The sequence below is a fragment of the Triturus cristatus genome, chromosome 6 (assembly GCF_964204655.1).
Source record: "Triturus cristatus chromosome 6, aTriCri1.1, whole genome shotgun sequence".
Classification (NCBI taxonomy): Eukaryota; Metazoa; Chordata; class Amphibia; order Caudata; family Salamandridae; genus Triturus; species Triturus cristatus.
This window is the reverse complement of record NC_140589.1, coordinates 1,771,310,585-1,771,382,673: the sequence shown is the minus strand read 5'-3', so window position 1 is coordinate 1,771,382,673 and position 72,089 is coordinate 1,771,310,585. Positions and strand designations below refer to the sequence as shown.

General features: G+C 46.1%; 1 protein-coding gene across 1 annotated transcript; it reads right to left on the bottom strand.

Annotated features, from left to right (window-relative positions):
* Positions 1–35,077: 35,077 nt before the first annotated feature.
* Positions 35,078–55,861, bottom strand: LOC146821965 (zinc finger BED domain-containing protein 5-like). The gene is made up of 3 exons (XM_085609946.1): positions 54,998–55,861; positions 54,562–54,856; positions 35,078–35,340 (listed from the first exon to the last, which is right to left on the bottom strand). The coding sequence occupies exons 1-3, from the start codon at positions 55,859–55,861 to the stop codon at positions 35,078–35,080; spliced, it is 1,422 nt and encodes a 473-aa protein (XP_085466072.1).
* Between the last annotated feature and the right edge of the window lie 16,228 nt (positions 55,862–72,089).

The window sequence follows — 72,089 nt, the reverse complement described above, 5'->3', positions numbered from 1 at the left end:
GTCTCCAGCTTTACCACCGCCTCGCTCCTAACCTTCTTGGCCACCACTATCTGGGCGAGGGCGTGTCCGCGTAGCACAGTTTTAAAGGCTTCCCAAAGGGACAACGCAGACGACACCGACCCCTCGTTTTCACTGAAGTATTGGTCCATGGCCTTAACCAGGCTGTCACGAGTCACAGGGTCCCGCAGGTACCAGGGGTTAATGGGAGCTATCCGACCTGCGGACCGCGACCCGGTGTCAAAGAGAAGCCACAGCGGAGAATGGTCGGAGATACCACGCGCCAGGTGTCTGACCTCTCAAATCCGACCAGTCTGCGCCGCGGGCATAAGAAAGTAGTCTAACCTGGAGAGACTCCCATGCGCCCCCGAATGAAAGGTGAACTGACACTGGGTCGGATGCAATAGTCTCCAACTATCCACCAAGCCGAAGGTCTCCAACATCCCACCCAGCCATGACTGGGCAGCGGGGAGGGTCCTAGGTGGGTGACGATCCAGTTCACCCGAAACCACAGAATTAAAGTCCCCGCCCATGAGCAGGAGGCCGTCCGGAAGGTCAAGCAGCATTCGACCCAAGTCAGTGAAGGTGGAGTTCTGGAGGCCCGGGGGGACGTAGACTGAAACCAGGGTAAGGGGCTGCCCCTCCCACCTCCCAGTCAAACACACATAGCGCCCCCTGTCATCAGAGACTATCCTCGTGATCTCCACCGGAAGGGAGGTTCGCAGGAGAATGCCCACCCCCCTGGAGCCAGTTGTGAAACCAGAATGGGCTACGAGGCGGTATCCCCCCCTGTTCATCGCATGGCAGACATTGCCGACCAAATGCGTCTCCTGGAGAAACACCACATCAGGAGTCAAACGACGCAAATATTGCAGTACAACACCCCGCTTAATACGGTCCCCCAACCCATTGACGTTCCATGACATAATCCTCAACCCGTCTCCCCCCATCCCATCCAATAGCTCAAGAGGCCCCCAGCCCGCAGCACCGCTCCCAAATATGGATAAAAATCAATACCTCGCCCTGTAAACAAAAAACACACAACTAAACAACCCCTCTTCCCCCCCAACCCCACCCCAAGTCCAACGCCCCCCACCCTGCACCCCTGCGGGCCAAAGACCCCCCCCAACTTGCAGTGTGCCTGTCGCCCCATTAACCCCATTCTACAAAAAGACCCCGGAGGAGGAAAGGGACCCGTACCCGCCCGCACCCCTCACGGGTCCTGGTAAAGCACAGTATGCAAAAGAAGTAAGACCCAACTGTACAGTGCCAAGCCGCAAAAAGTAAGGACCAAAGGTCAGTCTAAGGGGACCCGTCACCTGCGGTGCCCCCAGAGGGCCCGGGCCGGCCACCCCCGTCCGGCAGCGAGTCCAGCCAGTCACTTGCGGCCACAGGAGAGTCAAAAAAGGCTGTCCGCTCTCCATGCTCCACTCGAAGTTTCGCCGGGTAGATCATTGAGTACTTCAGGCCTAGCTCGCGGAGACGGCGCTTCACCCCTTGGAATCCCATCCGCTGTTTCTGGACCAGTTGCGTGAAGTCCGGATAAAAGTTGATGGTCGAGTTCTCGTAGCGGACCGGGCCACGGGTCCGTGAAGCCTGCAGAATAGCATCGCGGTCCCTGTAGTGGAACAGTTTAGCAACGATAGGCCTCGGGGGGGCCCCCGGCCGCGGCCGGCCGCCCGGAACTCGATGGGCCCGCTCCACAGCGAAGAATTTGCTTAGGCCAACCGGGGACAGCTGTTGCAGGATAAGTTCCTCGACCACGAGGTCCACCGGGCGGCTGTCGGAGGACTCCGGTACCCCAATGATGCGGATATTGTTGCGTCGGGCCCGTCCCTCGAAGTCCTCAAGCCGCCGGGCCATATGGTCGTTGACCACTCTAATGTCCCCAAGCGCGGCCCGCAGATCCGACACCTCCGCACCCAGGGTGGAGGTCCGTGCACCCAGCCTCTCTTTAATTTAAGAGACTCCGCCTCAGAAAGGTGAGTCTCTTGTAAAAGAGCTAAGTCAGGAGTATAAGAGGCTAGATGGGAAAGCACTCTCTGTCGTTTAATAGGGCTAACAAAACCTTTCACATTCCATGAAATAACTTTGAATTAAATAACAATAAAATGTGTAGAGAACAGAGAAAAAGCATAAAACCAAAAACGCCATAGAGGGGAACAACAAGTGAATGAGAGAAAGGAGCTAGACAAAAGAAAGTCAGGAGATACAGTAAGAGAAATCAAGGAAAAGGAAAAGAGAGGAAAAAAAGGGGGGAGAGAAAGTAGAAGAAGAGACAGTACATATCCAAAACGGATGACTGAGGAACACATACCTGAAGGGGTAAGGGAGATGACAAAATGACGACGGGGTATGGGAGGATTCGACAAGAACAGCCTCCTAAGCCGGAGAGCAACACACCGCATCAGGACGGAATATGAGGAAGACGAATCGTATGATATGAAGAGGGATACAAGAGGGTTTATCGAATAAAAATCTAAGGGAGGGAAAAAGAAACATGTTATACAAAGGTCATAGAGAAGTAAACAGTACAAAAGCAAACAATATATGTAGAACAGAAAACCCAAACAACAAACATTATATAATGACATCAAGCGGAAGAAGAATCAAACCAATGAGGAAAAAACTTCCAGCAAAAACCTGTAAGGAGAAAAAACCAAACAGATAAATAATCAACCAGTAGAGGGATTGGATGTATCCATGCCAGCGTTGGTCTGAATGTGAATAAAATTCTTAAGTTCAGCCGGATCTTGGAAAGTCCAGGTGTTATTTTGATGGGTAACCTTGAAAGTACAGGGGTGAAAGAGGCCATATCTGGCTCCCATAGAGCGCAGAGGAGCACGAAGAGATAAGAATTCTTTTCTTCTGGCAGCAGTAACATTAGAAACATCCTGAGAGAGAAAAACTCTCTGACCCATCCAGGACACCTGGCGCTTCGCTCGAGCTGTAGAGAGGACCAGAAGGAGATCAGTAAACTTGAGGAAGAGGATGATGACCCCTCGTGGTTTGGTTGAGGAGGAGGAGCGAGGGCCAAGTCTATGGGCTCGTTGGATACTGAGAGAGGTAGTAGCGGGAAGGTCCAGTAATTTCAGGAGGAAAGAGGAGAAAAATGTGACAGGATCATCTCCTTCCAGGGACTCCGGCAGGCCATAAACGCGTAGGTTGTTCCTCCTGTTCCTGTTTTCCAAGTCTTCAGTGTGTTGTTGAAGGGCGAGAAGAGACTTTTCCAGAGAGGAGATGCGTTGAGAATTTGACTGAATTTCTGGAACCTGCTGTTCCACAGAAGAAACACGGGCCTCCAAAGTTGACCATTTAGCCTCAAAATGCTGCATCTTGGTATTAGTCTCCTCCACGAACGGGCGCAAAGCGCGAATCTCCTCAAGTATCAGCTCCATAGATATAGGGGGTGGAGATGGCTCGGATGGAGGAGGAGAGGAGTCGTGTTTCAAGCGCTTAGGTAGGGAGGCAGGAGGAGAAGACTTGCTGGAGGTAGGTTGTGATGGAGAAGAGCGAGTGGAGGATGATGTCGCCATTTGTTCTGTGGAGGGAGAATGAGGAGACTGACCTGTTGATGAAGAAGAGGCGGAGGAAGGTGGAGTCTTCGAGGGAACAAAGACAAACTTTGGGTTGCGTAGCTTGCCCATAGAAGCCTGAACGTGCCAGGAGTAGGATGAGAAAAAAGCGCTCCAATATAAGGTCCTGTAGGTAGGTGTCAGTATGTATAGATGAAAAAGACAGCGACCAACCGAAGCACTAAGCGACAACAGCAAAAACCAGAGTCTCAAGGCATGGAGATGAGGCAAACAGGAAATGAAAGGCTACTTCCAGTGCTGACAGAAAGTCATCAGTGAGCGCAAACAGCAAATACGCCAAAATTTAATGACAAGGTTGCAGCAGAAATCCGGCAATAAGGAAGTTACGCACTAGAGCTGAAGTAAGACATCAGGGAAGAGCACAGCCAACGCAACATCCTGTGAGGAGAACATCGAAGTAGGGGTCTCCCAGGAAAACAGCAAGAGCATGAAGAGAATCATTCAATCATAGGGCGGTGACAGAGCGGCCATTTAATTGTCAAAAATAAAGTCCAGGAACAGAAGGAAACACAAGGAGAGCATGTTTGCAGTTACCTCAGCTTCGCGCACACATCGCGCCTATTTCAAAATGGCGGCCGCGCTGAGGCAAATACACCGAGAAGCTGGAACTAGGTGAGAAACTGTTGGAAAATGAACTCCGGCGCTTACATCTTCAGCTTGAAGCTATCCGCATGTAGGGGCCACAAAAAGGAAGCCGAAACAGTCGCAGATAGAGGCGGGGAGATGAAAAACACCGCCGCGGCGCAGGGAGCTCCGGACTCAGGCGGCCATCTTGATCGGCGTCCAAGCCACGCCCCCCTACAAGACGATTTTAAATTGATGGAGAAGGCGAGTCCATAGAAAGAGTGGAATGATCAAAGACTTCTGTGGGTGTGTGTTTTGTGTGTCTGTGTTGCTGTTTGATTGTGCCTCTGTGTGCATGTATGTGCATGTATGTGCATACGGGTATTTGTGAATAGGGCTGTGTGCATGTGCGTGTTTCTGTGAGTCTACAAATTTGCATGTGCATATGTGTATCTGTGTGAGAGAGACTATTTGGGTACGGGAGACAATCTTCAAAACGCATGCGATACATCGCATGCCATGACAATGCGGACATTGTGACGACCGCGTTGTTACATCGTATAGCCTTTACATCGCAAGTCGTTACAACAACTTGCGATAGGGGGCAGAAGGTGTTGAATCTACAATCCAACACCTTTCCTGCTGTTGCGCAAACTGGAGTAGGAATAGTAAATTATACTTATAAGTCGTTGTAATGGCATGTGATGTATCGCATGCGATGTTACATCACATATTCTTAGGGTACATCTTGAGTGAGTTTGTTTGAGTATGTGTGTGCACTAGGGGTGGGCGGAAAAGTCCACTCCTACAGCGGAGTTTGAGGAGTTCTGCCCACTCCACGCTCAGCTTGGAGTACGGAGTTTTGGAAAAACTTCGGCAACCGCTGCGCAGCAGAGTTTTCTCTTGTGCATGGCTTGCCAACGTTAAGTTGGCGAGCGAGATAATCAAACGCTGGACTGCCTCCGTAAAAGATTTTTCAATGCGGGCGGTCGCAGCACGTCACTACTGCTTGCGTTAAGAAAGCTGCGGATTGCGCTGAGAAAGCTGTTGCCTGAGTAGAAAATCTACTCGAGCGGCAGGAAGAAGCAGCACACTTTGGGGCACCGCATGGTGCCGTTCCCTCTGATTTAACAGCACAGGACAAGCCTGGGATGCTAAAACTACACCACTCACGAAACCCTGCCTAATCTTGTAGAGTTTGTAGGTAACTCCGTGGAATTCCGCGGAGGGAAACTTTAGGAATTCCGCCCAGACCTATTGTGCACACAGTGTGTTAAGTTATGCTAATTGTTTGCCCATCATTATATGACAACTTGAGGTCAACTCACATCTCGGAGGAGGGACAGGTGGAAATAAACCAAGCAGTGACAAAGTCAGTAGGTCTTGCCTATGTGACCTATTTTCTTTGTCAACACTCTTTAGCCACGCTGCACAGCTTCCCTGAGGCTGTGCAGCATAGCTAAAGTTTTTAACCCAAAAGAAAAGCCTTTGAGGAGCATGATACATCATTTTGTAGACACGTGCACCACCCATGCACTAATTTCTAATTTCTAATTTTTAATTTCTAGGTTTGGTGAAGCGCGACAGCTACCCCAGCAATGGGGCGTCCCGGCGCTGAGAGACAAGCTCACACCTACTAGACGGGGGGGTGGCTAAGAGCCTTGAAGAGCAGGAAAGAGGAGGGTCTTGATTGCTTTGCGAAAGGCTGGGAGACAGTCTAAGGAACGAATGCAGAGCGGGAGATCGTTCCAGAGTTTGGGACCGAGGACGCTAAAGGAGCGACCTCCAGCGCGGCAGAGCTTAGTTCTGGGTACTTCCAGAAGAAGTTGGTTAGAGGAGCGTAGTTCACGGCCAGGAACATAGGGTCGGGCCAGGTTTCGCAGCAGAGGGGGATTTCCCTGTTTGACGATTTTAAAAATCGTGGTGAGAGCTTTAAATTTAACTCTGTGTTCCACGGGCAGCCAGTGGAGTTTGTGGATCGTGGCTCTGGCTGAGCATCTGCGTGGGAGACCGACCAGCGTTCTAGCCGCCGCGTTCTGGATTCGTTGGAACCTAGCTGTTTCTGCTTTGTTTGCTCCCAGGAGAAGAGCGTTCGCGTGGTCCAGGCGTGACAGGATGGTTGCCTGGATAATTAGCTGCTGATGCGAATCCCTTTATTTTTTATTTTTAGTTACAGATCCGATTTGGATCGGTAACTAAAAAGAAAAGAAAACACGTCAAAGTGATTTTTTTGTGTTTAAAGAGGGCGCTGGCTGGAACAAAAAGAAAGGGGGGGAGGAAGCAACAGGCGGAAGAATCAACATGAAGGAGGGTGGGGGTATGGTGAAGTAACATGAGGTAGGGCGGGGGGGGTGATGAACAAACATAAGCAAAGGTGGGGGCAGCGAAGCAAGGGCAGAATGAAGGACAAAGCCACACGGGGGAAAAGCAACGGGGTAGCAGGAAAGTAACAAGGAGGGCGCAGGTTCTGGGAAGCACAGGAGCCAGCGCAACAGGGAGCAAGGACAATTCAGACTGTAGGATGAGAGAAGTACATGAGGGAAACAACAAAAGCCCACACACTCTCATGGGATGTTTAACACTAAAGAAAAAAGTAGTGCTTTGAAAAGCGAGCAATGGAAGCAGAGATGCCAGCCAATAAAAGCTATAGCAAAGAGGCAATGCTCCATGGAAAGGAAAACACAAGATTGACAGGCTGGGAAATGAATAAGAAGCAGGCACATAAAAGTGACAAGGCATCTTGAAAGTATAAAAGCATGTTTTCTTATACTTTTTGGATGGTTGGTCGCAAATATTAGCTTTGTCAAGCATTGGCAAAGCCAATAGCAGTAGCTAGAATAGAGTGGGAGGGGGGCACCGAGGCAGGGTGAGAAGACAGGGGAAGAATGGGGAGCAAAGGAGGAGGGGGAATAATTTTTTTTTTTAAAGCTTAGTAGACAGGGAAATCAGGGAAGCAACAGAGAAGCGGGAAACAATGGGTCTGGCCAACAGACAGCTGAAGCTGTCTGCAGCCGAGACTGAAAAATGAATTGCTTACTGTTGAAAATGCACATATGAGATACAGGACTGAATACAACAAAACGTGTCATGGTTGTACTTTTCTGATGTAAAATAGGCCTTCCTACATTACAGTGGAAGCACTTTCTCGGAGGCTGATTGACAAACTAAACATCCAGTTCAATGAGGTAAGAGACGGTTACTCCTCTGAACCTCATTCTACATACATTTTTTAGAAGAGCAGTGACAAAAGCTCTGGCAGACAACTGTGCTGTCAAGCCAGACCTAAAAATGACATTTACCCCCAACGATGATTAAAAAAAAAAATCATTTTGTACCAGTTTATCAGTGAGAAATTACTCAGCACTGGTGCAATTTATGTAACCTTTTCTCAGTAAACAGACTGGCAAAATCCAGTGCTTAATTTGAGCCAGAGGTTTCCGGTGCTCGGCACCAGCATTTAATTGTGAACTCTGGTACTTGTGACAGCCTGCCACAATGTAGTGCTATCCGGCTAATTTAGAGATGACCACAACAACAGTTAATTAATTCAATATACATTAAACATGACTATCATCTGCTTTCCAAGCCGTTGTTATAGCTTTGGGGGCCTGAAATAGTCTAAAATGTCACACTTGTAGGAATGTGATGGTTAGTAGTTGTGTTGTTACCATCATTGACAGGTCACAGGGTCAATGCGTGCTGCAAGCTGCAGTGGCCTTACTGGCACCTTTTTTTTTTTTTTTTACAAATTAAGCACTGCCCAAATCACTGGGGTTGGACAGTGCCGCAGAGGTCACGAGCAGCAACTCGAGGTAGAATTGACTCTGTGAAAGAATGCTAGATGTCGAATTGAAAGGCCTTGTCGAGCTAACTGAGAGACGGGTTTTGCACCATGTCTCATGGGTGGCTGTAAGGCCTCCAGTGGCGCAATCACTTTATTCTTAACCGAATAACTGTCTGTATTGGTCTGAAACGCGGAATCGCACCAATTGTCTCTGCTGTCTGACTGCTGGAAATTCCCCGCATGTCCCATTGGATACATCAGCTGTCAGCGGATTCCGACAGGTGGATTTGTTGCGCGAGGCGAGGCGGCTTCCTAAAGAGCTAAGCCAATTACCCGCGTCAGGGCTGCGCGCCCTGCGAGGCCCTGAGCAGAATCTTAAGCAAACGCCTCGTGACGGGCGCTCCATTCATCCCGCCATTTTCAGTGTCTCTACCAGGCAGTGCGTCGGCGCCGAGGGCACTGTCCCTGGGGCTGGGCAAGACTTGGAGGCCTGCTCTCCAGACCCGTTTTTTCAGCACTGATTCCTTCACATAATTCATACATAACCTTGATGAACTGCACTTAATGAAATGACCCATTTTTTTTCTGAAAGGTTTGACAGAAGAAAATATATGAAGACTGCTTGGCATTTGAACTAGTTTTTTTTGTTCTTGGTAACAGCGGAACTAAATGACTGATATGTGTTTAAGGAATTTAATAAATCAATTCGGAATTTGCAATAAATGCTATGCACCTTACAGCAAACTCTAGCCAGACCAATAAGAAGCAGTATGTTGAAATTAAAGGGAAAAAAATAGTGTTTTGGAAAAACCCACATTCTGAACTACACGCACGGACAACTCCCTAGAATGACTTCAATCCAAATTAAATGTGCGACTGTGAATGCACTAAATAACAATAAACGCACGCTCCGATCAACACAAACTCTGTCACGTATAGGCCATACACTATCCAGATGAAAATCAGCGCAAAACCAGCAGGTAGGTCTTACCACCGAAAGGCTTGCTTTGCTAACAACGCGCATCTAGTCTGACATCACTACGTGGGTAGACCCCGCACACCACACAACAAGCACAAGCCTACTCATGCACACACAAGGATACATCTCCAAGGAGTCAACAATCTCCAAGCCTGACTAGATGTGACTCACGCCAAAGACTGGCAGTAACACTGGAGTTAGCTTCCAAGTGCACAAATTGGCTTCACAGAATGTGAAATCTGAAGCAATAACATGAAGCGCTGGGCACACCCCCGGAGATTGCGGGGCCAATAGTGATATAAGGCAAGTGACTTACAAAAACAAGCTTTGGCAAAGTCACTAGGTCTCTCCCATGCAACAGCTAGTGGCTTTGTAGATGTTTTTTTATCCATTTTGTACAGCAGCGTGGCTGCGGTGCAGCGTGGCTAAATGTTAGAAAGAAAGTGATAAGACGCTTTAAGCCCCTGCCTTGTCATTCACTTTTTTCCCCTTATGGTGGGGTGTTGACAAAACACAGACAGTCAACGGGAGGTAAGGGACACACAGACAGTAATTGGAACGTGCAAGGACATGGTCATGATTGATTCTCATCCTTGATCACCAACAACCAGTACCAGTTGGTTACCATAGCGGATCACTACCTAAAAACAGTGAAGACCTGTAGGGAACCCGAGTGCTCCACACTGACGCCCACACCGTTCGGACTGTATCCTGTGCCATTGAACATAATGATGGAGGGGGCAGGAGAGACCGTCCCGCAAAAGGCGAAAGACACTCAACTCTTTATTTATAAAGTTTTATATAGCGCGTACATGCCCCACGAGGGTATCAGAGCGCTTTCCCTCCAGAAGACCCTTCCGGTCTCTTCAGTGCCCAAAACACCAAGATCTTTCGCATCTCCCCTAAAAATAGGAGCAAATTTGACCTATTACTATTAAATAAAGGATTCAATGGCTTCTCTCCTACCTTTCCTCAAACCTCAACTCAAGTCTTTAGGATTCATCATCAGCTCAATACAAGCTCTCCTTCTCCACATTAACCTTGTGGATGGATCACCAAATGTTTACCTCCATGCTATCAAGAAGATGAATCATCTTCTCACACCACCAACCTTAAACTAAGCATACAATCCAGTGGTGGTTTCTTAGTGAGGGCGGAGGGGCGTCGCCCCCTCCCCCCGCCTGCTTCAGCAGTGCTAACATTGAAAATTAAAATGGCAATTAAATGATTTTATTGCCATTTTATTTTTCACGTTTAGCGTGCAGCAGCCTCCAGCTGGGATACATGAGGGTGTGTCCTTCTCTGCTGCTGATTGGCAGCATAGAGGAATGGAGGAGCAAGATGGACCCTCCAAAGTATGCATGTCGGTTTGGCTGGCTCTCTTGACGGATCCGACTGGGGAGGGACCGAGGAGGACGGGCGACATGCAACAGGCAAGGTAAGTGACTTTATTTTTTATTATTTGCCACTCGCCTTGCCTGCATGCACGCACCCACCCACTCACCACTTAGTTGCCCGCCCGCCCCACTGGCGCAGATACATACCAGCCGCCCCTGATACAATCACTTGTCATTGCTTCGCTAGATTTTGGCAATGTCTTACTCACTCAGGGGCATTTAACGTACATTGTGGGCTTAACTCAAAGCAGCCATACAGTTAGTCGGCAGACCAATTTCCTCACTAACACAATATCACCACACTGATTTGAGTGCCTGATGGAACTCTACCAGTGCTTAATTTGTAAACATATAAGAGCAGGTGGCAAAAACGTTTCTTAACAGTCTACCACTTACACTGTTCACAATAATCATTAGTGCTGCTCAGGCTGGGTGTAACACAAGACCTGAGTTGCAAGCAAGCTGCCCTTTCTTGCATATTTAAAAAAATAGGTAAAATAGGAAAATGAGTAAAATAATAAAATAGTAAAATTGGCCCCTGCTAGGATGCAGTAGCCCATTCATACCCTTTGACACCAGTGTAAATGCACCTTCTGTACTGATAGCAAGACCCTCTTTCTGTGCATTAATGAATCTTGTACTGCTATTGCAAATCATCCACCTCTTCTATATTTAAGGAAAATTAGCATTTTTGCTGCCATACTTCAATCGTGGCGATTAGGTCAGATTCTCCATCAATTGGAGGCCCTACCCTTACAATCCTCGAGTTCCTAGGCGTTTCCACTTTTTCCACTTGAGTCTCCATACCCAGAATTGAACTCAGGCCACCAGTTGCACCTACTCTACAGCGTTAGGTCTTTTATCAGTGGAAGCCGCCATTTTCGCCTTCTAAGTAAGCCTCTGCAAGACATAGTCTAATTTTGCCTCACAAGTCACTATGCATAGGTTCATAATTTCTAATTTGTCACATACGTACCCATTGGAGGCCATTTAGAGCTTTCTCACTTCCATCAGACTGACAAAGTCATGTTTCACATCTGCGAATGACCCAGCTTGTGGTAGAGCGCACGATCTGAAAGTGTCCTCTGCTCGTGCTGCTCTATGTGTTTACCTGGAAGAGAGGCCGTGCCCCTTTGCTATGAATCTTCTGTAACTCCTCAAGGGGCAGAGAGGGTTTTATCGGTCCAGTGTGCATCCTCCCTTTATCCACAAATTTCAAACCAAACAAGCACACTGTTCCATAGCAAAAGCGGGACACCAGCTAATGGGTCTGGATCCTTCCTGGTCATCAAAAGTGTCCCTTTCTAGAGTGCACAAGCCCTCACCCACCAATGGAGGCATGCTTCATCATCTTTGCTCCTCGTTTGGCCAGCGCTGCAATGCCCAATGGGCCCCAAAAATGGGCACTTTGCCTGAGATCTTTTGGTAATGCCTCAGGCCAAGACCATCAATTATAGTGAGATATAATTCTTAAGGTCAATGTAGATTGGTATTTATACTGTAAAAATTAACTAGAGCTCTCCTTTATCCTAGTGTTATTCTTAGAGTCTGTCAAAATCTAAAACCACACAATAGATCACAGGAATGATTATGATTCCCTGATCACTAAAACAAAGGTCACATGTTTCACGCCTAGTCTGTCCATGAGCGGATCAATGTCATTTCTTCAGGACCTGCTAAGTACCTAATCCCCCCAAATAGGTGCCAGAAGGTCTGGGAGTGAGATTGTCCTCCCTACTGGGTGAACCCTTTGCAATGTAGAAACGGACAGTATGGATGTCTTTTTTATTGCACTACGTTGACGACCTGAATGTGTTGTTCTCTGTGGTTTGTAGACTCACACCTCTGAGCAGTGCTTCCTGACAGGCTGTCATCAAGAACACATTATTCTAATTTGCATTTCCATTGGTTCCATGCAAGTAAAAGGCTGACTCAGGAGGTTGTCCTCATTTTGGCACAAAGGTCTATGGCATTAGCATAACATCCAATTGTTCCATTGATAAAACAATAGGCTTAAGTATCAAGATATTGAGGTACACGGATGCCTATAGATGCTGCCATAATATGTTGATAAAGATGTTTTACCCTCTTCACAAGCAATAGGTGGATGTACAAAGACTGTGTTAGGAAAGGTTGCTGGGTTCACTGGGTGCTTGTACTGTACAACTTGTCTGGATTTAAGAACTCAGGGACTGATGTAATATTTAGAGGATAAGTTGTCCTGTCATAAACATGACAGATAATACGTCTTCCTTATTACAAGTGCATTATATCTTATGGCATTTGGAATAAAGTAAATGGGATATCCGACATGGTGTGACAGAGTAACTTGTCCACCAAACTCTAAATTGGCACTTGATTACCAAATAACAGGACAGAATCCGTGAGTGAGATCCTACCATCCTTCTACATTAACATAACTTAATGCAAGGCAGAATAATGTGCAGTTGCACAACTTATGTGAACACCTGCATTGGTGTAACAACCATTTATGGACAACCAGACTTGCACATGTCCTTTTTGGATGGAGTTCTTGAGCTGGAGCATCACCTTCAGAGATTAGCTAAGAATATAGTATTAAAGGAGGATGACAACACATGGGCGGGCAGATCAGAGAAGAGGTAGGAAACTGATCCAGTTGTGAACATGGAATTGTTGGGTTTCAACCTGCTAGTGAAAGGCACCACCCACACACAGGGAATGAACTTGACCAATTTTTACATACATACACATCTAATCTAGAACAAGAGTACAAACTCTATGGTGTTCAGAGTGCTGACTGAATACCTTACATCTATGAGCCAAAACCCCCCTTACATATTCTGGTCACAAATCTCCATAACCTGGGGAAGACACCTTACCAGAGTAACCGTAATACAATTTAACAATACATACAAAACTCCCCTAAAAAGGCCAATGAACACAAAAGAGCCTGAAGGTCATTTAAAGACTCGGACAGATTTACTAAATTCTCATGCAATGAAGCGCAGCAGCCAAAAATGTTGTGGTGCGTTGTGTGAGAAAGAGAGAGCAGGACAGCGCCATATCTACAGCAATATGGTTCTCTACTCCCCTCTCCCTAGTGCAGAATTTTGCCAAGCAGCACTCACACACCTTTGTGCTACAGTGCAAGGGTGCATGATTCTAGCATAGGTTTTGTACTGGAAGGCGACCCTTCCAGTACAAAATACTATCCTTAGACTTCATTTTAACGTTTCTTACTTTGTATGTGTGCTGTACAGTGCAGCACACCTGCAAAGTCAGAAAAAAGGAGAAATTAAAATATTTCTCCTTTCAATGTCTGATTTTAAATGGCATTATTTTTTTATGCAAATCTCTGTCTCACATTTTTAGTAGATAGGGTTTTGTGACAAAGACCATGGGTGGATGCTGGGAACACCCATGTATCACCCATGGAACGCCCCATTGGCACTAAGTAACGCAAACCAGTCCTATGAGCTGCTTTGCGTTACGTTTAGGCAACTTCCAGGAGCAAAGCAAGCGTTGCACTAGAAAGTAAATACCCCAAAAACATTTTGGTCTGGTGTGTGTCAATTTTGCGACGCAAACAGCGCTAAATGTTGGTAAATCCACTCCTCTATGTTCCAATATATGAAGGACTCTGGATAAAATCACCTCCTTAAAAAGTAATAAGAAAAGCAATGGGGTAAGGCTGACAAATGGTACAAGAACAAAGAAAGGACTCCGACAGTCAAGTTTGGATTTAAAAATATGTTGGAGGTTATACTAAAGAACAATATAAAGGTTAAACAAGCATTTACAATGCAACGGTCTCGGCATTGTTAAAGTTGGAGCTATTGGCATTGCTCATGACATTATTTTTGTTTATGTTTTTTTAAAACATGTAAAGAAACGGCATTGTTATTTACAATGTCAATAGCTTAATCAGTGTGTGTGTAGGTGGCTCTGTGTGTGGGTGCAAATGCAATAGGTCTCGCATTTGAGAGTGATTAAGCTATTGACATTGTAAATAACAATGCCGTTTCTTTAAATGTTTTAATAACAAAAACATAAACAAAAATAATGTCATGAGCAATGCCAATAGCTCTAACTTTACCAATGCCGAGACCATTGCATTGTAAATGCTTGTTGGTACTATTTCACTTGTTTTGTTCGTCAATGTACAGGTGAAAGCTTAGTCTCCTGTCGAGCTTGATGGCAGCGGAGTCTCCCATCGTCACCCTCTAGGTCACTTAAGACTCTCCAATATCCCCTCCTTTTCATAGAGCTTTTAAATGTCCTCAGTGTAACATAAGCCCAGACAAGCAACCAGCATGACCTATGAGATCACCTTTCTCGATCATCGGTTTTGTTAAATCCTTCTCTTATTTCTGTCGCTGCTGCACTCAATAGATGTTCTTGGGTAGCTGATTTGTTACACAAACCCGCTGGGACATATCTTTCCCAAAGTTGTACAACTTCAAGTCGGTGTATGGTCTATTCCTGCTGGTTTCGGGCCGCTTGAAAGCTTTGCAGGGAGCATGACCGGGACAGATGTGTTCGTGGACCTTCTTTTATATGTCCAAACCTCAGTTGGCCTTCTCAGCTTTGCTTTTAATGTCGAAAAACGTGATGCTAGTTTTAAGGTGCTCTCCGTTATATTATAAATATCACGACATTCTGTAAGTGACTGAATACGTCCCATTTACAAGTTATTGTACAATTAGCATTAAAAAATACCGTAACTAATTCGGTGAGTGCTTTCTTTGGAGGTCACATAATGTGTTTTCAAAGATTTGCCATCCACTGTTCGCATTCCGCTCTAAATCTTGGCTCGTCAGTAATTGTCCGCGAGTCAGTTGTGTCTGGTGGCGTCGGTGCCCTACCCTTTGTGTCTGTGTAACATTCCCCTGGGTGAGAGTCCAGCGAAAGGGCTGCATTTGTTTTCCAATTGCGGCGGATTTCTCTGCTTGCTAGTGATGCTGCCTGCATGCTACCCAGGGGTGTTCACCATGTTTTATCGCTGCTTCTTGTCTGGATGCTGCCGCTCGGCCCCCCGTCCTCGCGTGGCCGAGGCTGATGCTCTGTGAAGTCATTGAGAGGTCAGAACATGGGCGGGGGGAGGAGATATAAATAGATCGTATCTGCCTGTTACATAATGTCGGCCTTTGAAGAGCCCTGCTCCGGTCACGCAGTATGTGCAGACCGGACCATTTGTGCACACTCAAAGGAACACGTTATCTCCCAACTGCTGGCCTCTGGAGGCGAAGAGGCTAGGCCGCCGCCTCACGGCTTTCTGGGCCTCATGGCCCACTCCTGTGCTTACGATAGATAGGATAGCAAGTAGAGCAAACAGTAACTTTAGAGGAGTGAAGATGGGGTTTCACCAATGGGAAAAACCCCTGTTGGTGAACGAAATTAATTAAGCAAGACTGTGATGCGTAAAAATGAAGAAAACAAAACGAGGAACTAGCAATCTTTGAGTCGACCTCTTTACCCTACTATTATATAGGTGCGGTACAACTGGGGCATCAAATCGGAGCCAGAAGGTGACTGCCGGTAAGGTGCGGAACAGGCAGTTTTCTTGGTAGTTTCTGAAAAAACGTGCCCGGCTTATCAGGGAGCAGTGCACAAAGTTGTTACTGCCACGTTTTTTTTATCCTCGGTACTGTGCCAGCCTCGAGCAAGAAGGGGGTGGCAAATGGTGTGCACTTTGATGTCCTCAGTGGCCGCGCGGCTCACTGAGGACATCAAAGCAAGTGATCAGGCAGTGCTTTTCAGGCTGCCAAATGGTGCGCGCGCTCGGCGCACATGCACTGTATTTGGAGGCCTGAAAAGCCACTGTTTGCACTTCCAAAACTCCCTTACTATAAGTCTCGCCAGAGCAGCGCTAAAGCGCTGTCTCAGCCGAGACCTAAAAAGCAAGTTAATGTAAGTCACATTAGCAACACAAATTACCAGCTGTGGTAAAAAATAGAATTATATGTGAGTAACTGAATAAAGGGGATGTTTTCACAGAGGGGTCAGACAGGCAGCAGGAGTGAAGATCTATGGTGTCACTCAGAATCTTTTCCCAAATCCAGATATTAAATTACAAATATCTGTCTTCCCGCCTCCCAGCTCACCGCCCTTTGAGCCTTTCCACAGAGCATAATTGGGATTTATCTGTACAATGTACTGCTGCTTAACACCACAGCTCTACCTCCATGACTAACAGGTCTCCTATCAAATCCATTATACCAGTATAATGCCTGCAGTCTGAGTACAACGCTACTCACTCATGTAAGTTTATACATGCAAATAACCTTTGCTACTGGTATAAAACCAGTATTTGAATTTGCAAAAGTTGGTTTTACCTTCATAAAAGGATTTACTCATGCTAAGATTTTTGTGTGAGTAAATCTACTCCTAAGGGGTGGGAAGTAGGCATTCAAAGGCGAAGATGACCTGAAAGTTTGTGTATACCCACAAACTTACTCCCTTGTGCACATTCACATACTTTCTTCCCACCCATTACTGCCTTGGCAAAGTTTGGTGAAGAAGGGGCTCAATTTTCTAAGGGCAGGTTGCAAAGAAGTCAGTCGATTTTGGTTCACACCCCTGACCTCCATTTTGTGATTTGCAAATTTGCCACAGAGCAAAATGATCATTGAGTAAAACTGAATGAATTGTGCCTTGATAATACTAATGAGGCTTGATTCAATTTGGACATTTTACAGAATGGGCTGCGAATGCAAGGATGAAGGCCTGGGGGGAACAACACGCCTCATAAATCAATCAATCAATAAGGCTTTTGTTAAGCACGACTACTCACCCGTAAGGGTCTCAAGGCGCTGGGAGGGGTGGGGAAACAGTTTTCAGCTCCATATTTAGCATGCTGAGTTGCCCAAGCTGATTATTGCTACATTCACATGTTTGTCCACTGAATGAATATCACCATTGCCTTTATTGCTAAGTATATACACACAATAATGGAGCAGAAGGAGAGATCTTCCAGCAATCTGCAGTGTCCAGATGTTTCACAACTGGATGGTTAAAATAGACATGGTCCCATGGTTATTTGTGAGGTGACAGGGTGGAGGTGGGGGGGGGGGGGGGGTTAAAGAAACATTTGTTTAAGGACATGCATGCTAAGTGAAAGCACACCACGTTGCACCATTCAGAAACCCCCGTGACTTATTTTCTTCAAAATAATGAATCTCCATCCCGCCCTCACCGCATTTAAGCGGAAAATTCCAGCTTAAAACAAATATTGTCCTAAATGAATGCTTATGTACTTACCTTAAGTGTTGTAAAGTTTCTCTTTGTTGGCAATCTCCTCAAAAACACGTTATTTCTGATACTAGGTTACTTCTATCCCAACAAGCATTGGCAAAACCAACAGGTCTATGGTCTAACAAGCCAAACTATTGACTTTGCCAATGCTTTTTGTCATTTCGAATGTGAGTACATGCGTTAAGATGCATGGGCAGCAAGTTTCAAATGGAGTATCGATTATAGATAATTTCAAGATGGCCACCGATGCACAAGCATGTGTTCTGCATTATGAAGCATGATGGGATGTCTGGCGGGATGCCTGTTGGTTATTTTTTATATGCCATCCTAACATGGCGGATGGTCATGTTTGAATGGTGAATCAATCAATCAATCAGGCGTTTGTCAAGCGCGACTACTGACCCGTAAGAGTCTCAAGGCGCGGGTGGTTTGCAGGCTTCAGACCATCAAGGGGGGGTCTGTAAAGAGCCAGGTTTTGAGGTTTCTTGTGTAGATGAGGAGCGATCTTGTCTTTCTGAGGTGGAGCGGCAGGGCGTTCCAGGCTCGGGCTGCGAGGAAGGAGAAGGAGCGGCCTCCCGATCTGGTCTTTCTGGTGAGGGGGACCACAGCGTAGGAGAGCTGGGCAGATCATAGGGTCCTCTAAGGTGCGTGGAATTTGAGTCGGCTGTTCAGGTATGCTGGTCCGGTGTCGTGGAGGGCCTTGTGGGCGTGGGTGAGCATCTTGAAGGTGACTCTAGCTTCAATGGGGAGCCAGTGGAGTGTGCGCAGGTGCTGGGAGATGTGGCAGTGTCTTGGCAGATCGAGGACCAGTCTTGCGGCGGCGTTCTGGATGTTCTGGAGCTTGCGGGTGAGGTTTTTGTTTATTCCGGCGTAGAGTGCGTTGCCGTAGTCGAGTCTACTGGTGACCAGGGCGTGAGTGATGGTCTTTCTGTGTTTGAGGGGGATCCATTTGAAGGTCTTACGTAGGAGGCGGAGGGTGTGGAAGCAGGAGGACGATATGGAGTTGATCTGGCTGTCCATTTTGAGCTCGGAGTCCAGGATGATTCCGAGGTTGCGTGCGTGGTCCGTGGGGGTGGGCGGGCTTCTGAGGGTGGGGGGCCACCAGGTGTCATTCCATGCGTCGGGGTTTGGGCCCATGATGAGTACTTCTGTTTTGTTGGTATTTAGTTGTAGGCAGCTGTTTTGCATCCATTTGGCGACGGCTTCCATGCCTTCTCGAAAATTGTGTCTGGCGGTATTGGGTTCGTTGGATAGGGAGAGAATGAGTTGGGTGTCTTCTCCGTATGACACAATGTCGGGTCCGTAGGTTCTGATGATGGGGGCGAGCGGAGCCATGTAGACGTTGAAGAGTGTAGGGCTGAGGGAGGACCCCGGGGGACTCCACAGGTGGTAGGTGTAGGGTCGTAGAGGAAAGGGGGGAGTCTGACCTGCTGCGTTCTGCCGGAGAGGAAGGAGCAGATCCAGTTGAGGGCCTTGTCTTGGATCCCTGCGTCGTGGAGTCTGCGTATTAGGGTGCGATGAGAGACTGTGTCGAACACCGCTGAGAGGTCTAGGAGGATGAGGGCTGCTGTTTCTCCTTTGTCCAGTAGGGTGCGGATGTCGTCTGTTGCAGCGGGGAGGGCGGTTTCTGTACTGTGGTTTTTTCTGAAGCTGGATTGGGAGGAGTCAAGGATGTTGTGCTCTTCGATGAAAGTGGCGAGTTGGCTGATGATGGCTTTCTCGATGACTTTCGCTGGGAACGGGACCAGGAAGATGGGTCTGTAGTTTCTGAGGTCGGTGGGGTCCGCCGAGGGTTTCTTCAGGAGGGGGTTGACCTCGGCGTGTTTCCAGTCGTCGGGGAACGTGGCGGTTGCCTTGGAGCGGTTGATGGTGTGCCAGAGCATGGGTGCGATGGTGTCGGCGGCTCTGTTGAAAATGTGGTGGGGGCAGGGGTCCGTGGGGGCCCCGGAGTGGATTGACTTCATCGTCTACAGTGTGTCTTCGGTGGTGAGGGCTGTCCAGTTGTCGATCGCTGGCTTCAGGGTGTCAGGGGTGGTTGGTGAGGGTTCAGTGTGCTGGTTGTCTTCGTCGAAGTTGTTGTAGATGCTCTTGATTTTGTGGTGGAAAAAGGTGCTGAGTTTGTGGCAGAGGTCTTGTGAGGGAGGGATGTCGGTGGACTCGCTGGTGGGTTGGGTGAACTCCTTGATGAAGTTGAAGAGTTCTTTGCTGTTGTGTGCGTAAGTGGAGATTCTGTCTTCAATCGCTTTTTTCCTCGTTTTTCTGATGAGTTGGTGGTGGGCGTTGGTGGCGGCTCTGAAGTTGTTGTAGGCTTCTGTGGATTTGGTGTTCCTCCAGGCCTTTTCGAGGTGGCGGCAAGTGCGTCTAGACTCTCAAAGTCCGGTGGTAAACCATCTGGCTTTATTGGCGTGGGTGTTGTTGTTTTTCTTGAGGGGGGCAACGATGTTGGCGCTGTCGGAGATCCATCTGTGTAGGGTTCGGTAATGGGGTTGTCGTTTTCCGCGAAGGTTGGGGTGGAGTTGCTGAGTGATGAAGTTAGCTGGTCGTCGTTGATTCTGGTCCAGTTTCTTCCTGGGAGCAGGTGCAGGTATATGTGGATGGTGGGTGTTCTGAGGGTGAAGTGGACGCATTGATAGTCAGCCCAGGGAAGATCAGTGGTGTGGCTGAAGGTGATCGAGTTACCTGTTGTGAAGAGGGGGTCGAGGGTGTGTTCTGCTGAGTGCGTGGGTTTGGTCATGACCTGGCGGAGTCCAATGTTGTGGAGGTTGTCCAGGAGGGATGTGGTGCTGGGGTCCCGTTGGTTGTCGAGGTGGAAGTTGAGGTCTCCCAGTAGTGTGTAGTTGGTGGACGCGATGGTATGCGGGAAGATGATGTCCGTGATGGAGTTGGCGAAAAGTCAGCGGAGTCCAGGGGGTCGGTTGATGAGGGTTCCTCGGAGGGTGGTGGTAGGGCTGGCCAGTATCTTGAAGTGAAGGTGTTCCCTCAGGTCTGTGGGCTCATCAGGGAGTGTACTCAGGAGGAGGTTGGATTTGTGGACGATGTCGATTCCTCCTCCCGGGCGGGTGGGGCGGTCCTTCCTGGAGATCTTGTATCCTTGGGGAATGGCAATGGCGATGTCCGGTCCCGAGGTGGTGTTGGTCCATGTTTCAGTGATTCGCTACATCCGGGGTGGTGCTGTCGAGGAGGTCCCAGATATCGGTGGCGTGTTTGTGGAGGGACCGGACGTTGAGGAGGATGCATTGCAGGGTCTTCGGTTGGGTTATGGTCTTGCGGGCGGGTTGCGCCGGGTCCGTGGTCTTGGCGGTGCTGCAGGTGTTCCGGCAGTGGTGACAGCTGAAGGGTCCATGGGTGTCGGCTGGTGATGCTAGCTTGCAGTTGTTGTTGCTTCCTGGGTTGAGAGCGTGGAGTGCCGCTGGGTCGTAGCGTAGGCGTTGAGGAGGTCCAGGGTTCCTGGCGCTGGACGTGGTCGGGTCGCGGATGGGCTTGCCTTTGGTGCACCTTCGGCGCGCCAGCGGCAGGGAAAAACGGGCAGAAAAGGCAAAAAGAGAGGAAAGAGTGAAAATGAGGCAGTGAAAGGTGCAAGAAAAGTGGGGGAAAGACACAGAAGGAGAGTGAGAGGGGAAGATTAAATCAGTGAAAATGGAGGAAAGACACAGAGGGGAGTGAAAGGGGGAGATTGAAATCAGTAAAAAAATGAGTGAAAACAGAGGAAAGACACAGAAGGGGAATGAAAGAGGGAAATTGAAATCAGTAAAAAAACGAGTGAAAACGGAGGAGAGACACAGAGGGGGAGTGAAAAGGGGAGATTGAAATCAGTGAAAACAGGTGAAAATGGAGAGAAAGAGCAGAGCGCGAAAAAGGAGACAGAGGTCCACTGGACTACCAGGTATGAGGCGCAGGTAAAACCTGCGGGTGGAAATGGGCCTCGAACACCAGCACTTGAGAGTGCAGGGGCTCAGGGCAAGGCCTCACTTGATGGTGGAGCTGTGAGGGGGGGAGCAATTTCACTGACAATGAGTAAGTGGTCTTGCTCCCTCCACATTCAGATAATTTGTGCGTTTTTACAGTGTGCCTGTCCCTTGAAGGAACAGGGCCTGCAATGAAACATACATTAGGAATTCTGTGAATGGCATTGGGGAGACAATGAGGCAGTGCCCTGAGCCACTGTCCGCTCCACCAGTGTTAACAATTTTTGTCTCAATCCATTGATATATGTTCCTTAGCAAAGTACAAGGAGAGTAGGATGGCCCTTTCACTCCCTTTTCTCTGTGGATCATTATGGGTCGCTGAGTGTAAATTGAGGCTTTCAAAGACATTTGTGAATCACAATGTACCTTTTGTACATTTTGACATATAGTTTTGTATTCACAAAGACTACGATCTTGCAAATCAGAGGCTCTGTGACCGTATTTAGTACATCAGGCCCTAAATCCCTTTCTAGGATGGGAAGCGGGAAGGGAGCACTTAGCACTCCCAGAACTGGTGGGAGTGTTAAGAAAGGAGATTTCCCCATGGATTTAAAAACAAATAAGAATAAAATGCCATTGCATAAATGCTTGAATCCAGGGGTAGCACCCAATACACCCTTGAGGGCTTGGGCAAGTGTAATTGTAGTAGTAGAAAGCCAACAAGGGATTTTATTCTAGGAAGATTCAATTCTATTGTACAGTGCAAAGTACTCTTTATGTGAGCTCAAGATTGATACTCAACCAAACGTAAATCAATTAAATTCAGTCAAAGATATATAACAACACACACGGGGTATTTTTGAAGTGAAAAAATCACTGGCTTTTTATGTAGAAACAATTGATAAAACGGAGTATAGAAAACAAGTAAATGTATAATGTGACATGAAGGGAAAAACAACTTAATATTATCCACAATTCATGACATTACAGATATCCAATCCAATGAAGTAAACAGAGATCTATCTCATATTTGGAGAACAATCAACTGTGCATGTATGCTGTGGAAATGGATAATACAGTCGACGTTTCGGTCTGTTGGGGCGTCAATCAGTCAGACCATCTTCAGGACAGTTGAGAAATTCAAAAAGAAGACTCCTGCATAAATATGGTATCAATTAATTACAAAGAAAAACCATAAAATTCTCTTCATAGTTGATAGAGAAAGCAGAGGGATAGCCCGTGTGTGAGAAAACAATCTTGTTTAAAAAATCATTGTGAAAGAAACACCTTATACCGAAGAATAAAACAGCGTTGTTGCATTACCGTATAATTCAGTGGAAAGGGTTGGAGGAATACGTTAATATTAGTGTGCGCTCAAATGAGACTAACAAAGAGATGTTGCGCTTACTCATGAGTTGTTGTATGAACTAGAGGAGTAATCACTTCCTCATTGGTGATTGATTGTACTTCATCTATCAAAATTATATAAATTTGATAGAAATTAACATTAACACTCGTTTTTTCATTAAAAGGCCTAACCATGACCACTCTATAATTGTTTTCCGCTTTATAGATGAAGTACAATCAATCACCAATGAGGAAGTGATTACTCCTCTAGTTCATACAACAACTCATGAGTAAGCGCAACATCTCTTTGTTAGTCTCATTTGAGCGCACACTAATATTAACGTATTCCTCCAACCCTTTCCACTGAATTATACGGTAATGCAACAACGCTGTTTTATTCTTCGGTATAAGGTGTTTCTTTCACAATGATTTTTTAAACAAGATTGTTTTCTCACACACGGGCTATCCCTCTGCTTTCTCTATCAACTATGAAGAGAATTTTATGGTTTTTCTTTGTAATTAATTGATACCATATTTATGCAGGAGTCTTCTTTTTGAATTTCTCAACTGTCCTGAAGATGGTCTGACTGATTGACGCCCCAACAGACCGAAACGTCGACTGTATTATCCATTTCCACAGCATACATGCACAGTTGATTGTTCTCCAAATATGAGATAGATCTCTGTTTACTTCATTGGATTGGATATCTGTAATGTCATGAATTGTGGATAATATTAAGTTGTTTTTCCCTTCATGTCACATTATACATTTACTTGTTTTCTGTACTCCTTTTTATCAATTGTTTCTACATAAAAAGCCAGTGATTTTTTCACTTCAAAAATACCCCGTGTGTGTTGTTATATATCTTTGACTGAATTTAATTGATTTACGTTTGGTTGAGTATCAATCTTGAGCTCACATAAAGAGTACTTTGCACTGTACAATAGAATTGAATCTTCCTAGAATAAAATCCCTTGTTGGCTTTCTACTACTACAATTGCATAAATGCAGTGGCATTTCCTCCAGGTAAAACTGTGCACTATGTTCAACTGCACACAGGAGCGTAGCTTCAGGGGGTGGTGGTGTTTGGGGTGTTAGACCCATGGATGTCAAATCATCAAAATGCTTGGGGTAGTGGAAAGGACATCACATGCCATGTGAACCCCATCTGATGTCACAGGAAGTGACATCACATAAACTTTGACCGGATGATATCACAGCAAGTGAAATCACCTGCCCTTTGACCTACCCTGATGATGACACAGGAAGTGACATAACACAAACTTTGGCCTGGTGACATCACAAGAAATGACATCACCTGCCCTTTGGACCCCCAGGAAATCAAAGGAAGTGGCATAACATGACCTTTGACTTGGTGCTATCACAGGAAGTGATGCATCTACGTTATGGTTATTTACATCACACACAGGGGCTGGAAAATCTCTATAAACACAAAATAAGTACCCTATAAACAGAAATACTTCAAATCCTATTGAAAATGCAGCTGCATACATTGTTTCAGGTATCATCTTCAGATAAACGATTAAGATAATGTAGCACTGATTAAGAACTAATCAGATAGTGTACAACAATGGAGAATACACTAGTCAAGTTGAGATCAGCCATTATCAAATAACATAAAATGGGAAGGTTGATGGGCCTATAATGTTCAAAACAAGTTCACTTTATCATTTGTTTTAGAAACTAAGAGTACCATGTAATTTAAATCCAAGTATTGGAATGTAGATAACCGTGCTATTTAATGCAGGTCAAGTTCCCCCAGTCTTCCTTTACATGACATGGTATACATACTTCTAAACCTGCGAAGCCATTGAACCTTTCCAGGTTTACTATCATTCATTTCTTCTACAGAAAACATGCACATCACTGGTAGAGTACTCGTGTTGATCAATAATATACTTGTTCTGCATTAGTTTGTTTAAAGAGTGTTTAGAAAATTTGGGCAGATTTCCATCACGTTGATGAAGATCCTGACTGTCATGTTGATACTGCATTACTGAAAAGAAGTGTTGCTGCTACTCAGGTTCCTTGGACAGAAGCAGGCGCAGACTGGGCGGATAGATAGAGGCCAACAGTTCACATGTCCCCATCTGGTATGAGCCGCAGCTGGTTCTAGTGATGATTTGGGCATCCTCCTATGTGAAGACACATAAGGTAGGAAGAGAATGGCGAGGTGGGCAGAAAGAAAGATGCAGAGAGGTAGAAAGAGGAAATGGCAGATAGAAAAGGGAAGTAGAGTGATAGATACGATTTTGGAACAAGGTACAGAGATAGATTTGAAGAGATAGCTAGATATAGGGTTGATGAAATGTAAGGAGAGGGGTGGGGTACACAAAAGGATGCGGTAGAGAGAAAGGTAATGTAGGAAGACGGTGTAGTTAAAGCAAGCTACAGACGGAGGGCTGTAGAGGTCCATAGGCAAAAAGATGAGGTAGAAGTACAGGGAAATACAAGCTAAAGACAAAGATGAGGTAGAGAGCGAAAGAGAGGGGCGATTCAGACAGAGGAAGAGTGACAGTGTGAGAGAGACCATGAGAAGAAACGTAGAGACGTAAAAAAAGAGTCAGAGAAGGTGTGTCGAAAGGTGACCCAGAGATAGATGTGAAAGAGACAGACAGGGAAGGCAATGATAGTTTAAGAAGAAGGCTAGAGGTAGAGAATGAGGGATAGAAATAACGGAGTAAGGTTGTGAGTGAGGTGACGTAGAGGGAATAGAGGTGGGAAGAAATGAAGAGGTGAGACAGTGATCATGTGAGGGAAAAATGAGAGATTGTGTATTGAGAGAAAGAGAGAAATGCAGGGGTAGAAGAACGATGTAGCATATGAGATGTGAAGTATAAAGAAAGGTGGGGATGAGGGTGGTGAGGTAGAAATAGGTGGTGAGAAAGGTAGAGGGGGTGAGATTTAGAGACGGAGTGGTGAGAAAGAAATACATGCGGTTGAGAGACGGGTAAAGTAGATGGTGGAGATAGGGAAGTGAGATGGAAAGGTTTGCAAGGTGTTAAGAAAGGGGTGAGGTACTGATATGGGAGGGAATAAGAGATGTGGATTTACAGATATAGTGGGAGAGAGAGGTGGTTGAGAGAGGTGGAATACAGAGAAGTATATTTGAAAGAGAGGTGAGGTAGACAGAAATGTGGTAGAAAGGGTTGCAATATAATATGAGTGGTAGATACACAGAGGTTTAGAGATCAGTGAGGAGAGAGGGAAAGAAAGAGAAGGAGTCCCGTAGAAGAGCTGGGGTCAAGTAAGGAAAGAGATCTGAGACCGAAAGATTGGTTAAGCCTAGAAAGAGAGGTAGAGAGTAATAAAATAGGTGGCATAAAGGTAGTCAGAGAGAGTGGTAGATAGATGAAGGCAGGGATTTAGTGGCTGGTGGCTTAGAGATAAATGAGGCACTAAAAGAGAGAAAGAACGTAGCAAAAGGGGAAGTTCAAAGAGAAGGGAAATGTATAGAGAGAGGCAAGGTAAAGGTGAAGACTAAGCTAAAGAGAGGTAAACAGAAAGTAGAGAGACTGGTGAAGATGGATGAATGTAGATAGAGATGGTATAGGAAGTGATGAGGAGAGAAAGAAAGGTAGACAGAAAGATAGCAAGACATTGATAGAATGCGAGACACAATCAGAGATAGCCAGAGAGAGGGAGAGGAATATTTTTTAAAGTGTCAGAGGTGAGAAAAAAGAGAGTGAGAGATCATTTTATCAGAAGGGCTCTTGGAAGGTAGGGGCCTTCGCATAGCTCATTCCTTAAAACGTCTCTGGCTGTTTTCTTGTTCTGGCAGGCTGGAGAGTGAGAAAGGTGGCCCAGCCATAGTGAGGTGAGGCAGGAAGCTTGAATGTCCTACTGCTGGGGACGGAATATGAAATACAAGCCTCACCCAACATTATTAAAAGCCCTATTAGAAATTCAACTATTGCCCCATTAAAGTGTTATCAATGTGTTTAGAAGTGCCCTTGCAGTCCTATTAAAAGCCCCTTTAAAGTGGCAGCCAGTGCTACCTCCTAAGAAGTGACAGTACTCATTGAATGTATTATTGGTTTTATAAACAACCTAGTGTGCTCCAAAGTTTGGGGAAGGGCATGCTTAGCTTGTCTCGAACTCTAGGACATAAGCAGCAGTTAGTGTAGAGGACGTGCCAACAACAGCCCCATGAAGGCTCTAAGGATATGTTGGCTCACTTTTTAGTGATGTGCTCCTGCAAGAGTGCTCAATGAGTTGCGACTGCTGCTAACATCTGCTGTGACCTGCAGGTGAAGTGTTCTAATAAAGACAAAATTAAAGCATCCTGCTGAGGCTGGAATATTGAGTACTTTTCAATTGGGTGAAAGTGACACTTCTACAGATAGTGATTACAAAAATGCAAAGTGAAGTGTTATATGAAAGCACTTGACTGTCTCTACAAATGCACACTACAGATAAACGGATAAGAGTATTAAGTCTAGTCCCAGCAGCAGAGCTTGCATCACCATCACCTGAAGCACACCAGTTGCACCCCCCCCTAGGAAGCACAGCTAGTGAGGCACACGGCCACGCTCCCCTTTCTCTTATTTCTCCCTCTCCCTCTTTTATGCACGTGCACACACAACATTCTCTACTTCTCACCTTTTCACCACCCTTGACCTCACTACTTCTCCTCCTTTTTGTTTACTTTTTCACTGGTTCTATTTACTTGATCTCTCTTCTACTGACTTATGGTACTCCTTTCACTTGCCCGCACCCTTACCACAATTGAACTCTTTCCATCAGGCACTTTCTTTCTAATCTCCATGTCTTTCTGTGCTTCTTACTCTTTTCATAGCTCTAGCTCTTTCTTTTCCTCCCTCCTATCCCACACCTTACTTGCTCTTTCTCATCTTCTCCAGGATCTCCCCTACCCTTTCTCTGCCTCCTAACTCATTAAGTGTTCTCCTAGTTCTCCCTCTTTGCCTCCCCCTCCAGTCAAGGGCAACATTAAGCCAGGTCCTGAAAGGAGGTGAAATTGTCAAACCGGGCCACCAAACCAGGACTCCAGCGAGGCTACTCAAGATGCCAACCCACGTCTATCATGTGCTGGCCGACCAGGGAAGGGGTCAGATGAACAACACTGGCAGCCTCATACAGTGAGGAATAGGGTGAAAATGGCTCTTCACAGCTTCTTTTTTTTTAAACCAAATGCTCCTTTGAAACCTGGTGGAAGGGTGAATGTTTCTCCCTGGAACACGCCAAGGGGAGGCGTATCCTGCTCGGACTTTAAAATGTGGAATGTTTGGGTGTTTTTAATATTAAATGCTTTGAAAATAAAAAATATATATGTTTTAGCTAAACAATTCTAATTAAATGATGCGGGCGCAGATAGGTATGGTGAGATTTTTAAGCCAAAAGAGATGTTGATATATGTTAAAAGTGATTTTTGTGGATTCTCGCTACGGCATCTCTCATCGGCACTACCTCTAAGTACATGCATGCTTTCAAGGAAAGGGCAGCAATTTCACATATGTTTAAAAATAATTATTCAGAAGAGGTATTATTTCCTTTGGTCTCCTGGATAGTATACGCATGATTGACTTGTAAATGTACGTGTAGCGTGCGTGGTGTTTGAGGCTTGGCTGGCTTAAGCACTGGTGGCGCCCAGTGCGACAATCTTTGCTGGTCACTCTCTCATATGCATTTCATTGTTTTATAGTGCAACTCATACCAGTAGTGTAGGGTGTTGGAGAACTTTATATCACTCACAATACAGAGCCAATGAATCATGCGTGTGCAAATTAGTCTATAGGCTCTTCACAGCGATGCTGGTCCTACTCATTCCCCTCCCTTCGCCGGCCTCAATATGCACACATTATTGTGTCCATGGGTCACCCAAGCCAGCACCATATGCAAATGAGCAGGCCCAGCAGGGGACATGTAAGGACGCTGCCAGCCCCACCTAACATGTGGTGAGATTTCAAAATGTAATCTGTTCCTGCTGCAAACTTTGAGAGAGTGTGTTTATGCCCACATAGCCAGTGCTTAATTTGTACCGGTGGTTTCCAGTGCTCAACACTGGTACTTATTTTACCGGGCTGGTACTATAACCTTCTTTCACATAGGCAGCGGTGGTGCACGTCATTTTTCATATATAAATGCACGTAGCGGAGCAGCTCCCAAGTTATCTTCCGAGCCGCTCACACTTTCAGCCGTTCGTCACTATGCTTGCACCTAGTCTGAGCCTACCCTGGATAATTATAGCTAGGGGTAGCTTGTGACTGAGCTAAGGCGAGGCAGGCCTGGAAACTGCAGAGCCAGGACTGGTCTAGGCCGTTAAGAAACAAGTTAAGTGCTGACTTTACACTTGCCTCCCCGCGCCACTTTTATTCTCTTTGTACCCGTAATGGAATATTACACTGAGGCCTAACACCATGTTTCCCCACCTAAGCTGGCACTATGGCCAGGCCCACATTGCCCCTCTTCCCTCAGAAGCTGGTATCACCGCCTGCTGCTGAGTGGTAAGTAGTTGGGGTGGGGGGAAGAAGGCGAATGGCTGTCAGTGTGCCTTCTTTTTCCACTTAGAATCTCTGAACCTGTAGTGGAGGTCTGGCATGGAATTAAGACACGGCACATGGAGTACAGCTAACACGTATTTATTTATAACAGGGAGAGCGCCGGGGTCATTCCCACGCATAGTTCCCTCCGTGTAGAAGATGGCCGCCGGCGCTCCCAGCATCCCCTGCAGCATCACGTGTTGTAACCACTAGAGCGCTACACCACATATCTCCCCCCTTTTGGACACATCACAATAAAAGAACTGTAACAACAAGGAGAAAGGCAAGGAATAAAGGTATCATGATTTCATATTGTACTCCCTGTATCTTTTGGGTAATACCACTGCTCTGCCTGTGCGTGTGTGTGTAGAGGGTGTTTGTGTCACTTGTGTTTTGCTCTGGTTTCGTTTGCATTTTCCTGCTGGTCATTTATAGGAACAGTGGATGTTTGTCGCCTGGTGTCTGATTCGCCAGTACCTTGGTTCTCTTGTGGCCTACGTTGACGTGTGGCCTCCAGATTCCTATGTTCCTGTGTATTGTCTCTCTCTTCTTCTCTGTCTCCTGTTGCGCCGCTTCTCTGTGTGTCTGTCTCCGGTCCATGCTCTTCATCGTCCAATCCCCAACTGGTGTTACCTTTTTGTGATACGGTTCCTCCCTTGTCCCATCCCATTACTTTATTGCACCTGGCCATTCTGCTGTGGGACCATACTTTGCCATCACTTAATTAAGCAGATTGTGAATAGGTTTCCTTGACTTGCAGAGGGGCGTTGAACTTGCTGTCTCCTTTTTCCCGTAACTGTGCCAACTTCACTCTGACCCACTCCCCTTTTTCCAATGAAACTTCCTTTACTTTGTGCTGTTTGTTGTAGTGGTCCGTGTAGATTTTCTGGGCCTTCAAGTTGCTTCACACCACCGCTGGGGACCATTTGCTCTGTAGCGTCAGGTTCATCCACACTGTGTTGTCTCGTGTGAACGGGTCTCGGCCCCGTAAAATCTTAAACGGACTATATCCTGTCGTTGGAGTAATGTGGTAGGCCCATACCATATGTCTGATTTCCGTCTCCCAATTCTTGCCAGCGCTGATAGCAGCCTGTACAGATCCCATGATCACCCGGTTGAACCTCTCTGCGAGGCCACTCCCAGCAGGATGATACACCGGGGTGTGCTTGGTCACGATGCCATTCCGTTCCGTGAATGCCTTCCATTTCTCTGACGTGAACTGGGGGACGTTCGGTATTCACCCTCTCAAGAAAGTGGCTGTAAGGAAGGCCACAACCCTGTCCGTGTCCGCTTTTTCGCATAGTTCAACTTCCGGCCACTTGGAATATCGGTCCATCAGAACAATGGTGTACTTGGGAACACTCCACGCGTCCAGAATTGGACCTAGAATGTCCACCGACAATTCTTTTCATGGGCTGGTGGGGGCGGTGAACTTCCCCAGGGGTGGTCGTAGCATGGTTTGCAATTTGTCCGCGTTGCTGCACTGCTCGCAGGCCCTTACGTGCTTCTTCACCTGGCTGTCGACTGCGGGCCACCAATACGCTTGTTTGACTCGCTGTTTAGTCTTCACGATACCTAAGTAGCCCTCATGCAAGATCGTGAGCAGGCGGTCCACCAATTGTTGTGGAGGGATTACTTTGTCTCCTCGCAAGAGAAATATGGCATTCTCCCCAATGGACAATTCTTTCTGGACTTCCCAGAATTTCCAGAGGTCGGTGTTCAAGTGCTTCTTCTCTGGCCACCCTTGCGTGATGAATCGTTTTACGGTCACAAGATGGGGGTCCGTCTCGTACGCCGCCTTCCAGTCTTGTGCGCTTATGACTTCTTCCTGGACCTCCGTGAAGGCAATCGTGTACTCGTCGCATTCTGTGCGCGCAGGCGCCCCTTCCATTGCCGCCGATCTGCTGAGGTAGTCCGCTACTTTGTTCCTGTTGCCAGGTAGGTATTCTACATCATATACGAAGTCCAACAACCTGAGGGTCATTTTTGCAATGCGTGGAGTGGCACTGGCATGTCCACTAGACATAAGTACTTTAACCAGCGGCTTGTGATCCGTTCTGAGGAGAAACTTTGAACCCCTAGAGCAAATTTTTCCATTGCCCAGAGGGCCGCCAGCATCTCCTTCTCAATGATGCTAAACTTCTCCTCATTGGGGGCGAGGGAGCAAGACGCGAAACTGATGGTTGTCACCGCGCCGTCCATAGACCTTTGCGCCAGGACTGCTCCCAAACCTCTGTCACTGGCGTCCGTAGTGAGGATGGAAAGTGCAGTTTGGTCAAAGCCATGTAGAGGCACAGCAGCGCAAATGTCATCTTTGATTTGCAGAAATTCCTCATTAGACGCGGTGGACCAGGCAAAGGCATTCTTTTCTTTCAGTATCTGACGTAGATGGTGCGTTTTGGTGGCGAAATTTTCCACGAATTTACTGTAGAATTCGGCCATTCCCAGGAATGAACAGACTTCTTCCTTGTTTTAGGGTGTAGGTGCTGACTTGATTGCTTCCATGTTGGCAAGCTTGGGCGATATCCCTTTGTCGCTTATTTCGTGACCCAAGTAGGTGACTGTGCGGAGGCCAAATTTGCACTTTTCCCACTCGGCTATAAGGCCGTTTTGTGATAGTATGCGTAGTACTGTAGAAAGCTTCGCGTCATGGTCTGGTTTGGTCTTTCCCATGATTAGGATGTCATCCTGGAAGTATTGCACTCCACTGATGTCTTTAAACAACTTGTGCATCAGCTTCTGAAACACCGCTGCAGCGGATGCCAACCCAAAAGGCATCCGCCGGAACCTGTAGCAGCAGAATGGTGTGATGAAGGATGTGAGTTTCCTACAGGAGGGGTGCAGTGAAATTTGATGGTACGCCGCTGTGAGATCCACCGTGGAAAACCATTTGATGTCTTTGGTCTGGGCCAACATTTCATTGATTTTGGGGAATGAAAATGTAGCCACTATGATGTTTTTATTGAGTTCCCGCAGGTCTATGCAGAGGCGCACCTTTCCGTTAGGTTTGCGTGCGACTACCAAGGGCGCCAACCATTCTGCACTCTCGATTGGCTCGATTATCCCATTGTCTTCCAGGCGCTGTAGCTCCTGCTGCACTGCATACCTGCAGTTGAATGGGATGTTTCTCACCTTGTGGCTTACTGGCACCACTCCCTCTTTGAGGCAAATTTTGTGGGTGAACTTCGTGAGTTTGCCTATGGTGCCGCCAAAGATGGCTGGAAAGTCTGCCTTCCAAGTACCACTCTCATATGTTTGTGGATGATCTGTCATGAGTACTTGCGTGGTGCCACCTGGATTTAGTTGAATCCCTAACGCCCCTTGGTCTGCCCAACCCAATACCGAGGGACCTTTTTCTGCTACGTACAGATTTCCCTCCGAGGTTCTACCCTTGAACTCAAAACGGAGTGGGCGGAAGCCTACCATGGAGATCTTTTCCCCCGTGAAGGTGACAGGGTGGATGTCTGTGGGGAACAGATAAGTGCCTATGGTGTGTAAGAAGTCCCGCTCCCAGATATTGCATTGGATGATGGTGTATGGGGACCCTGAGTCTGCCACCAAGGAACTTGTACACCCCCTATGGACAATAGACAAGAAGGCTTTTTTGTACTGGAACAGTCGATACCTAGAATTTGGTCATCAATGCAAAGAACACAGTCCTCATCATCCTCACCCTCCACCCCGTCTGTCAGAATCCTGTAGAACACATTTAACAGATGATTTGCGAGGCTTACGTCTACGCACATTCCCAAAATGACCCATCACCCCACAATAAGAGCATTTGACTCTAAAGGCTGGACACCGTCTATCATTGGCTGCGTGCGTGCGACTGCCGCACCTGTAGCAGCTATTCTTATGATCACTGGACGCTTTGTGGGGGGCGGGCCGCCTTGGGTGTGAGCTTCCTGTGGTGCTTTTCCCCAACCGTGGGTGGTGTTTTGCTGTCATGGGAGATGGTGTCAGCCACCACTGCACACCGTTTAGACAGTTAAGCCTTTTTGACCATGGCTATGATCTCGTTGAGAGGTGCATCCCCGCTGACCCACAACTTTTCCCGTATGTTAGTATTCCCTGTGTGCATTATTATCTGGTCGCGTACTAAGTGATCGTGGAGGGCGCCAAATTTGCAAGTGACCGCCAACTTTTTAAGTGCCGCCACACAGTCTTCTACAGACTCAGTATCAGTCTGTTTCCATTGAAAACAATTATAGCGGTCTATGGCAGTGTAGACTACAGGCTGGTAGTGACTGTCCAAATCCTCCAACGCATGTTGAAATACGTTGCCATCATCGGGGAGTCTCGTCTTTTTCACCATGTTCTCGTACACCCTAAGCCCTTTCAGCCCCAAAGGGTGCAAAAGGATTTTTTTTTCTGCGTTTGCTTGAAAATTCCCCTTCATCCTCGTCTTCCAGAGCTGACAAGTAATTAAAAAAATACCCCTTCCAGTCTTCCCACTTCATAGATGGTTCCCCTGGATTCGGTAGGAAGGGGACCGGGTTTGTGAGAGAAAATGTCTGCGCACACATGCTGGCTGACCGCTGTGGCTGAGATCCACCAGGTGTAGACGAGGGACAGCCGGGCGCTGTCTGGCCTGGTGGAAGGGCAGAACCAACCTGGCGTGTTAGGTCGTCAATTGCGAGGTCCTGACCTATGTGCACCAGGGTCGGGTGCGTGTGGCGGGGGGTGCGCCACCGTCCACTACTTCAGAGGGGGGCACACCCTGTACGTGGATGGACAGGCTGCACACTATGGCGGGCTTGTTGAGCAATGAGCTCCTGTGCACTCCTGTAGTTGGGCCACTGAGGCTGCTTGGGGCTTCAAATTGAGGTAGCACCGGGTAGTGTGTCTGTGGAGGGATGCTTCAAGGAGGTCTACAAGTAAGCACACACTGGCACTTACTGTGAAGGTGCTGGGCATTGTAGGCCTCTCCTGCAGGGCGGCAGGGTGGAGGCAGCCGTGCTCAGCTCCTGTGCTGCTGACTGTGTCTTCACGACATGAACTGCCGGTCCGGTGGAGGCAGCTGTGCCCAGCTCCTATGCTGCTGACTGTGTCCTCACGCATGGACTGCCGGTCCCAACACTCGCGTGAGGCCCTGTAGTCGCGTGGCTGTGCAGGAATGAGGGCGGGCGTCTCAACGGCCTTGTGTCCCTCTGCCGCGCTCTCCCGCAAGGGGCCGTCTGCCCCGAGCTCCGTGGACCGACCTCTTGTGCACACGTGCGGTTGCGCTAGGAAAAGCGCGCTGATTCCCCCAGCCTCGTCGCTAATTTGTAGTGGAGGTCTGGCATGGAATTAAGACACGGCACATGGAGTACAGCTAAAAACACTTATTTATTTATAACAGAGAGAGCGCCGGGGTCATTCCCACACATAGTTCCCTCCGTGTAGAAGATGGCCACCGGCGCTCCCCGCATCCCCTGCAGCATCACGTGGTGTAACCACTAGAGCGCTACACCATAGAACCATGCCCCTCTTGTTGCCCCCACCTGTAGGGTGCAGAGGTGCCATTGTGCCCATCCCGCTGCCTGAGAAACCCACTGGCACTCAGTTACCAGGTGCTGAGCTGGATGGGACAGGTGGGATGGAGTGGGGTGGACTTCAGTCTGAATATGCCAGTGACGGCCTCTCTTTCTGCCTCGCCCGACTGGGACTCGTTCAACCGGCTGGAGGCGGGAATGCTCCAGTGCCCCATGTGCACCCCACTCATGCTTGCTCCCCAGCCTACTTTAATAGTAAGGCGATCGGCTGCAATCTTAATACTGTACAAGAGACGAAGGGAGAAGCAAAACACGTAGTAATATGCCCTCCTTTTCTGTGCAGTCAACAAGTGCAAAATAAATCTCTGAATCCAAATGCTGAACCATAGACGTGTGCATTGGGGGTGTTATCTGGGCTCCTGTAGCTCTCCCGCCTGACAGGCTTTTGAGGATCTCTGTGGGGTCCGTGATCCTCTTAAGTTGAGCCGGTGGCTGTAGGTGGTGGTCAAATTCGCTCATTTTTAGGGACTCGGACAGATCTGAATGAGAGAGAAAGGCAGGAAAAGGTAAAGAAGGAAGAAGAGAAAGGCTGGAAAAGAGGGACAAAGGAAGAAAGCAGGGGTGAAAAGAACCTGCAAAAGTGAGATAAAGGGGAAGAGCGTGTCTGAAGATAGATGAATCAAATGTCAACCCCACATCCAGTAGCCCTGGAAAAAAGATAAAACTATGTGTCCCAGCACTTATTTTTTTTTTTTACAAATTAAGTACTTAACATAGCCAATGGTGATGCCAAACAATACAGCTCACGACAAAACCTTTTAAAATGGACACCACTGGATGAAAAAAAATACAGCCTACAACTGGGCTTCAGTCACTGTGCCATCACCTGTTGCCCGAATGCCCAGTCTACCAATCCAACCCTGGGTGTTAGGGACAACTGTAAATGGGGTACTGTTTCTTACCTTCAATTTACACTGCTCCTACGTCATGCAATGTTGGTCAAAGTGCAGGAAACTACTGCAAGAGCAGAGTGATGAAAGTGAGGGGGTGGGCGGGGCGCAGAACAAATAATTTTGCCAGGGCATCATTTACTACCATTGGCTGTTTTCTGCTTTCGGATTCTGCCTGAGCTTGGTTGGTACAGGTAGTTTTAGCTGGGTATGGTGAGATGTCTGTCGGATTTCACCAAGAATGTTAACATACACGCAGACAAAAAACACACACTCTCTCTATTTTGAAAGTCCTCAAAATATTGGTTGCTTAACAAAATATTGCATTGTCTCGCTTAGTACTCTGACCAATCTGCATTCCTCTTCCCTTCCACTGCCCCTTGGTTCCTTTCAAGACACCTGCTTGTCATATAATGTATTTAAACATTATAATGCAGCCAGATTGGTGGAAAATCTGAAGTTCACCCTCCCTCCAATCTTACTGACCAAGCTATGCAGCTGCGGTCTGTGCAGGTAACAGCGGTGGGGTGGTGGGGCTGGGTGGGGAGGATTTTCCAGGACGATGCAGAGGGCAAATTAAATAAATAATTAATTTTCCCTCATCATCGTCCGTCGGAATCCCCCCTGGCCCACTGATGTTACCTCCACAGGCCGCGACTAAAACTACACCCCTGACTGCACATGTGAAAATGCCTCAGCTCAGTGACTATTGCAAATTCACAAGGTTTTCCAGAAGTAGCCCTAGAAACCTCAAACTCATGAAGGTTTCCAGGCATAGCATGGAAAACGTTTGTGAATTCTAAACCCAAGCACGGTCCCAAAACTCTTGGTTTAGATTTACAGTTTAAAAAAAAAACTGACATGTGCTTTTTCCTACGGATAGACATGTATCTATCAAAACCTTACTAAGCACCCAAAAAGACTCACCAATATCTACCCATCACAGCCGTGCTTGATTGTATCACACAGCTCTGTGAAATGTCTGAAAGGCAGCATTTTGGCACCATACAAACCACTGTAAGTTAACACGTAAATGTATAAATAAATGCATAAATAATTAATTGAAAATATTATGATTGTATATACAACACAGACATTAAGGATAGAAGGTCACCTTCTACTCAAACAGATTCATTTAAACCCAAGTGTAAAAAGAAAGCGCAACAATACCTTGGCATGAAAAACATTTGTGCGCATTACCAGGTGTGTGTGTTTGCGCCTCATTTACAACCTGTTGTAAAATAAAATGTGGAGTAACATGCACAAATTATGTTTTGCTTACTGTGCACTTTGTTACCACTCCATTTTTTGATTTTTTGCAAAAGACGAATCAAAGCAATTTGTGTTCCACGCGCAGTAGTTGCTAAATGGGAATAAAAATATAGGTGCACCAGCACCTGAGACTACATGGCCTCACGAATGTGGCTTGGAAAATGAAAGGAGGATCATTTTGCATTCGATTTATGTTGCTACTGGAGAGGGTCTTAACCTGTGGTCCACGGATGCCTGGGGGGTTCACAACACCTACTCAGGGATTCCGCATCTGTTTAGGAAATAAATAATATAAGCAGATTAAAAAATAGATACACATAAAAAAGCAAAATACAAAATTAAAACTGTAAACTGGAGGAAAAAATTCTGATTGGTATCCTTACTTTGATTCTTAGATCAGTGCAAGTACAGTAAACAGTAGTATGGGCGATTATTGGCCTCAACCTTACAAGGACTTGCATGTTCCGACAAAAAGACAGACTGCATTATGTGCAAAAAAGACAAAGTGATATTCTAGAGTCAAGCATATCGCTATGTCTTCTATACATAAAACCACATTTTGGAAAGTTCCAAACTTCTATTAATAACAACATTTCATTTTTTTGTGAATTAAAGAAAATATTTCATAAATTGCGTATTTGTTTGATATGCATTTGTTTCTGTAGTTTTGTGTATTTTTTTAAGGTTTAAATCATAGAAACTGCGCAGGCTGGAACCCTTGATTAGGTTAAGAGCCCCTGCTATATTGTATGAAGACAGAAATGGCTGGAATTACATGGTGTAGGTGGGGGTGCTGATCCATATTAATAGTATGAAACCTCACTACAAAGGGTCTGGGTTTCCTGACCCTATAGCACACTTGCATTTATCAAGAAAGGCCTTTTCTACGAATGCAGGGAGCTCCTCGCCTCTGATGTGAGATCACACCCCCATTTAGCTTCTTGCAGAATATATTAATTTTGAACTCTCTTCATCGAGGTAATGCTTCTTCTTTAGTAATGCCTCCTCATACATCTTTGCAGTGTTTTTCTAAGGTCTGCTTTTCAGGTCATGTTATCCTAATTTGCATTTAGATTGGCTGCACACAAGGAATCCCTTGACAGAGATGGGGAAAGGCCAGATGACTGAATTCACAATCTTGACTTGGGACAAAATGATGACATTTACATAAAATCCAATCGCTCCATTGATAAATACAGTCAGGGGATTGCTGCACCTAGCCCGCGGGGGGCCAGCTCAAAGCCCGCGGGGGGCCAGCTCAACGTTCCTTGAATAGGTTTATACAGGGGTGTTTTGTCATGTTTCCTCATCTCCATAATGTACAAGGATTTTGTTGAGAGAGGTTGGAGGTTGCCTGGTGCAGTGTTTTGTTCTACTGCATGCTTAGAATATATTGCGTAAAGCATCATCTACCAGCCTAACCACAATAGCAGCGTTGATTCAATAAGACAAGTCAATTCAAACTCGTGAGCTCTGGCAGCACGTTAACCTGACGTGGGTTGTAGAAGGTTCAACCGATGGGAAGTCGTGGTATATGTGCGATGAGGAGTGGGGAATGAGGATGTCCTAAAATGGATGCTGTATAGCGCAGAACGTGTCGTGGTATATTTGAAATGAGGAGTGAGGAATGAGGGTGTCCTTAAATGAATGCTGTATAGCGCAGAACGGGTCATGGTATCGGCGGGATGAGGAGTGAGGAATGAGAATGTCCTAAAATGGATGCTGTATAGCGCAGAACGGGTCGTGGTATTGGCACGATGAGGAGCAAGGAATGAGAATGTCCTAAAATTAATGCTGTATAGCCAGGGGCGTAACACAGGCCCCCTCAGCCCCCTAGGTGTGGGGGGGGCCCAAGCTCCAGGGGGCCCACTCAACACAGCACTCAGGCTGCAGAGCTCCTGATTGAGCCCCAAGGGGCCCCTCCACGTCCCTTGCAGGGTGGCCCCCTCGAGTTTCGATACACCAGTGTATAGCACAGAACGGTCGTGGTATCGGCGCGATGAGGAGTGAGGAATGAGAATGTCCTAAAATGGATGCTGTATAGCGCAGAACGGGTCATGGTATCAGTGCGATGAGGAGCGAGGAATGAGAATGTCCTAAAATGGATGCTGTATAGCGCAAAACGGGTCATGGTATCAGTGCGATGAGGAGCGAGGAATGAGAATGTCCTAAAATGGATGCTGTATAGCGCAGAACGGGTCGTGGTATCGGTAGGATGAGGAGTGAGGAATGAGAATGTCCTAAAATGGATGCTGTATACCGCAGAACGGGTTAGTCCAAGTGCCTATCAACCACAGTTGTGAACTGTGATTCAAGTGGAAGCTGCAGCTTGTGCTGCATTGAGGATGGGAGGTGAAAGCCACAGCACCTCATTATACTGCAAGTATTTTGGAACAGCATATTTGATTTCTTCCCCTCCCAGTCATGCAGGCTGGTTGTGTGATTATGGATTATTGAAGCTGTTTGTCTGTTAACATGCCACGCTACTGGTTGTTCAGCTTTTCAGCAGTGCCACCTATAAGTTAGAGATTCAACAACTTCAACAACTTATCCACACTTTACCACAGAAGGTTGCACAAAAGAAAACTATTTTCAAGACAATTCTCACATTGTGAATGTTTTATTCCGCTAGTTTGCTCTCTCTGCTAAATGTCTTTTTTCAAGTTGCAAAGTTAGTTTTTTTTTTAATCACATTGTTGTAGGTGAGAAACTTTTCGCACTTCTAATTACTTTTATTATATTAAAATAACAGTTGGAATTTAATTAACATACTATGGATGAGCTGAGTGAGAAAAATAAATGTCCAAGGTGGATTTCAATCTCTCTTGAAAACAAAAATGGTTTTCAGTCAGTTCCACAGGCACAGAGCGAAGAACTTGACTAAACCGTTGCCTGACCAAACTCTCTACCAGGGAATCTAATGATATAATGGATCTTTCAAATATCCGACCATATGGATCTTATCAGTATACACGGTGTCTGTTTTTGCCTGGTGAAATTGTTCTGTATGACAGCTTGACGATCAATACATGGGATATGTGATCCGCCTTAGTAACAGGCAGGTTGGAAATGGTGCGTTAAAATTGCTTACCGACTTGACTGTAATTTTGATATGCACCCTATGTCCTAGGTCATCTCACAAAATTCCCATTTGCAGGTGGTCACAGAAAAACCTGCCTATTGAACATTGAAAATGAATTAGGCATGTAGTTATTTGTGGCAGTGCTCCTGTGATGCTCCCAATGATAGTAACAACGCAACTACTAACCATCACACTCCTATTAGTGGACTATTTCAGGCCCCCAAATCTATAAGTATGGTGTGGGCAGCAGGTAATAGTAATTTGTAATGTACATTGAATTAATAATTCACTGTTGTTGTGATTATCTCTAAATTAGCCAGATAGCGCCACCTTGTGGCAGACTGTCAAAAACTCCGGGGTTGACAATTGCGATTCTCCTATTACCATGACCAGAGACACTGGATTTCATTAAAGATCGGAGGCTAACATTATGCATTATTCCTTTAATGTAACTTCAAGCAGGCATTTTAAAGTTAATACATCACAAAGCAAAGCTCTAGAATACTCATAGGTTACATTGGCAACAAGGCGAGATAGATCTGCCTCTTTTAAATGCGGCTTCAAGCAGATAAGTTCTGTAATTAAGTGCCGGTGCCAAGCACCAGAAATCACCGGCTCAAATTAAGCACTGATCTGTGGTTACCCACGTTTGGCTACAAGTATGGCGATGGTGGCCTACAAGGGATAGTAGCCCTCCATCCCTGCATTCAAATTCCTAAACGGTCACAAATTAGAGATATATCTCATTGCAAATCGCAAATAGGAAACCACATCTTTTTCAGACCCTCACTTTTTTGCAATTCAGATTGAGCCACAAAACCAGTTTTGTAACTCACAATGGCCGTTCTGACTGAAGATGAAGTTTCCTAAATAGAAAAAAATGTGCTGTTGTTGTAAACCATGTGATTTGGGGAGTCTTGGGGTTTGCAACTACAAAACGCTTTAGTACATCATGCCTTTTGAAGTCATTTCTACTGGTCCAGAGACAGCGAATACAGACAGACTAGTGCTGAGGTGTATGGTCCTGGCTTCTCAGTGTTGCAGCATCTGCATCACTGCATTCTGCGCCCATGCCAATAGATAAGCAGGGAGGTAAATGTTTTGGCTGTTCCTATGGACAAGAGTTACAAAACAATGGGGTAGACCCAGACACGTCACTTGGACGTGGGTAAAATATGGTACGTAAAGGGGGGGTGGTACCAGTGGAAACACAATATTACATAAATATCAACATCATCTTTTAAAACAATTACAATCAATACTTATTCATGTTGAAAATATTTAATCAAGTTGAACATATAATTTATCATGTTCAACAGACAACACATTTGTCAAAAAAGTTGTGAATAGGTGCCCCAAAGGGGGAAGCGGGACGAAATGGTGCAGCAATGTGCAAAAGTGAGGGTAAGTGAGAGAGGGAGGGCAGTGAACAGTATATACATCAAAAACATGAAATGCCTGGGCAGCCTTAATCATTGCTCAATTATTTACAAAACCAGAATGACAGAAAAGACACAGTGAATCTATCACTGTCATCTACATTTGGTGAATAAAACATAGAGCTGTTGACGTTTCGACCCAGGGTTAGTGTAGGAAATTCTACTCCTTACAGAAGGGTCTTCATCAGGACCGTGGGGGGCTCCTGTTTTGTTTCACGTTGCACGTGATGAAGGTTTTCTTCAGGAGATGGCATTTAAGGATTTCACTCCATCCTATTACAGAGCCTTAATTTTAACAATTACCTCCAGAGGAGACGATAGTGTCTTCAGTGTCAGAAATGTTTTAATACATTAGAAGTAAAAAGCTGTGCACATTGCTCTCACTTCTGTGTTGAGTGGCCTGGTTTTACCCACCTCTGCAAACAATAGTTTTAGGGCCAATAGGGTGTGCAAAAATGGTGCAAACTACCATCAGCACTCATTATTTCCCACTTTAGCCCTAATCAGGTAAAACAAAACTTGAGGAGCATCCAGGGCAAAGGCTCTCCCGACCAGGGTGTTTTTGTACCAGTATTTACCAGTCGACAAACAAATTTTTCATTATACATTCAATTGCATTTGCTTTTAAAGCATAGCAAATAATGATCTTAGAGTGCACCAGGATACCACAATCTTTGTTGGGGCACTTCAATGATTTCCTTACTATCACCCTCCAACAGTGTCCACCATCTCTTCATAGCCCCTCTCTCACATATATTTCAACGCCTCCCATACCAGGGTGTCGGAGCACTTTACATCCCACAAACACAATTTCTTTTACATGAGACGAAGGGGACTACGAAGTGTAGGCATTTTTAAGAGTGCTAGATCAAGAGAAGCACAAACTCAGAATTCAAAACATAACAGTGGTTAGAGTTGGCTTTACTAAAAAGAATTTATTTCTACCCAAACTAACCCTTTTAAAACAATATTCGGACAATGAAAGACTGGGAAAAGACATAAGTTTCTAACCTGTGCCATACAGTTTGCATGCAGCTCTTTGATGGCAGTTCGTAGCTCACTGAGATAAATTAACATTAAAACTTATTAACTGCACAATAACAAAAGGATCTCTGTGACAAAAGTAGTAACCCTCTGAGCTACGCACATAAAATACAGTACTGTGATCTGCATGATACACGTGTTTTACAGCAGGCATATTAACTCCCTTCACTACCCTAGATGAGTCAAAACTGCCACTAGGCAAAACTACGATCCGTCTCCAACAGGAATATTAATCACCAGGGATATCTTATTTATGTTTATATGTTTTTAAAGCGCTTGAATGCCGAGGCGTCTTGGCGCTGAAAGTGTAATGGCAGGGAGAGCAGATACAACACCGCCTATATAGTTGCAAAGAGCTTAGTTTTTAGACTTTTTCTTAAGCTGAAGATTGGATTGAAGCCTCATAGTTTGAGGCAGCTCGTTCCAGAGTCTTGCCGCACAGTAAGTAATCGTCCGGCCACCTCAGCCTTCTCTTCTAATCTTTGGCACTTTAACAAGACCTTGAGTGGCCGACCTTAGGATGCTCGACGGGACATAAGATACAAAGAAACTTTCCAAATCATCCGTGGCACCTCCATAGATTGCCTTATGCACGAGTGTAAGAGACTTAAATTCTATGCACTATTTTATAGGCAGCCAATGGAGAGATCGTATCCCGGCTGAGGTAGGCTGTCCTCTACGTAAGCCCAGTAAAAGCCTGACTGCTGCGTTCTGTAATGATTGCAATTTCTGCAGTTGAAATTTGTCAATCCCCAGAAACAAAGCATTGGAATAATCCAACTTTGAAAGAAAGAGAGCCACCAACACTGTTTTTTGTAACTCTTGAGGTATAAAAGGAAAAATTTTCTCAGTGTCTTCAGGAGGGAGAAACATGAGGAAATGAGACAGTTGACCTGTGCACCGAAGTTGAGCTTGTTGTCAAAGAGAAAACCAAGATTTCTGACCTTCTCTACAGGGGATGGACATTCTCCACCCTCTGACGGCCACCACGATTGGTTCCACAGGGGCGGACCCGACCCAAACTCCATGACCTCTGTTTTATCTGTATTTATTTTTAAGTAGTTCCGACCCATCTAAGACATGATCTCCATAAGACAAGAATGAAATCTACACTCTGTGGTTTCAGGCTGATTGGTGGTAGATATAATAAGTTGAGAATCATCAGTGTACGAAACCAGAGCAAAATCATGTCTCCTGACAAGGTCGGCCAGAGGTGTAACATATAGGTTAAACAGGGTTGGAGATAGGGCTGACCCCTGTGGGAATCCGCAGGGGAGAAGAAAGCTATCGGATTTCATACCCTCCCAGAACAGCCTGTGCTCCCTATTTTCAAGAAAGGAGGATAGTAGAGACAGAGCGGTCCCTCCTACCCCTATGTCCCTCAGCCGCTGCACCAGAACCGTATGGTTGACGGTGTCGAAAGCGGCCGATAAGTCAAGGAGTATCATCACCGTCCGCCACCCTGCCGATCTCTTCAACTGCCTTAACTAAAGCTGATTCAGTCGAGTGGCGTGGACGAAAACCATGTTGGGAGAAGTCCAGTAAGCCATTTGTATTGAGATAGACTGTTAGCATTTTGTTCAGATGTTTCTCTAGGACCTTAGCTGCAAAGGGGAGGCCAGCAATGGGGCGATAATTCTTGGAGTCACAAGGGTCCAAGCTTGATTTTTTTAGAAGAGGGGTAACAGCTGCCCTTTTCCAGGCTGTGGGATAGTGTCCGGAAATTAAGATTTGATTTAAAATAGGAGCGAGGTATTCACAGATCGAATCTGCTGCTTGGTGCATGAAGGACGGTGGGCAGGGATCAGTGGGCGCCCCTGATTTTAAGGAGAGGAAAACTTTATTAACCTCCTCTTTACTCATCGGCTGGAAGCTAGTCAGCTTACAACTGGGGTGTGTGACGGGCCCTACCGTCTCCTGAGATTTTTTAGTGTTCGGAAAATTATTGTAAATTCCTTTGACACTTTAATTGTTGCTGAAAATTGCAGGATATACAAGGAACTCTGCACTTTTCAAACCATAACATATTTCAAAACACAGGGAGGCTGGAAACGAAAGTGAATGCTGAGTTTGTTACTGGGATTGATATTGCAGCTCCGCTGCAAAACTGGCCCCAAGTAACAAAACTGACCTCTCAACTTTCCAACCTCCCAGGGAAACGTGCGACACCTGGTCTGGCCAATCCAGCCTTGTATATATATTACAGTGGCAATAGCAACGGTGTAGTTATGTTTTAGATGGCGTTTCCATTGAAAAGGCCTTTTTACCTCCAAATAAATAAATAACTGTGCAATACTGGCCCATTGGGCAGTAGCCCAGTTTACAGATATTAGCAGGTTTCAATGAAGGTAACATTTCCTCACATTTGTCAGTCAGCCCTAAGATGCAATGCAAACCTCAGAGAAAGTGACTGTAGGTAGAGAGTAAAATAAAACAAAATGGCAACAATGCAAAGATATTAAGATTTTACGATGTCCCTATGAGGTATAAATAAAAGATTCGAAAATAATACTAAATGAACCAAAAACAGATTAAGGATTCAACATTTTTGGCAAAAGTGAAAGGGAGAAAAAGGGAGAACAATTGGTAATGAGAAAATATAACACAAGAAAATAGTTCAGTAGAGAGTTAAAAAGCCTGTTTGGCTTTAAACAGGTAAATTATACGGCAATAAATGTTCAGAAGCCAGTTCAACTTCCAGGATGGAATGCAGAATGTCTCAGCCTGGATGAGCAACAGCTGCCTAAAACTCAACTCGAATAAGACAGAAGTCCTCATCCTCGGAACCACCCCTTCAGCATGGAACAACACCTGGTGGCCCACCGCCCTCGACAGCACCCCACCCCCACGGATCACGCCAGAAACCTCGGCATCATACTCAATACCTCCCTCTCCATGAACCGACAGGTCAACGCCGTCGCCTCCAGCTGCTTCAACACCCTCCACATCCTCCGTAAGACTTTCAAATGGATCCCACCCAAGTCAAGGAAGACAGTCACCCACGCAACTGATCACCAGCAGGCTGGACTACGGAAGCGGTGTCTACGCCGGCATCAACAAATCCCTACTCCGCAGGGTCCAGACAATACAGAACACCGCCGCCAGACTCGTCCTCGGCATTACTTGACACAAACACATCAGCCAACACCTACGAACGCTTCACTGGCTCCCCGCCGAGAAGAAAGTCACTTTCAAGGTACTCATCTACGCCTACAAAGGCCTACACAACTTCAGGCCCCAATACCTCAACGACAGAATCACACTCCACATACCCAAAAGGGACCTCCGATCCTCCAACCTCTTCCTCGCTGTGACCCCACGCATCCACAGAGCCAAAGCAGGGGGAAGAGCCTTCTCCTACACCGCGGCCAAGACCTGGAACGAGCTCCTGATCGACCTCAGACGCGCCTGCTCCCTGGATGCCTTCAGGAAGGCCCTCAAGACCTGACTCTTCGGATGAGCGGAACTGCTGACCCCCCCCCCACCTCCCACCCAGCACCTTGAGACCCTCTCGGTGTTTAGCGCACTTTACAATTCCCTGATTGATTGATGATAACATGGCTAGTTGTCTGGTAACTATCTATTTGCTTAGAATTTACTGTGAATGGAAGCAAATATTCAGTGTCGAACAATAGTCATCACAAACATCCACTTCATCTTGACCTGGATTTTGACTAGAAAACACAGGCATAGAAGAGAGGTGTGGCTCACTGGTTAGAGGCGGCAGACCCGTAAGCAGAGGACGGCCCGGGACCAGGGTTCGATTCCCGACGCGGCAGGGTCGTGGACCAGAGTCAGCGGGCTCGATAATTCTCGCCTCGGTGCCTACTCCAGTCAGGGACCACACTCGGCAACTCTGGGCATTAGCTTGCCTCATCTTCACAACGGCCCCCCCAGACCGCCGGGGATGCTTGGTCGCCCCTTAGAGATACCCATTAGGGACCATCTCTCAGGGTGAGCCAGGATGGGTTCCCCAGCGGTCGAAGCGCGGAGATACTCCTCCGGGAGTTGATTCTAGCGCTATATAAACCCACAATTAATTAATTAATTAATTAATAGAAGCTGCTTAGAAGCTGGAAATGCAGTGCCCAATTTGAGCCTGTGGTTTCTGGTGCTCGGTACCAGCACTTAATTGTCAACACTGGCACCATGCAAACACTGGAACTATGACATTTTGCCACATAGTGGCACTGTTTGTTAGCGTCTGAGATGAAAACAATAATAGTTCTTATTCATTCAACATACATTCAAAATTATGAATACCTCCCATCCAACCCAATCTAATAGCATTGGGGCCTGAAACAGTCTGAATTGTCAATCGTGTAGGAGTGTGATGGTTAGTAGTTATGTTGGTACTGATATTGGTAGCACTGGCAGGGGCAATGGGTTGTGCAACCTGCAGCAACCACCTGATGGGGGCCCTGGCACTCATATTTGTTTTACAAATTAAGCACTGTAATGGTGAGCTAAGGCCAGTTACCTTGATGGTTATTGTTCCTTCTGTGTGATATTGCCTTGAGAAATCTTTATGAGAGGTCTCCAGTGATTCTGTCCACTTTCATAAAAGTTCTCAGGATAATGCACACATGAACCCTGAAACACAGGACTAGGTAACCCCATATAAGATGTCCAGTCCACTTTAAGATTTCATTACTCCTAGTTAGCTGGACATTCAGAAGAGGTCAGCATCCTCTTTGGATGCATGCAGAGCTCTAGCTCCAGGCCACAGCTCCTGAAGCAAACTGCCTTTCAGCAGGAAAAACTACTTCTCCTGGGGACTGTGCTCAATGTGCTGGAGCCTATTTCAGGAGCTTATAAGAGATATTTATTTTCTAAGTCCTTTACAGCAAGAGAATTCAAGTGGTTGGTTTGGCAAATCTATAGGATTTTCTCCACGGACGTCCGGGGAACTAATTTCTTGTCATAACATTCTTCAAGACTAGAACAAGACTGGAACAATGTGACTGTGGTGTGCATGGTCTTTTAAGGAAAGGTCTCCCTACTCAAGTGGATCAGAAATAACAGCCAAAGCAAAAATAATTTCCCACAAGAAATACCTCTTTTATTATGTTATGGTTAGCGCCAAGATGCTCCTTGGGGTGAACGTTTCGCTTTATAAATGCACTCATTCATTCATTCATGGTGTCACTAAAGGTCTGTGATATATGCTTTTCAGTACTCCAGACACTACTGATCTATCCTTGAACCAACTGCAAGGGGTGTGATGCTTCCTAAACCCAGAAAGTGTCCTGCTAGTACGGAACCACCCTCCAGGCAGCCAAGGTTTCTCACTAAGAAAACAAAAACACACCCCATACCGAGCTTTCCAGTCAATCTCCTTTGCCAGCTCCTCTGCCTATGCCTTCCTTGCTGAGTATTTTTCATCACAGCAGCTGTTGATATTACATTGCCAGCGGGGTAGTCCCTTAATTGCCTCTGCTCTCTGTGTCTGCTTTGTGCTGTCTGGAACCGAATGATCTGGCCCTGCAAGCAGATTATCCTGCAGGCCCATTAGTATGAGCGAAGGGGCCTCGCCCACAGGTAAAGCACGCACGGGTTTAGAAATTGGTGCTATTTCTAAACCATACTCAAAATTAAAATCAGTTTGAAAAAACTAGAATTGTAGAGAAAACACTATTGAGACTTGAATATGACATTGTTACCTGCTGTGATGAAAACATTAGAGCTTTAAGTCTAAATCCCCAGAAGAGTGTCCCAAACTAGGAGTCAAAGAAGCAACAGAAAAACAGTGGATTTTACCTGGGCAGGTGGAGTTACTCACATTAGAGAAGAAAACAAACTCCACCATAAAGGGATTACTACCAAACTCCAAAACAAATGAGTGTGCCAGGCACAAATCCTGGAGCTTCACAGGGCTCTACAGGGGGGGCTCTGATTGCATCTCCATTGATGGCTGACTTGGGCACCAGGGATGGCTGGTGAACTTGAGATAGACACTAGGTGTTAAAAGATGTCTGCTGCTGCTCGGGCACCAGAACCAGGGTGAGGCAGCCGAGGTGGATCCTCAGCTGCCCAAGTGCTTGGGCCACCTGCAAGATACCACTACTCTCTTCAAGGGGCTTGCCAGTCTGCTACCCTCAAAAGTGAAGGTGGCATCAGCTATTTCCTTAATCAAGTCAATGTCACCTTTATTCAACCCTCAACTGGAGGGAAGAAACCACCACCCTCACCAGTGAGCAATGCCCAACATCATTATCCCTCATGGCCCACAGCAGATCACACCGGTTGTATGGACCATCGGCCACCCGCACATCCGCCAGGCTTCCTCCTCTGATCCTTTGTAGTGCATTTGAACAAAATCAGTACCCAGGCATTGCGAGAGCGAGCACTCCTGATGTGCTGCCGGAGAGCCAGGTTGAGTGAGTGAAGTACATTTTCAAAAATATCTCTGAACCCACGCTGCTGGTGGCTGTATGAAAAGGTTTCACCCTGATCCGGTCAATTCTCCAGGTGATATCTTTGAGGCAATGTATTCGGTGCAGCAGCTTATCGACTGGGCGCCTTGACAAGTTAATCACTTCTGTTTTCAACCCTGTCACAGAAGGATTTTGTTAATGTGGTTTTAAAGAGTTACTTTAAAGTAAGATGCAAATCAGCTTTCTGCTTGCAATCCACAAGCTTCTCATTTCTCCAATGAATATTAATGAAGGGGTTGAGGTGAAGGAGAGGTCTCGGGAGAAGACATGCAGCAAGTCGAAGTACAGCAGGTTCTCTTAAAAAAAGGTATCAAAGCAAAAGTTATTGATCAACAACTCTTGATGACCCACCATCCAGCTCTCCTGTAGGGCCACAATGTTTCTACTACAAGCAAAAAGGCTGCCCCCACCGCAGTCAGCGACTTCCAGCGTAATATAATTTTTTTCTTTTCCTATATTCCTACTTTTTGTATTTTAGAGACTTCCCCTTGTACTTCGCTCCAAAACCTACTGGAGTAAGATGACTTATGCACTATATCGTGCGCGTCATGCTTACTCTCGATTGTCACTACTGCATAGCACGATCTTCTGTGCAACACAATCATTGTTTTACACTTGCCCATTCAGAGATTGCTCCTGGCTGTTATCGTTTCAAGTAGCCAACCCAGGTATGAAATTTTCAATATAAAGGGCCAACTGTGAATTTTTAATTTAAAATGACTTTCTGCTCTAACCGGCATTCTTTTATTATTTTTTACTCGTAATGCATATTGTTTATTTTATTGAACTTATTGCGCCTTTTTTAACCTATGCAAACAAGAAAATTTTAATTCCTGCAATGATTTTTACTAATCTGCAAATAAAGGTTTACTTACTTAATGATCAACAAATCCATGCCATCGTTTGTTGAGAGAATTTTCCTATGTGGTTTCTGAATATTGTACTGTAATGTTTGGAGTCGATACTGCAAGAGATTACCCTGCTGCTGTGGCATCCCCGGGGACAGTATTTGGCTCTCTTCTCATCTTGGTAGTGGATGTCTCACCTCTCTGCCTGGGCTAGGGAGTTCATGTCTGGATTCACTATGTGCTAGTGAGTTCCTGTCTGGACTTTGTGTGGGCTTTGGTGTTCCAGTCGGTGCTGGAATCAATGTGGACAGGATAGTTCCTATTCACACACAGTGTGCCGGTAGGGAGTTCCTGCTGGACTCAGCGTGGGCTTGAAAGTTCCTGTCTTGTCTCAGTGCGGGTCGGGAAGTTCCTGTCTTGACTTGGTGTGGGTGAGAGAGAGTTCATATCTGAATTCATTGTGGACCAAGGAGTTCCTGTCTGGGCTCTGTGTGGGCTAGGAAGAAGCTGTTCAGACATATTGTGAGCTAGGGAGTTCCTGCCTGGACTTAAAGTAGGCAGTTTCTGAACTCAGTGTGGGCTGGAGAGTTCCTGTCTATACTCAGTGTGTGCTAGGGAGTTCTTGTCTTGACTCATTGTGGGCTAGGGTGTTTCTGTCTGGACTTGGTATTGGCTTAGAAGTTTCTGCCTGAACTAAGTGTGGGTTAGATAGTTTCTGTCTCGACTCAATGTGGGCTAGGGAGTTCCTGTCTGGACTTGGTGTAGCCTAGGGAGATTCTGAATGAATTCAGCGGGGGTTAGGGAGTTTCCAGAAGCCTCATGAGAAGGACTCTTGGTCTGTAGATTCTGCAAAGAAAAAGAGTAAGGGCCTGATTTAGAACTCAGCAGCTGGGTTACTCCGTCACAAATGGTGACGGATAACCGTCCGCCAAAAATATAAATCCCATTATTTCCTATGGGATTTATATTTCGGTGATCGGGATATCCATCACCGTTTTGATGGAGTAACCTATCTGTCCAGTTCTAAATCAAGCCCTAAGTCTGTAATATGAAGATTGTCAGATTTAAAATGTGGACCTACTAAAAGATTAAACAAATGGACTCTCACATTTCTAGTCTAATAATGTCACATCATCGACTACAGAATCCCTAGTCCGATTGATTGACCCTCATCTGATTTATCAGCCAGAGCTGTGAGACTAGAGACTAGTATTATCGACCCTTTCCAGGGGGCAATAAGCAGTGGTGGACCTTAACATTTTCAACAGGTGCAACATTTAGGAAAGAAATGCAAGACACCGGTTGCACGCGCATTCAAAAGCTTTTTAAAGTGGTTGCCACACGTGTACCTCTCTTGATGGTATTTACGTAGGAGATGGCTGGACTGCTTCTAATAACACTGACCTACGGGGATACGGTATCCATCCCCTGGGGTCCTGCCAATACCAAATGGAGAGGAGGGCCATGCAGGCCCCCCTCCCCTGGCAGATTTCAGCACCCATCACCCGGCCTTTTATTTTTTAATACAGGAGGGGGGGCCGCTCTTCCGCAGATGATTTCGGACCCATGGGACTTCATCCCCTAGGGCCTGGCCATGGTTCTCTGGGTGCTCCCAAGGCACCCAGTCTGCACATGGTTCGTGAAGGGCCTCAAGGCCCGTCCGGTCCCTGCCAGCCTCCCGCCTCCTGTGGGAGCTGGCAGTGCTTTCACATACAGGGAGCTGCTAAACATACAGCTCCCTGTCTGTGAAAGCAATTTGTCTGTTTCCCTGCTCGCTTGCCAACAGGCAAGGAAACAGACCAATGCTCCACTTCCAGCAAGCAAGAGCATTTTCACAGCTCTCGCTTGCTGAAAGCAGAGAGTTTGCTGTGACTTGGCAGAAAACGTTAAAGCTCCCACCAAGCCACAGGAAACAGCTATGTTCAGGGCGTGGACAACCTGGGACATAGTAGGAGCCGGCCCTGGAGGTGGCAGTCCCCAGGGCAATTGTTCGCTCAGAAGGGGGGATGTTTGGCACCCGTCCTTTCATTTAGTAGGGCCTGCTTCGGGAGGTGGCGGCCAAAATACAATTGGGCACCTGGAAAGTGGTAGTCCGCAGGGCTTAGGGGTGTCCGAGAGGCCCCAAATTGCAAAATAATTTTCCCTGGGGAGGTAGAGGTCCCTAGGGCACGAGGGATCCACGCGACCCCCTGTTTCTTTTGATTTATCAAGGGGAGGTGGCAGCCCTCAGAGCGTGGTGGTTCCGCAAGACCTCCCCCATTTCTTTTAAATTAGCCGCGGGTAGGTGGCAGTCCCCAGGGCCCGAGGTGGTTTGCAAGGCCCCCGCAACATAATATATGGCCTGGGGAGGTGGTGGTCCCTGGGGCACAAGGATGGGTGTCCTGTGTGCCCCTCCTTTAAATATCATTTAAGCCCACATGACCCAGGGCCTGGCCCATCCAGGGGCTAACTAATAGAGAAGCGCAGGAGTCCTCGCTTCTTTTTTTTTAAAAATTGTCGGGAGTCTATATGGACCCCCAAGAGGCCTAGGGGGTCTGGGGATCCTACCCTGCCCCCACCTCTTTTTTCTTTAGGAGGGGTCTCATGTCTGTATGTGTCCATCTGTATGGGAAGGTTGCTGTGGAGATGGAGGTGTTAAGGATGCTGGTGAGTTGTGTGCTGATTGGGTTCATTGTAAGGTTGTAGAGGTGGGTGCCCCGGAGTGGATGGAAGATATGATGGCTGAGGTGGTCAGGGCGGTGAACAGAGACCAGGTGGTAATGATTTGGCTGATGTTCGCTGGTTGGTTGAGGGCGCTGGGGTTGAGGCTGGCAGGTTTGAGGTTGAAATGTTTGTAGCTGTTGGTGAACTTCCTATGGAAGCTGTCTAAGAGGGTGTCGCTGAGTTCTTGGGAGGGGTGGATGGTGTTCTCTATGGCTGTTGGGTTGGAGAATTATTTGACTATTTTGAAGAGGTCATTTGTGTGGTTGGCTGCAGAGTTGATCAGAGTGGTGATGGCTGCTTTCTTAGCTTCCTTGATGTGCCAGTGATATTTGTTAATGGCTGTTTTGTGATCTGCTCTGTCAGTGGGGTTCTTAGTGGTGCGCCATTGTTTGTCCAGTTGGTGGCAGACCTTTGAGTCTCGGCGACCTTGCTCCAGCTGCGGTGGGAGGGATCTGATGCATGGTAATGGTGTGCTGGGCGTCAGTGATGGTGAAGTGTACGATGGTGTGGTCAGTCCAGCTGAGTTCTGTGGTGTGGCTGAATTTGATTCTGTCACTGGAGGTGAAAATGTGGTTGAGTGTGTGTCCGGCTTTGTGCGTGGATTCGGTGAAAAGTTGGGTGAGGGCGATGTTGGGGTCATTGAGGTTGCCAAGTAGGACACAGTGGTGAGAGTAGATTGATAGGGGGGTGATGGGGTTGGGGATGAAGGCGAAGAATGTTGCTCAGGGTCCCGGGGGTCTGTAGGTGAGGGTGCCTCTTATAGTGATCTTTGCTTCAGTTTGTAGTAGGAATTTGAGGTGTTTAATGAGAGAAGTGTGGCCGTCGTTGGTGATGGTGCAGCTGATAGTTTCCTTGCAGATGATGGCGATGCCTCCGCCTTGTTTGTTGGCGCAATCTCGGTGTATCATCTTGGTGCCTTCTGGAGTGCGGTGGTGATGTTGGGGTTTGAGGAGCAGTTGAGCCACATTTCGGTGATGAAGGCAACGTCCGTGGAGAGTGTGGTGATGGTGTCCCAGTTTTCTGTGGTGTTTTTGCAGAGGGAGCAAGCGTTGAGCAGGAAACAGTGGAGGGGTTGCGGGGTGTTCTTAGTCTTGTGGGCATGAATGGTGCTGGATCTTTTGTAGCTTGTGTCGCAGGAGAAGTGGCAGTGTCAGCAGGTGAAAGATCCGTTAGTGCAGTGTTTTCCAACCTTTTTTGGGCAAAGGCACACTTGTTTCATGAAAAAAATCACGAGGCACACCACCATTAGAAAATGTAAAAAAATTTAACTCTGTGCCTATATATTGACTATATAAAGTAATTCTCTTGAATAGGAATCGAATAAACACAAAGAAAATATTTTATAATTACTTTATTATGAATATTAAGTAAACAGAAATATGAAAAATTATAAAACACTGGTCTTATTGATCAGTGCGCAACCTGGGCCTGTTTGGCTGAACACAAAGCTGATATTCTGGCTGGAATCGAAGAAAGACACACACGTAGCTCTTCGTCAACAGCTCTCAGTCTCTCTCTGTATTTAGTTTTTATAGCAATCATGCTTGAAAAGCTCATCTCACACAGATATGTAGTGGAAAATGGGAGCAATGTCAAAATAGCTTTGTTTGCCAGAAGGGGGAACTCCTTGGCAGTATCCAACCAAAAACTATCCAAAGGTAGATCAGCAAATCTTAGCTTGAAACCACGATTTTGCCTCAGTTCAGTTAGTTCCTCCTGCTCCTGTAAAGTCATGTCCTTTCCACCAACTGATGCTGAGCTATAAGGGTCCCTAACCCAGTCAAGGCATTCAGTGGAGACTGAAGAGAAATAAAATGACAACCTCTCCTCGAGAGTTTTTAAATGTTTAACTATTATCTCACACAGTGCAGCAGTGTGAACACCTTGCCATTGCTTGGTGAGTGTGAACATTTCAAGATTGCCACTTTCCACGTGTTGATGCCAGAGTTGCACCTTTGAACGGAATCCATTTATTTTATCTGTACTTGTAAGCAGGTTTTCATTTCGGCCTTGCATTCGTGTGTTCAGTTCATTCAGATGATGAAATATATCTGCCAGGTATGCCAGCCTTGCACACCACTCATCACTTGCAAGCAGCTTTGCGTAATCTGGCCTCTCATTTGTCAGAAACACTTTAAGTTCCTCCCGCAGCTCATACACACGAACCAAGACCTTGCCACGCGACAACCACCGGACCTCCGTATGAAACAGCAAGGTTTTATGCTTCGCTCCCATCTCCTCACACAAAGCTGCAAATATGCGACTTTTCAGGGGTCGTGACTTTACAAAGTTTACCATGCGCACAACATCATCCAACACATGAACTAGGTCTGCTGGTAAAGTCTTGGCTACGAGGGCCTCACGGTGTAAAAAACAATGCGTAACAATCACATCTGGATTTCTTTCCTTCACTCTGCTTACAAAGCCTTTGGTGCGCCCGACCATGGCTGCAGCTCCATCGGTGCAGACACTTGTGCAGTTTTCCCACTTAAGTCCTCCTTGTTCAAGGTATTCTGATGTGACCCGAAAAATTTCTTCTCCTGTTGTTTTTTCTGGCAATGCCTTGCAAAAAAAGAAGTTTTCTCTAATTGCATCACCATCAACAAAACGCACATTGGCCAAGAGTTGAGCATGTCCACTGATATCAGTAGACTCGTCAAGTTGCAATGCAAATTTCTCACTGATACGGATCTTTTCCAAAACCACACTTTCGATGTCTGCAGACATGTCATTAATACGTCTGGAAATTGTGTTGTCTGAGAGAGGGACTTTGGCTATTTCCTTAGCTGCTTCAGGTCCGAGCATCTCCTCTACAATAGCTTTGCAGGCGGGAAGTATTAATGTCTCTGCCACAGTGTGCGACTTTTTTGACTTGGCTATAAGTTCAGCAACTTGATAGCTAGCTTTAAGAGCTCTTTCATTTACCTTTGTGGTTTTTCTCATGAAAGTTGCCTGTTTCTCCGTGTTTTCGCGCAGGCGAACAAAATAGTCCGCATTCTTGTTTTGAAGCAAAGGGTGTTTCGTTTGGAGATGGCGTTTAAGTTTGCTTGGGACCATAGCACTGTTAGCTAGCTTTTCACCACACACCACGCACAGTGGAGTTGGTTTGTTTGCATCTCCGGTGACAGTAAATCCAAATGAAATATAGCTTTCGCTATATTGCCTTGTGCCAGAGAATTTGCTAACCATCTTTGCTTTCTTTTGATCCCCACTCATACTTGGGCTCTCATCCGGCTCCAAATTTTGTTCAGAGTCCAGTTGTTTCCTTTTCAAAAACGTGTCCATCACTGCAGTATCTCACTGTCACTCAGTACTAGGCATACACAAGGACGCTGCACCTGCAAGTTACCTATAAAAGAAATTTAAGATTTGTATCTATAAGGAGCAAATTGTGACTGGATGGTTTCTCAGACTCAGAGAGCCCTTGATGCCAATTTTAAGGTTAGCACGTGCTTTAACTACAAACGTTACGTCTGCCCAATTCATTATTAGTACTCATAATAAAGACTGATATGAACCACACAGTACTAGTATAACGCTTGCTCGTCTCTCTAGTCTGGAGACAAAGGTTAGTGCTGCTACAACCCATGCGGAATTCTCCAAAGATAGTTAATTTCTGCACCAGATATTGGGTGACCATGTAAATTTTTATTAAACAGACACTTTTGTAAATACATCTTGCCTCAAGCATCACTCAAAACTGCTCTCTACCCACAGACTCACTAGGTGCGCAATAGCTTTCCTGGACCTTGATACATGCAAGCTTATGATCACACCAAAATCCATTCCACAGGAGTGAAAACCATGGACCACATCACAGAAGCACATCTGGAACTCACTCAAGGACATGCGCTGAACCCCTCATACTTCAGCTTTAACCTAAGTTTCCACTTAGTGGTAATAAGACAAGTTATTATAACAATCGGCTCAGCGCCAATCCACCCTGGTAGGTAGCCTGCTAGAGCTAAACCCCTTGTTGAAAAGAACAGCCCTCCATACTGTACGTGGCTGCCCGGTGACATATATGCCATGGGGCTGGATTGAAACCTTTGCCAGGGCTGTTCTCACCTTCAGGTCCAGCCTTGATTGATGATGAAGTTAGATGCATCGAACAGCACAAAAAGCGATAGATAGGATTATTCAGATTAATCTCAAGCACTGGCACTTAATCGGGGTCTCAAGCAATGTTGTCGTTTTTTAGCTGGCCTGGGCGTTACAGGTAAGGGCCCAGCGTATGCAAATGAGTCTTGGCACCAAAACAGGTGAGGGATGTTTATGCCCCCGTTCAAAGTGTACATGCATTTCACTTGGGACCATCCCTTTTAGGGAATGATTTCCATATGAGTGTTCCTTTACTAGAAAGTCATAAACCGACGGAATGGAATGTGGCCTAGCCCTAGCATAATTAGCAGTGAATGACATTAATTCAAGCTTTCCTTCCACCATTTTTGCTATATAAATAAATCCACGAATCAACCAGTCCTTAACACCGCACAAAAGGTATGCCTTGTTTCTGAGCGCGTGTGTACTAATGACAGCGTTAATAAAAACACCAATTTGTTTTGGAGTGCCGGAACAGGTGGCAGAGTCTGCGCGCGGATAGGAGAGCTTCGGAACAGATGTGTTGGGTCCCCGGCGGCCTCAGTCAGTGAAAACACTGAATCACCCTGGGACGCGGCACTCAGTGCCTCCCGCCAAGAGGCGCAGTCCCCACGCTGTCTGTCTACTCTGGAGTGCTGCTCGCAGGGCCCGAATGTGTGAAAATGAAAGTGCCAGCGTGCGGGAACTGCTGGGAAGACAGCTTTTTAGGGAGGGGGGACGAACAAGGGAGCGAAAATCCTGAGAAAATGTTCTGGAGCTGAGAAAAACGAGGGAGACGGGGAACAGGTGACGGAGGCCTACACCAACACGCATACCGAAAAATAGATGCAAAAACGTGACAGCAATACTGACTTTGAGGACAGTGCATATTGAAGTTTCTGAGTCACAGTGACGCACACACCCATGTGACGTTGTATTCAATGGCATAACGCAAAATGAAGGGGCCGCTCTAAACAAGAATGTGTTGTGGGGGCCCTGAGAAGCTCATATGTCACAGACATACATTGTCCTGATGCAGAAGCCCCCCCCCCCCTTGAAGGTAGTGGCTGCCTTAAGCCTTAAATTCTGAAGGGGGGGGGGTGCAAAATGTGAAGGGTGGCCCCTGAGTCTCCCATATCTCATAGTAGTAGATAGTCATTGGCCTTAGAGCGGAAATGGACCCCTCAATGGTTAGAAGCATAAGAATACTCTGGAGGAAATTAAACATTAAATACCTGCGGCCTGGTCTGGATCCGGATGCGGTCTCTCAGTCCTGGTCTCCGTCCGTCAGTCCTCCTGCTCCGGTCCTCCTGGTGACGCGACGTCTTCTTCTCTCCGCTGCTGCGCACACTGCGCTCGGGCGGGAAGGAAGTCGGAAGATACTGCTCTGTGATAGGTCCAGGCTGGAGTCTGGACCAATCACAGCCCGGACATCCGAGGACCCCACCCCCCCCCATACCCAGGATACAATCCGGTGGCCGCCGCCCGGCCGCCCTAGTGGGGGAAATTTTTTTTTTTTAAAATTTGGGAATGTTTCCATTTTTCCCACGTTTTCCCGCGGCACACCAGGCAACATCTCGCGGCTCACTAGTGCAGTGTTTTCCAACCTTTTTTGGGCAAAGGCACACTTGTTTCATGAAAAAAATCACGAGGCACACCACCATTAGAAAATGTAAAAAAATTTAACTCTGTGCCTATATATTGACTATATAAAGTAATTCTCTTGAATAGGAATCGAATAAACACAAAGAAAATATTTTATAATTACTTTATTATGAATATTAAGTAAACAGAAATATGAAAAATTATAAAACACTGGTCTTATTGATCAGTGCGCAACCTGGGCCTGTTTGGCTGAACACAAAGCTGATATTCTGGCTGGAATCGAAGAAAGACACACACGTAGCTCTTCGTCAACAGCTCTCAGTCTCTCTCTGTATTTAGTTTTTATAGCAATCATGCTTGAAAAGCTCATCTCACACAGATATGTAGTGGAAAATGGGAGCAATGTCAAAATAGCTTTGTTTGCCAGAAGGGGGAACTCCTTGGCAGTATCCAACCAAAAACTATCCAAAGGTAGATCAGCAAATCTTAGCTTGAAACCACGATTTTGCCTCAGTTCAGTTAGTTCCTCCTGCTCCTGTAAAGTCATGTCCTTTCCACCAACTGATGCTGAGCTATAAGGGTCCCTAACCCAGTCAAGGCATTCAGTGGAGACTGAAGAGAAATAAAATGACAACCTCTCCTCGAGAGTTTTTAAATGTTTAACTATTATCTCACACAGTGCAGCAGTGTGAACACCTTGCCATTGCTTGGTGAGTGTGAACATTTCAAGATTGCCACTTTCCACGTGTTGATGCCAGAGTTGCACCTTTGAACGGAATCCATTTATTTTATCTGTACTTGTAAGCAGGTTTTCATTTCGGCCTTGCATTCGTGTGTTCAGTTCATTCAGATGATGAAATATATCTGCCAGGTATGCCAGCCTTGCACACCACTCATCACTTGCAAGCAGCTTTGCGTAATCTGGCCTCTCATTTGTCAGAAACACTTTAAGTTCCTCCCGCAGCTCATACACACGAACCAAGACCTTGCCACGCGACAACCACCGGACCTCCGTATGAAACAGCAAGGTTTTATGCTTCGCTCCCATCTCCTCACACAAAGCTGCAAATATGCGACTTTTCAGGGGTCGTGACTTTACAAAGTTTACCATGCGCACAACATCATCCAACACATGAACTAGGTCTGCTGGTAAAGTCTTGGCTACGAGGGCCTCACGGTGTAAAAAACAATGCGTAACAATCACATCTGGATTTCTTTCCTTCACTCTGCTTACAAAGCCTTTGGTGCGCCCGACCATGGCTGCAGCTCCATCGGTGCAGACACTTGTGCAGTTTTCCCACTTAAGTCCTCCTTGTTCAAGGTATTCTGATGTGACCCGAAAAATTTCTTCTCCTGTTGTTTTTTCTGGCAATGCCTTGCAAAAAAAGAAGTTTTCTCTAATTGCATCACCATCAACAAAACGCACATTGGCCAAGAGTTGAGCATGTCCACTGATATCAGTAGACTCGTCAAGTTGCAATGCAAATTTCTCACTGATACGGATCTTTTCCAAAACCACACTTTCGATGTCTGCAGACATGTCATTAATACGTCAGGAAATTGTGTTGTCTGAGAGAGGGACTTTGGCTATTTCCTTAGCTGCTTCAGGTCCGAGCATCTCCTCTACAATAGCTTTGCAGGCGGGAAGTATTAATGTCTCTGCCACAGTGTGCGACTTTTTTGACTTGGCTATAAGTTCAGCAACTTGATAGCTAGCTTTAAGAGCTCTTTCATTTACCTTTGTGGTTTTTCTCATGAAAGTTGCCTGTTTCTCCGTGTTTTCGCGCAGGCGAACAAAATAGTCCGCATTCTTGTTTTGAAGCAAAGGGTGTTTCGTTTGGAGATGGCGTTTAAGTTTGCTTGGGACCATAGCACTGTTAGCTAGCTTTTCACCACACACCACGCACAGTGGAGTTGGTTTGTTTGCATCTCCGGTGACAGTAAATCCAAATGAAATATAGCTTTCGCTATATTGCCTTGTGCCAGAGAATTTGCTAACCATCTTTGCTTTCTTTTGATCCCCACTCATACTTGGGCTCTCATCCGGCTCCAAATTTTGTTCAGAGTCCAGTTGTTTCCTTTTCAAAAACGTGTCCATCACTGCAGTATCTCACTGTCACTCAGTACTAGGCATACACAAGGACGCTGCACCTGCAAGTTACCTATAAAAGAAATTTAAGATTTGTATCTATAAGGAGCAAATTGTGACTGGATGGTTTCTCAGACTCAGAGAGCCCTTGATGCCAATTTTAAGGTTAGCACGTGCTTTAACTACAAACGTTACGTCTGCCCAATTCATTATTAGTACTCATAATAAAGACTGATATGAACCACACAGTACTAGTATAACGCTTGCTCGTCTCTCTAGTCTGGAGACAAAGGTTAGTGCTGCTACAACCCATGCGGAATTCTCCAAAGATAGTTAATTTCTGCACCAGATATTGGGTGACCATGTAAATTTTTATTAAACAGACACTTTTGTAAATACATCTTGCCTCAAGCATCACTCAAAACTGCTCTCTACCCACAGACTCACTAGGTGCGCAATAGCTTTCCTGGACCTTGATACATGCAAGCTTATGATCACACCAAAATCCATTCCACAGGAGTGAAAACCATGGACCACATCACAGAAGCACATCTGGAACTCACTCAAGGACATGCGCTGAACCCCTCATACTTCAGCTTTAACCTAAGTTTCCACTTAGTGGTAATAAGACAAGTTATTATAACAATCGGCTCAGCGCCAATCCACCCTGGTAGGTAGCCTGCTAGAGCTAAACCCCTTGTTGAAAAGAACAGCCCTCCATACTGTACGTGGCTGCCCGGTGACATATATGCCATGGGGCTGGATTGAAACCTTTGCCAGGGCTGTTCTCACCTTCAGGTCCAGCCTTGATTGATGATGAAGTTAGATGCATCGAACAGCACAAAAAGCGATAGATAGGATTATTCAGATTAATCTCAAGCACTGGCACTTAATCGGGGTCTCAAGCAATGTTGTCGTTTTTTAGCTGGCCTGGGCGTTACAGGTAAGGGCCCAGCGTATGCAAATGAGTCTTGGCACCAAAACAGGTGAGGGATGTTTATGCCCCCGTTCAAAGTGTACATGCATTTCACTTGGGACCATCCCTTTTAGGGAATGATTTCCATATGAGTGTTCCTTTACTAGAAAGTCATAAACCGACGGAATGGAATGTGGCCTAGCCCTAGCATAATTAGCAGTGAATGACATTAATTCAAGCTTTCCTTCCACCATTTTTGCTATATAAATAAATCCACGAATCAACCAGTCCTTAACACCGCACAAAAGGTATGCCTTGTTTCTGAGCGCGTGTGTACTAATGACAGCGTTAATAAAAACACCAATTTGTTTTGGAGTGCCGGAACAGGTGGCAGAGTCTGCGCGCGGATAGGAGAGCTTCGGAACAGATGTGTTGGGTCCCCGGCGGCCTCAGTCAGTGAAAACACTGAATCACCCTGGGACGCGGCACTCAGTGCCTCCCGCCAAGAGGCGCAGTCCCCACGCTGTCTGTCTACTCTGGAGTGCTGCTCGCAGGGCCCGAATGTGTGAAAATGAAAGTGCCAGCGTGCGGGAACTGCTGGGAAGACAGCTTTTTAGGGAGGGGGGACGAACAAGGGAGCGAAAATCCTGAGAAAATGTTCTGGAGCTGAGAAAAACGAGGGAGACGGGGAACAGGTGACGGAGGCCTACACCAACACGCATACCGAAAAATAGATGCAAAAACGTGACAGCAATACTGACTTTGAGGACAGTGCATATTGAAGTTTCTGAGTCACAGTGACGCACACACCCATGTGACGTTGTATTCAATGGCATAACGCAAAATGAAGGGGCCGCTCTAAACAAGAATGTGTTGTGGGGGCCCTGAGAAGCTCATATGTCACAGACATACATTGTCCTGATGCAGAAGCCCCCCCCCCCTTGAAGGTAGTGGCTGCCTTAAGCCTTAAATTCTGAAGGGGGGGGGTGCAAAATGTGAAGGGTGGCCCCTGAGTCTCCCATATCTCATAGTAGTAGATAGTCATTGGCCTTAGAGCGGAAATGGACCCCTCAATGGTTAGAAGCATAAGAATACTCTGGAGGAAATTAAACATTAAATACCTGCGGCCTGGTCTGGATCCGGATGCGGTCTCTCAGTCCTGGTCTCCGTCCGTCAGTCCTCCTGCTCCGGTCCTCCTGGTGACGCGACGTCTTCTTCTCTCCGCTGCTGCGCACACTGCGCTCGGGCGGGAAGGAAGTCGGAAGATACTGCTCTGTGATAGGTCCAGGCTGGAGTCTGGACCAATCACAGCCCGGACATCCGAGGACCCCACCCCCCCCCATACCCAGGATACAATCCGGTGGCCGCCGCCCGGCCGCCCTAGTGGGGGAAATTTTTTTTTTTTTTAAATTTGGGAATGTTTCCATTTTTCCCACGTTTTCCCGCGGCACACCAGGCAACATCTCGCGGCTCACTAGTGTGCCGCGGAACAGTGGTTGAAAAACGCTGCACTAGTGTGCCGCGGAACAGTGGTTGAAAAACGCTGCGTTAGTGGATCGTGGGGAGGAGAAGACGCAGCTGTTGTTTCAGCGTCCGGGGTCCAGTTCCAGGACTTACTTGGGGTACTGTCGGGTTGGAGGAGGGCAGGGAGTCCTGCCACTGGGCGTTTTCCAACCTGCTGTGCATTGGCGGCATGCCTGCTGCTGTGCGTCTCCGCTTTGTGGCCATGCGGCGGCCTCAATTAGAGGTCGTGGTTGGTGGGGCAAGTGTTTCCGGACTACGGGCAAGGACCTGGGACGGGCAGCATGGGTACAGGGACAGCAGGCTGCGCAGGAACAGGGGGAGCAGCAGCACAGAATAGGGACAGCAGACAGCGCAGGGAGTAGCAGAAGAGGGACAGGTACATCAGGCAGTGCAGGGACAGCAGGTGGCGCAGGGACAGCAGGCAGCGCAGGTACAGGGGGGCAGTCACAGCACCATAAGCCGGGGTCAGGAGAAAGAGTGGGGGCCCAGTCCAGCCTCCTCTAGGCTCAGATGGGCGTGGATGGGCCCGCCCTTGGACCAGGCTTATTCCTGGCTCCGCCCACGTATATCCCACAATGCAGAAGCCGCAGGGGAACTTTATTCAGCATTGGAAGGATAAAACTGAAAAACAGCTTGTCCCACCTCCGGAGCTGCTGGGAAATGTAATCTGTTGGTGGGAAGGGTCCCATGCGCTCTCCAACGGGGTGCTCTAGCAGCAACAGGAGGGGAGAACACCTTGCTGAGGAAAGGGTGGCAGGTGGCTTGCCGCGATGCGGGAGCCACAGGGGACATTTCTTAGGCGCAGTGGAGGGACATCATTTCCGTTACGCCACTGAGTAGGGGTGTGAACAATGATTTCCATATTGAATTACATGTGATGCACCAGTAATTCCACATCCCAAATTCCTGCTTCCCCTGTATCTGTGATTGCAGATGCAGAATTACTGCTCTACAATTGCTGCAGGACTTGGACTGGAGCCCCTAGAATCTTGTTCTGTTCCCTGTAGACTGCATTCTTTGTATTGTGAGGTCTCTTCATATTTCTAGGTATCCCCTTCAGCTAGTTTTCGTGAACAGAACAACATGAATAATACATTTAAATGGGACAATCACAATCATTATTGTCAAAAATAGTATTGAGAAGAGCTAAGCCATGGCGATCACTGTAATTATTCTGAACACTAAACATTGATTGTAACTTGACCTCCCAATGTTCTGAGTTTTAAGCCCTGTTGCTATTTTGTTAATTTCTTGTGCTGAAGATTTCTCTCGCGTGGTTCTTCTTTTTATACTGTAAATACCTCTATATTTTAATAGTGTTATTGAGGTGTTGAGTTTCACTAACTATCAACCCTTGATGGACAGTTTAGCGTCATTCCGATTGTGCTGACAGTGTTGCACCGTGTCTTATCTCTTTGTTACACCTCCTCCTTACAACTAGGCCTTGACTGCTCTTCCTAGTCACCCCTCGCAGAGGGAAGACGGCTTGGGCGGCCTACTTTCTGTCGCAGACCTAGTATCCCGCTCCGGCGGGGCGCGCGCAGGCTCACCTCTGGTAGGTTGTTCCTGCACCGCTCTAGGGACCAAGCCTGACCTCATGCTTTTGTCTGTCACCTCCATCTAGCTTGACACTTTTGTGTTTGCACCTTCGGGGCACAGCACACATCTGAATTAAGGTATTGATTTTGATCTCTTATCCAACTATTTATGAAGCAGGTATTGTTGTTCGCTGAAGAAGCCTTTCTTCCTGAACAAAAGCTTAGTCAAGATCATATCGATTGACCTTGACTAAGAAGCTAAGATCAATACACATATTTTTGTAAAGAAAATGTAAACCATTAGCAGAAGCAGCTTTAAACGCAGTCTTCCATCACCAACCGCCGCTCGTTTAACCACGGCTTTCCATATCCGCCATTCACACTTACTCACCATGCACATGGACGCCTTTTAGACCACATTTCTTAAGGGGCCGTGCCGCAAATGTGTCATAATGTGTCTCAACCTACCCTGATATCAAACAAAGGAACATTCTAGAATGCTTATTCTCTTTCTCGACCTCTGTAACTGTCTGCCTATCTCTACCTCAGACTTTGTCTCTCCATTCCATGCCAACTGTAGGATTTTTGGGGTCCCAGGCGAAATTTATTTCAACTACTTTGTGTGACCCTGTTAGACGTTAGCCCATAATTTACCATTGTTTGGCTTAATTTGGCCTTCAGTTAACATCAATAAAATAAAAAAGTGTCCCTTACAGGGGCCACCAAAATAAGTATTGCCCAAAACCTCAAAATCCACGACACTCCCTTTAAATATTCCAGTTGTCCTTCCACGGTTGTCTAACCTTCCGTATTAAACAAGAGATTTTCTAGATTGTCTTTGTTTTCCGCCCGGCCCTACGGATTGCGCGCCCTTTGCAAGCCCCTTCCTCTGAATAATGTTGAAGCCATGGACAGCGAAACTTGCCGCATACTAGCGCGCGGTGGAAAGCTGGTATCAGCAAGTTAATCGCACAAGTGTGCTGACCCCGGATTGAAATAATGCGGCGGTGCCATGAATATTCATGGCGTCAATCACCTCATTTTAACTGCAGCCCCTCCGCCCTCGCGCCTTCATTCCACCCCAGCAGGCAGCGGTCCATGCCGGCGAGCCGCTGTTCTCAGGCGCCGGCCACAATGGCTTCCTCTGTCTCGAGCCAGGCCTCGGGAGCCTCTGACAAACTTCCAGCAATTGTTGTTTTCCGAGGACTAAACCATTTTCAGCAGGGGTGCCTGAATTAAGTGATTTTTACCAACTGCCCCTGCTCTTTAATCCAATTTACTGTGTTTAAGAGCGTGGTTTCAACTCTGATTTCATACAACTGCCTGGTAATGCTAATAATGAAAATATAGTGGCAGAAATAACAATAATAAGCCACTACTAAAAATAATAATAACAATATTCCTCAACATCCATCTTTATTTCGGCGATTGCCATAAAAGTACGAAATACATACTTATAAAAATATAAAATATGATATTCAATTTTTCCTTGCTAAAAAAGTTGCCTTGGTTAAAATGTTAAAGATAAAAACAAGTCATGAAACCATTAGCAGCAAATCTCCTAAAGTTGAAAATACAAACAACAGCAGAGGCCAAAGTGAACTCCACCCCCCTGCCAGGAATTCCTAAAGGGCAGAGGACATTGGTGCTATCTAGGAAGGGCTCATACCCGGGAAGCTGACCTGGGACTTTCCCCAAGTGCAATAAATTGAATGAGGCATGGTTAGTGGAATCATAGAACTGCTTGCGTGTCCACCACATTGAAAACAGAATCTTGAAACAGCAAACACGATAGGTTGTTGGTTGTCATATTTCAGGAGCCTAAATGCTTCTACACAATGCGGGGTCCCCAGGTTTCTGCACAGTTGAAGCAACCATTTTGATCTACATTTTTTGTAGGCTGGGCAGAAAAAAAAATACATGCAGTTCTGATTCATCAGCTTCACCACAGGCTGGACCCCTTAGAGGGAAGGTGCTTGCCCATTTATTGGTGACACTGGCGTAACGAAAGTTGAGGGGGCCCCCCTTCAAGGTACATAAAGGGGCCCCCACTCCGTATTTACAATGGAACTCTCAGGACTAAGTACGGTGCGGCAGGGGTCCCCTGCAGCTTGGGGCCCACCCCCGCACCGCGTGGGCTGCGGGAGCCTGTGTTACGCCCCTGATTGGTGAATGTACGTAAAGGAAGTGACCCATGTCTAAATTAGACGTAGAGTTTCCGAACTAAAGCTGACTGAATTTCGTATAAAAGGGGCTCTGGGCTATAGTTGTTTTTTTTCACCCAATGAAAGTTGCTGTCAGAGTGCCTATTGTTGTGCTCCCGTGAACGAAAGCGAGTTTGTGCCCCCTGTAGCTCCTGACAAGTTCATTTCTAGATGTTGCTGAACAGGACACAATGGGATCACTCCACATATTCATGTTTCCAATGCTATGCAGTGTGTCCCGAATATAGGTAAACCAGGGTAGTCTCCCAGCCCCAGGTGGCCCCAGTACCTCTTCCAGCTCTAGTCTATGGGAAATCAATTCCGTGGCGACACAAATTCATCGTCAGAAAATAAGCAGTCTAAGCCCTATTTCTTCTGAGATGGGTCTGACACCTAGGTCAAATCAAAGTGGAACAAGTCGGGTACTAGCGAGGAGACTGGCTAACTGCCTGATAAAAACTTTCTGTTCTGGTTTTGTCTTTCATGGAGCAATGTCCCCCCACATAGTTCTGCCCCATAAATCATGGCACCCAGAGCGTGCGTTTTGTAGATCTCAGCAGTAGGGCTGATGGGTTTGCAGAAGGATTTCCTATGCACTTTGGCCAAACCCCCTGATATATCTGCTAACTTATGTTCATGTGTTCAGTGAGGGTGAGCCCTAAGTATTCAAAAGTGGATACCTTCTCAACGGTAATGCCATTCAGGCAGGGATTGGGGCACGTGGAGTTTACCGGATTGAAGACTGTATATTTGGTCTTCATGATGTTAATTACTAGCACTCTAGTGTTATTTCTGGATGAAATAGACCCATTAATTTATCGGTGAGTACAGTGTGTATCTCAGCTACCCCTTTTGGTGAGGCAATTGTACCTTCATCCGTGATAACTTTATTCAAGTCCAGTAAAGAGCAAACTATTGCCTCATATAGGGCAGCCATCAGATCAGGGGAATGCTGCATTACTGGCCAACATATTCTTCTCCTGCTAGTTGTTAATCTTGTCCTATCATCCAACCGCGCGCATGCTAGCGGTCCAGCAGACACTTCAGGTACAGCAAGCTTCAGGGTCAATGTGTTGTAGTCCCTGTCATGCCTAGGCAAAACAGCTAAATCTGCTACCATTGGCCACATCCTGGTCTATACCAGGATATAGTCAATTAGAGAAGAATGTCCTTCCCGATTAAATGTGTGCATCCCCTGGGTGTCAGACTTTGTAAGCCCATTACATGCCCTTACTGAGTAGTTGGTTCAAAGTGAGGGATTTCATCCTGAGGGCCAGCGGGGACTAAGTTTTGATAGGGTGTATGCTCAGCTCTGGAATAGCCCATAGCTTATCTTCTTCACAGACAACATCACCATTGTTATCATCTAGGGGATCAAACTAGAAATTTAAGTAATCCCCTGTGACCAGATAGACACTGTTATCAACAGAGGACAGAAGAGATGACGATTGTTCCACAGCCAGGGATTCATGGCCTATTCTTGTGGGTCTGGAATAGACATTAGCCAGTGCTTTTGCGACATTGGGGGCAAAAGTAAGACACACAAAATATCATTAGAAGGAAACTCCATCCTCTTGGCTGTACAGCCCAAGTGGGTGGCCACCCATATGGTAAGCCCACCAGATGGTCTACCCCTCCCCCTGATAGTGGCAGCCGTTGAGAAAGCCGCAAAGCCCAGCCATCGTACATCCTCCCTAAACCATGTTTCCTGGAAGAGGCATAGATTGAACTTGTATACAAAGGTCCCCCAATCAGTGGAGTCCAGTTTGTTCTTTAGGCCAGCAACATTCCAGGATATCATCTACAGAGATGTTTGCACTTCCCGTGTACCCAGAATTGCTGCATTGTGGGCGTTACTTTGGGGTAATACCGTCCTTTGAGGCAGTAAAGCACTCTTCCCCGTTTCTGGCAGCATACTCCTGTTGCCCGGAACATCGGTTCCTTAGCTTGGTCCAGCTTTCTGCGCATATCTATTGCCCAGATCGGGTTCCACTAAGGTGAAAGCATGTTGCGAGATTTCTTGACCCTATATGGGGCAGGAACTCATTCATTGGCCATTACCTGCCCCGTTCCTTGTTCATACGGGCCATAGAGAGTTTGCCTTGTGCCTCTGTTCTTCCTTTCTGAAGTCCATAGACACACTGTGCATTGTACGGCCCGGGATCGGGTCTTATACTCCCCTATAGTCCCACCTCAGAGACTTTAGCTGGGTCGGGAGCGTGGTGGTCAAGGAGTCAATCCACCCCCTCCAGAACCCCGTATCTATCTGTTATTACTATTGTGAAGAGCAGGGGCCTAGTCATCTGATATAGATGTCTACCCTGCCACTGGATTAAATTCTGAATGGCCAATACACTGCTATTTTATTCTCTATTTGGTGGCTTGTATGATGGCTTATAAAAATAGCCGAGTGGCAAGAGCTTGATCGCTGTACCTGGGACCTGTTCAAGGAAATCACCAAACAAAAGACTATTGGCGATCTTTGGTTTCCTGAAGTTAATCACAACACAATACACTTGCCTATCTTTAGGCCCATTTCCTATCCAGTTGACCCTGCGAGTCATAAATATCTCTTCGGCTCTGTCGTAAGGGAGCTGCCTTTATGTCGCTAGCCAATACAGGCATTTGTTGGTTAGCTCATTTTGGGTTTCTCTCTGGCTCTTTTTTAGCTCTGGAAGCCCCGCAAGGACTACAACGTATGGACATTAGCAGGAGGTAGATTGATATTGGGGAAAATCGCAGTATAAGCATGTCAAGATTCATTCCCCTCCCTATGTCCCTGGCCAAGCTCCTAGACGGGCAGTTGCTCCGATAGACTTAATTGGAATGAACCTCCCGACCTGCCATGCCCCCGCAGTCCTTGGCACTGGTGCGGCCTTCCTGGGCACACAGATTCGAAATCCTCCATGGTTCGGTAAAATAAGGGAAAACCGTTCGGCAGGGGGCATCTGTTCCATTTGCCGTGCCCTCAGGGGTCCTGTTGTGAATCTTGTTATGTATCCTCTCACAGAATTCAGTCACAATGTCCAGGCTTGCTACCAGGGCGGAAAGTTCTTCCCTCAAGGTGAGTTTGACTTTTTCACATATGTCTGTTAGTAGGTTTGCAGCCCGTGTAGGATATATGCTGCCCTCACGTGCTCTATCAGTGCTGCTAGAGTCCATTTCATCTAGACTACGAGGATTGTCAGGGACTTCACCAGCCAGTTTCCCACGTTTGGTCATACATTGTCTGCTATTTTTAATCATGGTAGATTTTGCAGTTCAACCCCCTCTCTGAGGTTGCTCTTTGGGTGGGACCCTGGGTTGGTCATTGCCTCCTTGCGAAATGAGGTGTGGATTGAGCATGGGCTGGTCAAAAGTCCTGGCTGATAGAGACAACAGGCCTGTCGAAGAGCGTCGTAGGTCAGGGGTTAAGGAGAGCTGCTTATCTGTTAATTCAGTTTCAGTGGCCACAACTCCTACAGCTCTTTGCAGCATTCTGTCGATTGACGTTGGTTGCAAGGATGGAGCTGAGGTCTTGCATGTGCCTTTCCCTAGCAAGCCCGCTTCAAAGGTTGAAGGGCAACTTGCCATAGGTGCAAACACCTGGATTATATAGACAACAACTCAGCCTTTACCTGTTGTGGAGAAGGAATCACTGACATAATATCGAAGACAAAAATATAGAATACAAAAATATCGATGTAAAAATATCAATAGTCAAAATATCGAAATCCTATCTTTAAAATGTAAATGACAAAAAAATCAGAAAAAAATATAGATGTTGAAAATATCGATGTCCAAAATATCGTTTTTTTCATATATAAAAAATAATGTTAAAACAACTATATTATAAAATTAACAAAAATTATACTTAGATATAATATACATTAAAATTAATATAATAAACAAATGTAATTTAAAAAAATGTAAACATAGATATATAATATTGACTATATAAATGTATATTTACTTAAAAATATTAATAGAATAATAACTTTAATTTATTTTAAAATATTATAAATATATAAAAATTAACTATAAAATATATATACATACATACACCTATAACATCAAATATAATAATAAAAACATTATATTATAAAATAAAATAATAAAAAATGTATACAATGTTAAACTTACATTTTGCACTCCATTGAGCGCAATAGTAGGAAAATTGTTGAATAGCGTAGGGGTAAAAATTACTATTCCCACTCCAGTGAGTGCAACAGTAGGGAAATTGTTGGATAGAGAAGGGGAAACAATTACAATTCACACTCTAGAGAGTGCAACAGTAGGGAAAGTGTTGGATAGTGGAGGGAAAAAAATTACTACTCCCACTCCAGAGAGTGCAACAGTGGAGAGAGTGTTGGATAGCGTAGGTATAAAAATTACTATTCCCACTCTAGAGAGTGCAACAGTAGGGACAGTCTTGGATATCAGAGGGGTAAAAACTACTATTCCCACTCCAGAGAGTGCAACAGTAGGGAAAGTGTTGGATAGCGTAGGGGTAAAAATTACTATTCCCACTCCAGTAAGTGCAACAGTAGGGAAAGTGTTGGATAGCGTAGGGGTAACAATTACTATTCCCTCTCCAGTGAGTGCAACAGTAGGGAAAGTGTTGGAAAGCAAAGGGTAAAATTTACAATTCCCACTCCAGAGAGTGCAACAGTAGGGAAAGTGTTGGATAGCGGAGGGGTAAAAATTACTATTCCCACTCCAGTGAGTGCAACAGTAGGGAAAGTGTTGGATAGCAGAGGGGAAAAAATTACTATTCCCACTCCAGTGAGTGCAACAGTAGAGAAAGTGTTGGATAGCAAAGGGTAACAAGCATTGGCATAGCCAATAGGTCTCACTTTTGGGACCTTATAAGTATTTAGTTATGCAGAACAATATCCTTGGTGCAACAACATCAACTGTTGCATGGCTAAACACTTATAAGGTCCCAAAGGCGAGACCTATTGGCAATGCCAATGCTTGTTTAGGAATACTGTGGAGGCTTTCCAAGATAGCAAGCAAAACTATGGAAAGAAGCAACCATATTTGCATGTGATACACCAGCGCACACACCACCATTACTCAGAGAGTAAATAAAAGTAAAATAAATATGCCTTCATTATTCCATAAACTCCTATGGAAGGAAATTGCAAAAACAGGAATGGTGTATTTAAAATGTTTCTGCTAGAGATGCTCTTCTCCCTTCCTTGTGATGATCAGGGTGGGATGAAGGAGAACATAGTTTGATTCAGTAAATCAGGACATGTAGCACTAGGGCCACATCACTGCCATACCTTGACTTGCTATAAGGTAGGAATATATCAAATTAACAACCATGTCAGTCATTTTATGTTATTTAAGACTTTTACATATAAATACCAGAAAAATAATCAACAAATCATGAAAAGACAGCAGTACTCAAAAAGAGAAATTGTACAAGCGATAAATCACTTAACAAAACACACCAATAATAGTTGTGGAAAATAGCAAAAAGTTATATTCCTAAAGCTAATGCCTGCATACTGTGGTAAAGTATCTTGAGATGTGCTACTGAAGGGCTGTTAATTGTAATTTAAATTTC

What these genes read in the sequence shown, in the direction of transcription:
- LOC146821965 (XM_085609946.1), bottom strand. Translation starts at nt 55,861, where the DNA reads ATGGACACGTTTTTGAAAAGGAAACAACTGGACTCTGAACAAAATTTG. An exon ending in TCGGGCGCACCAAAGGCTTT is followed by an intron (nt 54,857 to 54,997) that starts GTAAGCAGAGTG and finishes AACTTTGTAAAG; the next exon opens with TCACGACCCCTGAAAAGTCG. An exon ending in AAATGAAAACCTGCTTACAA is followed by an intron (nt 35,341 to 54,561) that starts GTACAGATAAAA and finishes TCTCTCATTCAG; the next exon opens with ATCTGTCCGAGTCCCTAAAA.